We start from the raw sequence: 72,089 nt of genomic DNA on the forward strand, positions 1-72,089 counted from the left end.
AAAATATGCAATTAAACTCATTCCTATCTAATGCACAATATAAAAGGTTCATGGCATCAGCATTCAATTGTGCTAAATCCTTTTCATTAAAAGTTTGAGAGAGTGTGTGAAGATCATTTATTATGATTTTCCATAAATAATAGTTTTGTGATTGAATAAAGATGCGCATGCGTATTTTCCAATGTGTATAGTTTATGCCATTAAATAGTGGTGGTGTATCAATTGATTGTCCTTCTCCTAGAAAACTATCTATTTGAGTTGTCATGATCTTTGGCTCTAGTCGGTTAAGACTACAAATAATATTTGAGCACCTGCTCTAATACCACTTGTTGCCCAGTAGATACAACCCAAGAGGGGGGGTGAATTGGGTCTTTTAAAACTTTTATGCTACTTCTAAAACTTTTTGATTAACTATGCTAAGTTGTATAGATACACAGTGAAAGTTAAACTTAGCAAGGTTTTGATGTATAGACTTCGACTTGATTAAATATGCTTGCAACTAAAAGATGTGCGGATAAGAATTAAGCAAGCAATTTATCTAAGTAAGTAAGTGTGTTAGTTAGACAATAACTAGAGGCATTACAAACACAAAGGACATATAGTGGTTCGGTGCACCCCAGCACCTACATCCACTCCCCAAGACCTCTTGGGAATTTCACTATAATCCTACCGATTACAGCCGGTTGTTTTACAAGCTCACAACCCAACTTGTTGTTTTACGAGCGCACAACGAACTCGGTCGGTTTTCCCAGGCTCACCGACTAGAACCACTCCGATTGTTTTCCCGGACTCACAATCAAACCCTTACACGTTGGTTTTACCCTCGGCTCACCAACAAACCTAAAATCCCGTTGGTTTTCCCTTTGGCTCACCAACAAACCTTACACCGTTGGTTTTCCCTTTGGCTCACCAACAAACCTTTAACCCCTTGATTCAATCCCTTGATTGAATCAAGTTACAAGATATTAAAACAAAGAATAAAAACAAATCAAAGCTTCTTAAACAAGCAGATATGACAATATAAACAAATAGAGTAAAGAGAAGCCCTCAAACAAGTTTTGAAGATGGAGGAGCTCGGCTTCTTCTTTTCTTGATCCTCCTCTGATTTGGCATGAAGTAGAGGATCCCCGAGGCAGCACACGGATGGAGAGGAAGCTTTCGGATTCACTAGGATGCTCTTCTTCTCTCTATTTCGTTTTGGATGGCCCTTTTGTGCTTATGGGAGATTTCCTTTGTAATCTCTTTGAGATCTCTTTCCTAGATGATCTCTCCCACTTCCATGCGTTCTCCCCTAGCTCTCTTCTTGTTTTTATAGCTTTAGATGGAGTGGAAACAAGAATATAGTCGTTAGAGACAAAAATAGAGCCGTTGGAACCAGTCTGCAGCTCCTGACAATATGACCGTTGGGTTTGGAGTCGACTCGCGCGATCAGGAGTCGGCTCGGCTGTAGCAGGAGTCGACTCGAGCTTTTCCGGAGTCGACTCGGCAACTGTTCCAAGTTTGAATTAAAGTTGCCGTCTTGACTGGGAGTCGACTCGACTTAACCCGGAGTCGACTCGCCAACTTCTGGTGCTGACCTGGCAATTTTGGAGTCGGCTCATCCTCTGTAGTCCGTGGATCCAAATTTGAATTTTGTCCACTCGAGTCGACTCGACTGTCCTGGGAGTCGACTCGAATCTCAGAGCCCGAACTCCCGATTCTCTGTCTTTTGGCTCATCCAGTCTTGGAGTCGACTCGAACTTCCTTGGAGTCGACTCGGCTCTCAGTTTCCGAAAGTTGGTCTTCTGCCATCTTAGTGTAGCGCTGCCTTGGAGTCGACTCGAGCTGTCTGGGAGTCGACTCGAATCTCAGAGTCGGAAAACTGATCCTCTGTATTTTGGAGCCGCGCTGCCTTGGAGTCGACTCGACTTGTCTTGGAGTCGACTCGCCTCTCAGAGACGAAAATACCGTCTTCTGTCTTGGGGTTGCGCTGTCTTTGGAGTCGACTCGGATTTTGTGGGAGTCGACTCGAATCTCAGGGTCGAAAATCCCTCTCTGACTTTTCTGCCTTTTACACCCTGGAGTCGACTCGTTCTTCTCTCGAGTTGACTCGCCAAGCATTGGAGTCGACTCGAATTCCTCAGGAGTCGACTCGAAGACTATTCCTTTAAATTTTCCTTGAATTTGCTCCTCCAATTTGAATCTTTTGAACTTGAGACTTGGGCCAATAAATTGTAGCTTTCTTCCAACTTTTCTTGAGTGCTTTTAGAGGCCTTCTTGTGTTCTTCCAACTTGCTATGTTCCTTGCAACATAAATATCTTTCTCCTTGCAACATAAACATTAGTATCTATACTTCAAGGTTTTGTGATCATCAAAATCAATCTATGAATCAATCTTTGGGTCATCAAACATCTTCTCTCAAACTCCAAATTAAGACAAACAGGAAAGGGGATCTTCATTGACCAACGTTAGTCCACAAGAAAACTCTTATAGAAGATTGGCATGAAGAAGGTATATCTATGACCCCATCCTGTGGAATTTGAAAAGGATGAGCAAAGTAGATCTATTGTTTAAAGCTGTATTGAAGCATGATAGAATAATTATTTTATCATACAGCTAGTAGACCAGAATGTATGCTTATTATGTGCCCTTATGCAAGACTTCAATCCAACTTTAATGAATCATATTTCATTGATAACAAATAAATCATAATCTGAATTTTGATAGAAACAACCGTTTAAGATAAGTTGATTAAAACTTAACTAACATATCTTATTGATAATTATCTTAAGCAAATAGAATCTAAACTAAATTGATTTTGGAAATAAGAAATTGATTTGACCTTGATAAATCTTCTTATTGCCTCACATGATTGTCCTTGAACTATCTTGATTAATGAAACTATCTCTTTTAGTTCAAGTGATATGTGCTTGCTTATATTTAGGCAATCTCTTGAGTAAAGTGACTCAATATTCAACTATTGTCTTATCTTATATTGAGTCATCTAGTTAGAAATATGTTGGATGAATGGTTTATATCTTAAAGAAACTAAAAACTTTCTTTCAAGAAAGAAAAGGAGTTTGTTAATAATGCAGAATCCTTGAGCAAGAAAATGAGTGATTTCAGCTTGAAGGACATCTCCACATAAGATACAATAAACATTCACATGCAAACAAGAGAGAGGATCTTCTTCAGCCAAAAGTTCACACATAAGAAATCTAGTTTGGCTTGAAGAATATATAATGAATAAGTAATTCTAGATATCTCTCTCATAAATTAGCTGAGCAAAGTCAATAACTTTAAATCTTATTATGACATGATTAATTGTTAATCTTTTGATATCATGTCCATATATGTATTAATTGACTTATGCTTTTGGAAATTGTTTCATAGTTTGCTCAAACTAAAATATTTCTATGGCTATATCATAACCATGAAATACACAAGTATATGATTAAAACTTTGATTTAGAATGACTTGTGAGAAGCTACGAATTCTTGGGCATAATGAAAATGTTGTTTGCATGATATACCTCTATATGATACATTTGATTATTTCTTTATTCTGCTCTTTCATGTAAATTACTTGAGAATAACAAAATGAAAGAGAGATAAAGAAAAGAAAATGAACATTATTCAAGAGAAGTAAAGATCTAAGTAAAAGGCAAATACTTCAATCTTAAGGAAAAGCAAAACAAGCATAATATATTCGGCACATTTGTGAGACTTGTGTGAGCATTCTTTTGGAAGGATAAAATCCATAATGAATTACACTTAAATAGAGAGAATTTGAAGTGAATATTTTAACCTTTCTATATTGCTCATCATAGGGATGGTGCCAATGGGGAGGCTAGTGGTAGTACCCGGCACTATTTGACCCAACTATTCGGTGTAGGGTATATTAGGGACGGCACAAGAGGGAGGCTAGTGGTAGTACCTCGTGCCCCTTCCAACTCCACCGGATAGGGAGCAAATAGAGTATAGAGCATAAGAAAGTAAAAATGAAAGACAAAGTAAATGAAAGTATATAAGAAGAATCAAGTCAAATTTTTAATCACTTGAAAACACATTTTAAGGATGAAATCAGTGCAAAATTATATTTAAATAGGGGGAGTTTATTTGAAAAGAATTGATTTTGATCCTTGACATGCTTTTTCTTAATATTTTAATGCATGACTTAACACATGATACATTTTGCATATGGCATGATGTTCTGAATTATGGATTCTCAATATTTTGTAATGTTCCATGCTTGGATAATTTGATTGAATGTTTGAAATACTGTATGAAGTTATTTTATGGTATTATTGAAAAGAAATTTTAGATTTGTCGTTCACAATTATTTTTGAAATCTGAAAGTTGAATAAATTTGTAAAAAGAAGAAGAGAAGTATATCTCTATTTAGACAAAATGAATTGATTTTGTTTTATCTTTCAACTTGCCTAATTTTGGTATATAATGTTCTAATTCATACCAAAACTCAACATAAATACAAATATTCTGAATATGCGCTTATATGCTTGAAATATGTGTTTTCAATCGTAATGATTTAAGATGAGCTACAATGTGGAAGATCCATATCTCAAATTATGACTTTGAAAGCCTCTATTGAAAATCTTTATGAAATTCAGAATCTGATTTTGTATAAAAGCTTAAACTCAATATGATTTCTAAATAAAATCTTAATTTAAGAAAAACAGAATTAATTTTGATGCCTTGGTTGATTGCTCCGATACGCATCCGAAACATATCATTTCTTATCTTCAAAGTATACTAATATTAGTCTAAATGATGTGTCTTTCAATGATCTTAATTGCAAACAAATATTTTTAAATATATGAGTTTATTTTGATATTAAAAAGATTTATTGTGCTTCATGTATACATTGCAGAAAAACTATAATTAAGAAATTGAGTTCTATAAATAGATATACTTCAATGATCATCTATATGTTTTCTCTCCTACATTATTAAAGACTTCCATCAATATATATATATATATATATATTATCAAGAGAGTGAATGATCTTAAGTCTAGAAACATTTCAGCTCACTCAAATGATTCTTAAAAGAAAGAAAATGTAAATGCTTTTAAAAGAATTTGAGCTTCAAATGAATCATTTTCTGATTAATATTTCTATACATTTTCTCTAAGATTAGGAGAAAGCATAACTTGTTCTTAAAGGATTAGAAAGAGTGATTACTATAAATTTTTGAATAATTCTAGATCACTCTACATTCTCGATATCATGAGAAAGAATGATTAAAGAGGAATGCATCTTTTGAGGGGGAGCTTTAGATATTCAGTATCTTCCAAAAATTACTTTAATTTGAAGCATACCTTGATTTTTATAGATTGATTTTGATGAACCTCCTTATATTGCAATACTTGCTTTAATTATAAGTTTATACCTTGAGATGAGTTCTATAAAGGTTGTCTTATCTCAAACCTTGAGTCTTATGAAAATAAGCTGAAACTTATAGAAAATATATTTTTGAAATTGACAATTTTATTGAACATTATCTTCAAATTCTAAACTCTTAAATGGAATGATCAATTGAGGGGGAGAAAGAAAATTTCAGAAGGAGAGGTCTTATGGAACTTAATCGCATAAATCTATAACTAAAGGAGAGGAAAAGAATACTTAATGAAAAGTGATCCTAATACTCTCCAATATGTATCATCTGAAAATCTTTATGATACACCATTGAGGCGTGTTAGTTGGTTAGTATATCTTATGCATCACTCATGAACCAAATTGCAAATCTTAAGAGCCTCTAATTTAATGAAAAAGGGGGAGAATAATGTGTTAAATTTTCTTGAGTATCTCTTAGAAAATCTATTTTTGAACTTCACTAATGAGTTCTAATTGGCTTGCTCTTTAGAACTTCAATTTTGTGCCAATTCAGTATTTTATGTATCAAATTGTGCTTATTTTCTAAAGAAATAAAAGAAAGTCTTTAAAAGAGCTCTAAGATGTATCAAAAAATTGCATGAATTCATATCTTGGTATTTGTGCCCCAATGCTCTTATTATCATAAAAGAACTTTGAAGTCATTAAGAATTAATGATCCAACATGATGATATATATAAGTTGTGATCTTTTACTCTGAAAATCAATTAAATTGCTCTCATGTTAATAAAATACTTAATAGATTGGGCAAAAGGTCTTAAATGAACAAGCTTTCATATTTATCATTGAAGAGAGGTTAGATTTCCATTCGTGTTTTCCTTGAAATCATTTGTGGTACTTCTTGAATTAACTTAAGAAAGATTCCACCTACACTTGATTAGAAAACTATCTGTGGTATCAAATTAGAAAACTTCTTGGAATCACATTCGATGTGTTCTGCTCTGAACTTATCTTAATTGGCTCTGATCTATGCTCATTAATCTGATTCTAATATTATTGCCTTGCAATAATTTGACATGCAAATCAGAGTACAATAAGAAAAAGAAATATTTGAGGATTCTTATCTTTGTGCTTAATGTTTCACTATCTTTTTTGATGTTGTCAAAAAGGGGGAGAAATATCTAAGTATATGCTCATAATGCTTTATGTTTTGAACTGGATACAAATCAGCTGATTAAGCTGATTAAATCTAAAGCATTATCATGAAGTTTTTTTTTAAATATGTTTTCTACTTCATGCAACTTAGCTATGCATTACTTCTAGAACACAATATATTTTATATTGCATATACTCCAAGTTTTGTCATCATCAAAAAGGGGGAGACTGATGACCCAAAGATTGATTTAAAGATTGATTTTGATGATCACAAAACCTTGAAGTATAAATACTAATGTTTGTGTTGCAAGGAGAAAGATACTTATCTTGCAAGGAACATAGCAAGTTGGAAGAAAGCTACAATTTATTGGCCCAAGTTTCAAGTTCAAAGGACTCAAATTGGAGGAGCAAATTCAAAGAAAAATTCAAAAGAATAGTCTTCGAGTCGACTCCAGAGTAGAACGAGTCGACTCCAATAACTGGCAAGTCAATTCCTAAGGAAAACAAGGCAAAAGTCAGAGAGCGATTTTCGACCCTGAGATTCGAGTCGACTCCTGTGGAATGCGAGTCGACTCCGATGGTTGGCTGGTCGACTCCAAAGAAAGTGAGAGTCGACTCTCAGTGGTACACAAAGAAAAAAATCAGAGAGCAGTTTTTCGAACTCTGAGATCCGAGTCGACTCCCAGACAGCTCGGGTCGACTCCAAGGCATCGCTACACCAAAATGGCAGAAGGCTGTGTTTCGGAAACTGAGAGCCGAGTCGACTCCGGAACAGTTCGAGTCGACTCCAAGACCAGACGAGCCAAAATACAGAGGATCAGTTTGCGGGCTCTGAGAGCCGAGTCGACTCGAAGAAAATCCGAGTCGACTTGAGGAAGAAAATCAGAAAGTATGTCCTCTGGATTCCTGAGAATGAGCCGACCCCCAAGTGGCCGAGTCGTCTCCAGCTATTGGCGAGTCGACTCCAGTTTGGGGCGAGTCGACCCGAGGAAAAGGCATGCACTTTAATTCAAATTTGGAACAGTGGTCGAGTCGTCTCCAGTGAAGCACGAGTCGACTCCTGCAATAGGCGAGTCGACTCCTGATCGCGCGAGTCGACTCCGATCCCAACGGTAATATTGTCAGGAGGTGCAGACTGTGTCCAACGGCTCTATTTTTGTCTCTAACGGCTAGATTCTTGTTTCCACGTCATCTAAAGCTATAAAAACAAGAGGAGAGCTAGAGGAGAAGGTATGGAAGTGGGAGAGAACATTTAGGAAAGAGATTTCAAAGAGATTACTTGGGAAATCTCCCATATGCACAAAAGGGCCATTCAAAGTAAAATAGAGAGAAGAAGAGCATCCAAGTGAATCCCAAAGCTTCCTCTCCATCCGTGTGCTGCCTTGGAGATCCTCTACTTCGTGCAAAATCAGAAGAGGGTCAAGTAAAGAAGAAGCCGAGCTCCTTCATCTTCAAAACTCGTTTGAAGGCTTCTCTTTACTCTATTTGTTTATATTGTTATATTTGCTTATTTAAGAAGCTTTGATTTGTTTTAAACCTTTATTTTAATATCTTGTAACTTGATTCAATCAAGGGATTGAATCAAGGGGTTAAGGTTTGTTGGTGAGCCAAAGGGAAAACCAACGGTGTTAGGTTTGTTGGTGAGCCGAGGGTAAAACCAACGTGTAAGGGTTCGATTGTGATCCCGGAAAAACAATCGGGGTGGTTCTAGTCGGTGAGCCTGGAAAAACCGACCGAGTTCGTTGTGCGCTCGTAAAACAACAAGTTGGGTTGTGAGCTTGTAAAACAACCGGCTGTAATCTGTAGGATTATAGTGAAATTCTCAAGAGGTCTTGGGGAGTGGATGTAGGTGCTGGGGTGCACCGAACCACTATATATTTGTTGTGTTTGTAATGCTTCTTGTCATTGTCTAACTTACACACTTACTCACTTAGATAAATTGCTTGCTTAACTATTATCCGCGAATTCTTTAGTTGCAAGCATATTCAATCAAGTCACAATCTATACATCAAACTGTTGCTAAGTTTAACTTTCACTGTACATCTATACAACTTAGCATAATTAATCAAAAACTTTCAGAAGTAGGTTAAAAGATTTAAAAGACCCAATTCACCCCCCCTCTTGGGTTGTATCTACTGGGCAACACGTGGTATGTTGGTCACTTTCCTTGAAGTAGATTTCGCCGCCTTATAGTGCACTAGGCTTAGATGGCGTTCTACTCCTGAGATACAACAGCCTCTCGCACTGTTCCTTCTGCCTCAATGATTTGCACGGATCAAAGAAGCCTTTAAACCCAGAATCAGTATGCAGCAAGCCCGTTGATTGAAAGAAAAATAGCAAACAGGGAGAATAGAAGTTCTCTGTTTTCAATTATATATCCTGTCTAATCCGAAGAGGTCTATTTATAGACTTCTTCGGGACAGACGCGACCCAAAACCGATCCAACGGTCGAAACCGTTAAAAAAGTTTGAAAAAACACTGGGAGTAGGGCCAGCGGATGCGAGGTCGGTTGCAAAGAGGTGCTAACGAGGAAGCGACGTGGCTCCTCGTGCTATGGGTGCGAAGCACGACTCACGTACCTCTTGGCTCATCGCACCTGTTGTCCGACCTCGGCTCCTTGGGCTCATTACACCTATCCGACCTCGGCCTCGACTCCTCTTGGAGGAGCACGAATGAAATACAACCTCGGCTCTTCGCGCTTCGGATGAGAAGGTAGGTCGGACGAGCACATGCGCAAAGAACCTCGGACGAGCAAGGCCGAGCGAGCACAGGCACAGGCGCAAAGAGCCTTGGACAAGCAGGGGCAGGGCCCAGCGAGCACAAGCACATGCACAAAGAACCTCGGCTCGGACAAGCACAGGCACAGCTCGGCCGCAAAGAACCTCAGGTCGGACAAGCACAGGCACAGAGAACCTCGGCTCGGACAAGCACAGGCCCAGCGAGCACAAGAGAACCGAGCTTTACGTAATAGAAATAAAAAGGAGGGAATGGGGAATTGAACCTGTTATCTCATCCCCACCCAAACAACGCACCAACCACCAAGCCATACTTCCTTGTTAACATATATGTATAATATATATATTTTAAGTATGAAAACTTTTAATCATTAATTTAACCAAAAAAAAAAATCTAACAAACGCCGAGTAGCATCCAAATATTGGCTAAAGGAGAGAGCAATAAATTAAAGCTTGGTTTAATGAATAAAATGCTTTTGTCCAGATCTTATGGCTATGAATACTTCTCTCCTTTTAATTTTGAGAAGGAATGTTAATCAGAGATCTAGTTGATATTCTTATTTTTTTCCATGTATAAGTGAGTTTTAGGTATTTTTATGGATATTTTGTTTAGTGGGGGTAGAGATGTCCATGACAGTGAAATTTTAAGTAGAACACCTAGGTTGTGAGAGGAGACTATGGTTCAATTTTTAACTTAATCGAAGTTTGTTTTACCAAGTTTCAAAATCATCATATTTTGGGCTTAGAAGTAAACCAAATCAAGTCTAATCAACTTGCATGTGCAAAAATTCAGCAAATTGAGCTTGAAGAATTCTAATTGAACCCTCAAATCCTTAATTGGGGTAAAAGGAGGCCTAACTGGAAACTAGTATTGAGTATGATCAAATAGTCAATTGAGTTAGATTAGGTTAACTCTACTTAGCCCTATCAAGACAAATAATGGAATTAGTATAAATATTGCTTAGTTGAACCTAAAATTAGTCAATCAATGATGTACTTAGGTAGAAAGAAGAGTAAATTGGATTCTAGAATGGCATAGGGTTGGTAGAATCGAATTTTTGGGATGGGTAATTTAGGAATTAAAATTGGGGGAATGGGTTAATTGATGCAATTGGATGTAATTGGGTTGAATTAAGTATGCAATCGACTAATTGGAAGTAGGATGAGCAAGACTAACCAATCTAGGGTTCACTGAAGTACGAGAATTAGGTTAGTAGAGTGAAAGATCCACCAAAACTAAGGAGCTTTCGATTTAGAAGCATTATCCTTATTCTATTTAAATCACAAAGCTTGGGAGAGGATGCCTGAGGTGCCTATAATTCTCTATAAATTGATGGCGCCTACGTTCAACCACAACTAATTGTACTATATCTACAGGTTTAAGATTAATATCGGTCACGATCCATGATGACACAAACATGTCACACATTGTTCTAGTTAATAGGCATACATATAATTAGAGCTGATCATGGGTCGGGCTTGGGTCTAGAAAATATAAAATTTTAAATAAGCTAGGCCTGAAGCCCGACTGACTCGAGGCACAACCTATGATCAACTCTATACATAATGTATTATGGAGGCTCTTGGAATTGATCCAAAATATAAACATAGAAGTAATCTTTATGACTCACAAAAATCTCCTTTACCTTTTTTGTTTGCTTTCCTTTCGATCTAGAGAGAGAGATAGGCATGCATCTAGCTTCGATTGTCTAGAGGGAGGTAACAAATTTGGTGGCTAGGCTAAGGTAGATGCATGGGCATGCCACCGGTGTCAAATTAGCCAAAAATAGGATGATCAAAAAATAATGATGGAAGTAGCATGGGTCCAAGTATCTTGATCTTTAAGAACTTTTGCTATTGTCACACTGTCCATTTGAAAGAAGAAGAATGGGATAGGATAGGGTGTAATCGAGGGTACGATCAAAGTACTTTTACTACTACTTTTATTGGTAAATTACAGTTCTATTGATAAATTAAGAGTAAATAGTTTAAAGATAAACTGATTTTATTGACGCGTCGAAAAGTCTTTTTTATTCAAATTACAATTCATTATTTATACACATAACGAAAATTGTAGAATAACCGTTGAATTCTTGTGACCATCCACATCAGCTCATCATGTTCTTCAGTGGTTTTGAAAATCCGCCCCTACGATCCCATGTATGTCACATGCGGTATAATTGCAAGTCAAATCCCATTCAAGGTAAAATTAACATCCTTCGATTTGTGCCTGCATAGGCATAGCCGAGTTCCTTTCTTGTTGCCTATGTTTCTACACTTGTCTTGGTTAGATGTCCAGACCGAATCTTGTTAGGTTTAGTAGGAATCACATGATTTCGATCTATTTTAATCCCTTAACCTCATGCATATGGTGTTTACTTATAGCCACCATCTAAGTTGTTGAGATAGGAAGTAACCAGGTCGATAGATCTCACCCCCTTTAGTCTATACATTAGTTACTTGGCTTGGACCTTTGGTGCAATAGCCTGCACCCTTGGTATATTGGCATGTATCCTTAATGTTTGGTGTTTCAATTTGCACTATTGGTGTATTAACCTTTTGACAGATCATATTCTTTGGTCAAGATGTGATGTTAACACTTTCCTAATTATATACTTAAAGGAAATTAAAGTACCACATCATTCTAATATTAAAGTAACATTTAGCTATCTACTCATTATGAATAACTCATAGGGCATTGCCACATACTTTGCATCCACATTAGTAAGCAAAACTAAAAGAATCTCGAGGGATTACACTCCAACTTAGCCTCTTACCTTACTTGGAAGTAGCCAAATGAGAGTGATGATGGTAGTTTTTTTGATGAAAGTGTAAAAAGTAATATTTGAATAAGGAATCCCAGTGCAACTAACTTGAACTACACAATGGTATACCCTTTGCACTATTTTATGATCATATGAAGATAATGTTTTGGGAGAAGCAATATTGTGGCTCGGACAATGTTGTGCTTGCTATTCTTATATTTTGATAAGCATGACACTATATATAGATGCTTAATACTTATTACTTGGGCCTTTTGTTATGTAATATTAACTTTCTCATTTTTTTGTTGATTTTGCTGTTTTACAAAGCCTTTGAGTAAATACATCCACTTGCATCAGTCACCAGAATGCCTCAAAAATATCTTGGTAGACAGTAGTATTATCCCACAACTTCAAGCTAATATAGCCTGTCATATAGGAAGCCATCCAGTCTGCCACCCTGTTAGCCTTTCTGGAAACATGCTTGACAATTCATGAGGCGATACTCAATTTAATTCACCAAATATCTATCACAAGGAAAGAATAGGCCTCTAATCTTGTACTTCTGAGGTAATCTAGGAGATGATTATTCTAGAGTCCCCTTCAATAAATATGATCTGCATTTAAGATTGTAATGGCATATACCAAACCCTCTCATGCAATCCTCATTTTATCTAATGGGATTGTTGTATCAAAGAGAGAAGAGACGCCACTACAACAAATGTTAACTTAGAGTTCCGAATGACAAATCGAGCTCCACCCGTTGTAACCTATTCATCATATTTTCTCTGAAACTGTTAAAACCATTCTTAAATCTGTAAACTTTTTACAAATGTTTTATAATGTTTCTGCCACTATTTTCACAATGTCAAGCATACTCTTCCTATCCCTTGCTAGATAATATAATATACATATACGTTCAATTATTTTGGATTCCAACTCAACATTTGTCTAAAACATTTTTTTTTGCTCTGTTTGACCAATTTTGATGTTTGACTTTCTTTATATTTGAGACTAAATGTCTTATTTATAGAAAGTTACCCCTGCATGCATTCACTTCCTAATTTGTCTTAGCCAATTTTTAATCTGTCATAACTACTAATTATTACATCATAGAAACCTATATTTGGCACATCACATGGGGAAAAAGGCTAGTTAGTACTATAGATAGATTGGTTGTTTGAAAATACAAGAAATGTTGAAAACCAAATATAAGTTGGTTGGCAGCATGTTATATTTCACTAAATCCGACCATTTTTGTATTTGAACCTAAATCACATATGCAATATTTGAAACAGAATTGAAGATAAGGTTATAAACACATTTATAGAACTTTTACAATAATTAGGTATAAAGTTAGGCTTGAATTAAATTTATATATCTATTCATTTGATTCAGAGTTTTACTGGGTGTGGTAGTTTAGGCATAGGAACGAGGGTGATACAAAAGGAGCAAGACGAGAGTTTAACACATCTTTTACTTGATTTTTAATATTACATATATTGTATTTTAAAATAACTTAATCCTTCATTATGTGCTAAACCTATTTCACATTTTTTTTCAATTTCTTCTACAAAGAGAATGATGTAGCAGATATGAAAAATGCTTTTCAAGTAAACATGGATCATATTAGGATGCCTATTGCCTAGTTGTATATTGTTCCCGCAATAACCAGGTAAACAAAAGTCTTATAAATTTTGCACAATTTTTAAATATGTTATATATATTTCTTAAAAATGTTGTATTTGATTACATTTTGTAACCCAAATTAGTTGGCAGGAAAAGAACAAAAAAATCAATATTTTTTTTTCATTAAAATTTTTTAGTCTTACTTCATCCAATCCAATTACAAACCTAGTATAGAAAGAAGTATAATGTAGATGGGAGAGAGAGATGGTTTCTACCCGGCATTAATTTTACTAGAAATTTTATGCAACGGAAGAAAACCGATGTACTAGAATTAACTAACTTAAGCTTAGTTTATTTGCATGCCTGATGTTGTTTGTTTATTTCTGATCCTTTTATTTTTAATTGCTTATGTATTTGATTATCTCTTCAATTTTTTTGATACATAATCATCTCTTCATTCATGGATAGAAGTCATAGCTGTTTATATCTTTTCTCATATTCATTATTTTTTGCTGGTGTAAAGTTGTAGCCATTTATATTTTTCCTCACATTTATTATGCCAAGGAATTTAGCTCTTATTTAAAAATAGGTTTCCTTTCTCTTGTTCCAACAAAAGGAGGTGTACAAGGTTGGGCGGGGTTTGCAAATTGGATCCGATGCCCGGTCTTTTTCTCGTGCAGGTACTCGTAAAGTGCCAGGCCATGGTCCATCATTGATGAAGGCTTGGGGTATTGGAGAGATTGCACAAGTGGCTATTGTACAGGGGATACAAAACAGAACATTGCAATTCCTTCATCTTGGTTTCTAGGGTCGAGCAAATCCCTTGTGATTGAGCTTATACCGAAGGATATTCGAATGCCACCAAGGTGGTAGCCTGGTGGTAAAGGGGCTTGGACTCCACCCGAGTTGTCCAGATTCGAAACGCGCGGGCGTCGATTAAATCAGTGAACTGCATGCCCTACGCCCGGATGGCTCTGTGTGGATATGCTTTCCTTCCATTAGTACTGAGGTGGCGCTGAGATGACGTATTCATACGTGGATGGCCCAGTGGGGCTTTCCACAGATTGGGGAGGACATGCGGAAACTTGCGACTCACATCGAACATTTTTTGGTAGAAAGGGGGCCCAATGGGTGCTGCTAGTTTCTGCCCCTCCTCCTTTTTTTTTGGTGATAAAAGCGGCTACTCATTTTATATAATTCTAACGTGAGTACAACCAGCCATATTACGGAAAAGTAAAAGATACAAAGGATGAGGGACATCTGATGCCTCTGTCCAGAGAAAATCTACGGAGTGCCGGGCAACAAAGGAGGCGATCCAGTCTGCTGGACTGTTCGCCTCCCTAAACACGTGTCCAATCTGAAAATCACCCATCAACTGGATCATCCTACGGGTCTCCCGGATGAGAGGATGACCATCCCCAAACCGATCCACCCCTCGGAGCCAGTCAATAACCACTGATGAGTCTCCCTCGAGGCAGACCCGTTCCACACCCAGTATCTGCCACACATAAGATATGCCCTCCCAAGCAGCCCATAGCTCTGCTCCGACCACTATAAGTCCTGGCGTACGTCTCATTCCTACTGCTATCATCCTACCAAGATGGTTCCTGATCACAAATCCAACGCCTCCAGTCACACCATCCAAAGACCGACTACCGTCGAAGTTTACTTTGAGATAGCCAAGGGGTGGGGGTACCCAAAAAACATGGGCAAACCGAGGCGTTAAAGCAGCGTAAGGAGTACCCCAGATGTCCCTGGCAATCCCAGAAGAAAGTCCAACGGAAGCCGCAATAACCTCCATCGCGTATAGCAACGCTCTGTCCACCACCATCCTCGGAAGCGATCTCCTCCCCTCAAACAGACTGGCATTCTTGTCCAACCAGATGTAGTAGGACAAGTATGCCACAAAAATCCCTGCCTCGGCAAATCTGGGCCTCCGCATGGAAACTCTCAGCAACTGAATCATATCCTGCACAGAAACCACCGAGTCAGGTAATGGGACCAGTGACCTCCTCCATATCGCTCGGGCTCTAGGACACTGCAAAAGGACATGCTCGGTCGTCTCCTCGATATCAACACACTCCTCACAGCACTGAGACACCATCATACCACGTCGAACTAACAAGCTCCTGGTTGGAAGGCAGCCCCAGGCCACCTTTCAGATGAATAGCGCCACCCGGGGATGAATCCGCAACCTCCATATCCAACCAACCTCAATCTGGCGAACTGGCTCCGACCTGATTAAGGCATGAAGATCTCTAGCTTGAATCCGCGACCGTCCCGACAGCAACCACACTGTCTGTCAGCCCCTCCCCCAGAGGAAACTGGAAGAGACAAAACCGACTCCGCCAACTGCTCCCCAAAAACCTCCCGGATCAACTCCTCCCTCCACCGTCCCCCCTCTAAAGTCAACAACTCATTGACTCTGCAGCCCGCTAATCTCGCCGAATCCACCATGGTCGGCAAGCGACAAATAGGCAACTCCGTCGCCCAGCTGTCCTCCAGCACATCAATAGAACGACCGTCACCTATGATCCATCTGATCTCCGAAAGCACCACTATGGCTCTAGCACACATCTCCCTCCAGACCGGAGAGTGGTGCCGACCAACTCGCACCCTGGGGACCAAGGCGCCATACTTGGCCCTCATCAATGAGGACCACATACTCTCGGGCTCGAGTACAAATCTCACCGCATGTCTAGCCGCTAAGGCCTTCCGCCTCGCTACGAGGGACTGCACCCCCAAACCTCCAAGACTAGTCAGCAGGCACACAACATCCCAAGCCATCAAGTGGACCCCACCCCTACTACTGCACCTTCCCCAGATAAAATTCCTGAATAACTGCTCCAGGGACCTTAGAACTATAACTGGAATAATGGCATTGGTAAGCAGGTATATAGGAACTGAGGTAAGAACTGAACGAACCAGAGTGATCCTACCCATCATAGATAGTGAATGCATCTGCCAACCCTCCAATCTGCGCCTGATACTGAGCTTCAGGAAAGTACAATCCCTACGCCGTAACCGCTGGCCCGAAAGTGGGACCCCCAAGTATGTCATCATACCCTCCTGCGCTCCCACTCCCAGGATCTCCAATATAGAGGGCCTCACCGCCTCCTTAGTCTTCGGGCTAAAAGTAACAGCTGACTTGGTCAGATTGACCCGCTATCCCGAAACTACACAGTAATCCCGAAGAATCTGACAAATAACCCGGGCCACCTGACGCGACGACCTGGCAAGAAGCAAACAGTCATCAGCAAAAAGCAAGTGGGAGATCGAGGTAGCCCCCACCATCGGTCTGTAAACCTCCATCTCCTGAGCAGCCACTGCCTGCTGTAGGGATCTAGACAATGCATCTGCACAGAGAATGAATAATAGAGGGGATAGGGGGCAACCCTGACGTAGCCCCCCTAATGACACAAAGAAGTGGGACGGTGAGCCATTCACCAAGATAGCAAAAGAGGGAGCACGGACACAGCCCATCACCCACCTGATCCAAGTCTCATGAAATCCGAACACCTGCAAGGACTGCTGCAAAAAATCCCACCTCACCCTATCATAGGCCCTCTCCATATCAAGCTTGATCCCATCAAACTCTTTCTCATCGGAGCCCTACCGAGATCAAACATAAACTCCTGGGCCATCAACACATTGTCAGATATACTCCGCCCCTCCAAAAAAGCTCCCTGCTCCGGGCTGATAAGCCTAGAAAGAACCTCCCTCAACCTAACGGCAAGAATCCTCGCTATAGCCTTGTACAAGGTCGTACAAAGGCTAATCAGACGAAAGTGACTCGGCTCCGTAGCATCCTGCCGCTTCAGTTTCAAGGTGATGAAAGTTCTCTGCCAGTCTGCTGCCATCACTGCTGTGCTGAAGAACTGCTGTATGGCTGTCGTCACATCTCGCCCAACTATCATCCAGTATCTCTGAAAAAACAAGGGTGGGAAGCCATCCGGCCCTGGGGCCTTGTCCCTCTTAAGGGACCTCACCGCGTCTCTGATCTCCCTCTCCGACACCGATCTGATCAATGCTGCTGTCTCCTCCTCTAACACCCCGCCCACAGGCGAAGGTATAACTGCTAGACTCCCATCAGTAGACTGCTCTGTCCACCTGGCCCTAAAAAAGCTCTCCATAATCCTCTGAATCATCTCCGGGTCCTCCGACAGCTGCCCCTCCTCATCCCGGAGGACTCTGATCATGTTCTGGTGCCTCCTGATAACTGTCGCCTGGTGAAAAAACCTAGTGTTTCTATCCCCCTCCACAATCCACTGTATCCTCAATTTCTGTCTCCAGAATGTCTCCTGTTGTCTAAGGAGACCGTCATGCAAAGCCAATAAAGATCTAAGGTCCCCCAACTCCTCATCCGCTAGGCCCCCCCTCTGGTCCTCCTGGGTCTGTAACCTGGCTATAGCCTCCTCTGACTCCTCTATCCTCCTGAAAATATCTCTCACCTCCTCACGATTCCACCTCCTCAATCGTCTCCTCATTAACTCCAATCTACGGGACACCCGATACATAGCATCTCCTCTCACTGGTGCACTCCATGCCTCCCTCACCATCTCCCACGACCGCGGATAACAGAGCCAAATTTTCTCAAATCTGAAGGAGGAATGAACTGGAATATAAGAATCTGTACTCACCAGTAATGGGTTGTGCTCCGACGCAATCCTGGGCAGATGGCTCACATGATGATCCGGAAAGGACTGAATCCACCCAGCGGTCGCGCAGGCTCTATCAAGTCTCTCCCATACTCTAGCTTGGCCTTGCTGATTGTTGCACCATGTAAACTTAGAGCCTGAAAATCCCATGTCAATCAATCCACTCAATGTCAGAAAGTCTTGGAACTCCTTGACCTTCCTCTCATATAAGAAAGGCCTCCCCCCCTCTTCTCCTGAGGATCAACAATACAGTTAAAATCACCAGCCATCAGCATAGGGTATCCCTAACTAATCAACTGAGAGGCCTCCTCCCACAGTATCCGTCTTTTTCTGAAGTCAGTACTGGCATACACCGCAGTAAGAACCCATGAAGCTCTACTGCCCTTCGAGATCACCATAACCACCTCCTGGGAGCACACATGGAACACATCCAAACTATAGGAACCCTGCATCCACGTTACAATGATACCACCCGACAACCCGCGAGACTCCACTGCATAAAATCCCCACGAGCAAGGTACCGCTCTCCTAGCTTTCTGTAGGCTCCTCCCTGATAACCGGGTCTCAAACAGCACACAAATATCTGGTCTATGCAGTTGCACAATCCTCCGAAAAGTCGGGGCAAAGGAAGGCTTCCCCGCGCCACGACAGTTCCATAACATAACCTTCATTGGGCACCCAAGGATGCATCACAACCCCCTACCCCGGGGTTGCAATCATGGAACACTGCCTCTTCTATAGCTCCTACATTCTCCAAATTTGCAGAACTCGCACCTTTTGCTGCTGCCAACAACTGAATCAAAATACGCTGGTGATCCCTTCCATAGCCGGGTTGTGCCAAATGTCACGGTGAGTCCCCAACGTCTTCACCATTTGCCACAGGGCCCTCCATCATCCCCCCTCCTGGTTCAGTCTTGGTGCCGCCCGCAGCATTGATGAAACTTGATTCACTGGCGACTTGTTTCCCCGCTCCCAGTTTTGTCACCGAACTAGAAGAACCACCCTTCTCTCGTGCCAAATGGCCCAAAAGACCCTGTGAAGAAGCTTTGGGGTTGCCGGCTGGATTCACCTGCCCGCTACAGGCACCGGACTCCCCAACCCCCATTCATTCCGACCAGCCCTCCTTGCCAACCACCTTGACCGGAGCCGTCATCCCCAGTTCCAAGAGGTCGCCGCCGCCGAGCTAGCTCTATTTAGCTTCCTCAGTGGGTCCGCCACTCCACGCCGGACGTGCTCACCACCACCCCTAGACTCACGCTCTGCCTGCGGAGGTCGAAGACGAGCCGCCGAGAGGGGAGGAGGGGAGCTCTTGCTCCTATGATGGATGTCAAGCTCCGGCCGCCCCTTCGCCGTTGACAGGGGGCGGATCCCCCCGGCGGAGAAGACCGACCCTTTCTCACCCTTGCCTCCAGTCCCCAAAGCCCGACATGGGCTTCTGGATCGCTTCCTCGGGCTCGGGCCCGATCCATCGGGGCACTGCACCACTGAGGGGCCTGGTCTATCCACAGCCCGGCCCGAACCACCATCCAGCCCACACACACCCCAGCCCGCATCCTGGTTCAAACTCGGGTTGAGTCGACCCGGACCATCGTCATCGACCTGGATGGATTGACTCGGGCCCGCCTTAACCATGCCCGCCCTGGCCGCCGCGACGTCCTTCTCTGGTGTCCTCCGCCGGGCGACCTTCGATGGCTTCTGCCATGCTTCAAGGTCGATCGGGGAGACCGAAGAACCCGACCCATCCCCCATTCCACCCTTATCGGGACGGAGAGGAATGGGCGTCGAGTTCGGCCTAGACCCGGACTCAGTCGTCTCCTTCCTCCGCGGCGTCTTCTTGGCCGGTCATTATTGCCAAATACGATTGGTAACCAACCACGGGCCAAACGCCGATGGTTCCTCTAGGATAGAAGCTCCCCCATTGGTCTGCACATCAACCTCTGGGTTATCCGCCCCGGTATCTTCCTTCTCTTTTCCTCGGGCCACTGCCGGCTCCACTTTGCCACCCGCCGAAGACGGGTAACCGCACTCCGGCACCAAGTGCCCAATCCGCCCACACTTAGAACAGGGAGCAGGTAGGTTTTTGTAGATGAACCCCTGCCAAAAGGTCTCCTCGACACCCCCGTATTTCTCCCTAACAAGGGTACCCGGCTTGAGAGGGTTCGAAACATTCAGCTCTACCTTCACCCTGGCAAAACCATACCGTCCCCCCTGCTCCGTGAAACCATCCACGGCCAAAGGATTACCAGCACTGGCCGCTATCCTAAGGATGGCCTCTCTCTTCCAATAATCCAGGGGCAATCGTGGTAGACGCAACCAGACGACCACCCGATCAATACCCCCTACACCGGGCACAAAATTGGGCCGCCACCGCTCCATTGCCAGAAGTTGATCGGCCACCGTCCATGGACCGTTCTTCAGAGCAGCCTCACGGTTCTCCTCCTTGGCAAACCGAACGGCAATGAAACCATCCATTAGCAGGAAGCACTCCACGTTATAGTCCAGGCGACCTACCCGTTTGAACTCTCTGGCCACCCAATCAACCGAAACAGGCCTCCCCAAGCTCCTCACAATGACGGTAGTGCTTCGCCATTCCGCTCGAATCCCCTCCAACTCTTCCTCTGGAACATCCACCACCTCGGCAGTCCTACTCCGCAACATCTCCAAAATCCGAGAAGGCATCCGGTGACTCGTCCACGCCGGCTGCCGAGGGACTCCCTTCACAACCTTCGCCCATGAGCGATCCTTCGGTGCATCCCCGAGACCTCAGGCTGCCTGACCAAATTTGATGCACCCACTCACCCGCTCCAGCCATTCTAAGTCTCGTGCCCCTCCTTCCCTCCTATCTTTTTACCAAAAAAAAGAAAAGAGAAGGATGCTCGAATAATTTTTTTGTGTGGCTTTGGACCAGCTCGAAGCCAAAGCCAGGGGAAGATTCAATGCATCGTGGAAGGATGGGAAGGCAGGTACAGATTTTATAGTTCGTTATGATTGTGGTAATGCACTTTTGGCTGGTACAAGATTGTTTTATACATTTTCGGTTCCTATAGCTGAACTAAGAGCAGGTTGGAAAGGGTTGACCGCGGATGTTGAAAGCCTACAATGCTCTAGGATCTAGTTGGAAGGCGACTCATCAACAGTCATAGGTTGGATTAGTGTACGTCAGAGTAATGCTACTATGATCCTATGACAGCCCCTTCTCATGGACATATTGCAATTTAAGCAATTGTTACTCTTTCCCTATGCAAGTCATGTATTTAGAGAGGGCAATCAGTCAGTAGATAAGTTTGCGAAAGAGCTGGACCCTATTTGGCAAAGCTATTGACAGTAGAGCTTTCGGAAGTAAAGCTTTCAAAAGTAGAATTTTTTTAAGTAGAGCTTGTTGAATTTTTTAAAATAGAGCTTTTATAAAAAAACTATTTGCTGTTTAGTAGCTACATTTCTAATGTGTTGTAGAACTAATATGTATTTGGTAAACAAACTGAGAAAGTACTTTTGGTATGAAAAAATAACTATAACGGATATTGCATAGTATTATACAGTAGAGCATAATAAAATATAATATATATTAATAATATATATATATGATATAATATAATATTACTATAATGTAATATAATATTATTATGATGTAGTAATATAATATTATATACTATAGAATAAGAATATAACATAATTTGATATCATATAATATAACATATCAATGTATCATGATATAATGTAATATAATATTATATTTATAGCGTAATACAATAAGAAAGGTATAAAATATTATAATAATTATTATTATATATTAATATTTTATTAATATAATATTTTAGGAATTAATTTTTGGGTTTTTTTATTTTTTTTGTTGGAACTCCTGCAGAATTTTGTAATATAAAGGGATATTTCTTATAATTATAATATCATCAGTCATAAGTTGGATTAGTGCAAAGCAATTGTTATCATTTTGTAATGCCGGTATGATCCTAAGACAGCCATTTCTCATGGACATAGTGCAAAGCAATTGTTATCATTTTCCTATGCAAGTCATGTATTTAGAGAGGGCAATCAATCAGCAGATAAGCTTGCAAAAGGGCTAGTCAACGAAGACTAAGGTGAAGACCGAATCAATAAGCCTATTTCTTGATACACTCGATTGCGGATGGTACTTGTCCCTTTATTCTTGCTGATATGCTTGGTGTTTTGTTCTTAAAAATTCAAGCATTTAACAAATTTTGTTTTGTTTTCTATTATTAAAGTGCAGTCCCTCTTGTACTGCAAAAAAAAAAAAGAAGAAGAAGACAAAATATGGTCCAGCCCGTCATTCCCCTAACTTGTATACATGACATATTGTATTTCAACATCACCACCATTGAACCAAAAATTTTAGTGGGACCTACCTTCTTGCCATTAGCTCACGCTAGGGTTGAAATTAGGTATGAATTAGATATCAATATATGTATATTCATATTTATTTTGTTTGACAGATACAGAATATAATTATTAGTTGGATGAAAAAATTCATATCTATATGTATTTTAAAAGAATGAACATACAGATTAGATAGTGAAAATATGGATGTAGATTGGATAATTAAATTTTATGACCGCAGTATTGAAAATATTACTAAGTAAAAAATAAATCAAATTAATACTATATTAATATAATCATTTATTTTTTTCAAATTTATATTATATAAAATTAAATAAAATTATAAATAAAATATTTAGATACCAAATGAATTTGGAAGAATATTATCCTGTCCATATTTTTCCCTCGCCGCGCATGTTTTGAGGACCGGACAGACTCCACCAGTGGAAAAACTTTGAGATCTGTGCGGACGGTCGAGTTCGGAATACTTTCGGATTCGTGTTGAGGACCTACATCCTCCTACGTGTAAGGCTGCAAATGGGTCGGGTCGACCCAAGATCCGGCCCGGCCCAACCCGCATAGATCCGACCAGATCCGAATTTTAGGACCTGCGGATCCGGATCGAATCCTAAAATTGGACCTGAATCATTTTCTGGATTGGGTCTGGGTTTACCGAACGGATCCGATCCGATCCGAATGAACCCGAAAAGAGAGAGCGAGGGGAAAAAGCAAAAGAGAGTTTTTTTGTGTGTGTAGGTCGTGGCACTATTGGTCCGCCAGAATTCTCTCTCAATCTATTACATTGTTGATACCTCTGGTTTCTCGGTAGCTAGCTTTTTTTTTTTCCTTCTGTTTTTTGGTTTTTGTTTTTTTTAACTTCTGCAGGGAGGAAGCGAGGGAACACTGAACTGAATATGGGTCATGTGCCAGTTTTCTGCAATGGAATTGGATTTTGGAAGAAGGTCTGGGATTTTTTGTGTCCTCGTGAGAGAGGAGCTGGGAGACACCAAGTTCCGTCCAATCAGTCATATAGGCAAAAAATAGTGTGATATGAAATTTGGCTTGTAGACCGACTTAGTTAGTAAGCCATGGGTCATCTGTTCTGACTGGATGTCAATTGCTAGTCTTTCAAGTGATGGGTCACCCAGCACCTCATAATTATGATATAGCCAAATTAGATTTGTTCAGATTCTTTTCCAAAAGCATAAAAAAGAAGGACCGGATTCGGATCCTAACCTGATCCGATTTGGATCCAAATCTGATCCGAATCCAATTCGGACCCGATCCGATTCGATGTCCAATTGGATCTGGATCTCAAATTAGGTTCCGAACAAAAAGAAAAGGGATCGGATCGGGTCATCCAGGACCCGACCCAATCCGACCAATTTGCACCCCTACCTACGTGCGACGCGATCTGCGAAGCGATCGCTCTCCCTCTTCCACCCTTGCCCTTCTCCACCGCTTGTCGGTCATGGACGCTTTCCTCCTCTCATCCTCCTCCTCCTCCTCCGTCCTCAAGCGTCCCTGCCCCCGCGACCCCCTCGCAGCCAGCGGCACTAGGGTTCCGTCGGACCCCGCTGCCATGGACTGCCTCCTGGAGGCCTTCCTCTCCCTCTCGGACCCCTCCCTCGCTCTCGATCTCTCCCTCGAGCGCCTCCTCGGCTCCCGGGTCCAGGAGTCGGATAAGGACCGTGCCATCGAGGGCGCCATCCGGGTAGGATCGGCCCTCCTGGAGGCCGCCAAGAGATCCGATCGGAAGCGCTCCTCCAAGCACAACTCGGCCTCCTGGCCTCTTCCCCCCGATCTCACTATCAAAGTACTCTATCTTTCGTCATTCTCTTTTGTTTCTTAAGTCCATCCACTTTTTGTCATAATTATCTCTTTCAGATACACCTTTAATTCAATGTGTGCGGATTGTTGTTCTATTGATAAATGCAATTAGAGCGATAAATATATATGGTTTGGGGAAGATGCATGTAATGGGTTTTGTAAAGGTTGTGACTGTTTTATGATTATATTATCAGCTAGTTTATTGTGGTTGCTAAATTTATGTTGTTTATGTTTTGGGTTAAGTTGTTAAAGTATGGATCAAACAAGCAACAAATGGTTCATTGTGACTGATAAATTTTTCTTTCTTCCTCTTTTCCTCTCTGACATGGATTTCTTGTTTTTCAATTCAAGTTGATGCATGTCCTTGGATGCCTCTGTTTCAGAAGATGCAAAATGAACTAATTACAAACCTGTTTAACGATAGATAGCCTGCTCTAGGTTTTATGCTATCTCCGATCCATAGAATTTGAGTATTGATTTTAGGTATTACATTAATGTTTAATACATTTTCATGCATATTGTGAAAAATATCTTTACACGTTTTGTTTGTGCTTTAGTTCATCAATGGAACTTTTGTTATGTGGCACCATGTAATATGCCTTCAGTTATGAAGGTTGCAAAATTCGCGGTAGTCTCATTTAGTCATAATTTAAATTTCTCAGTCATCAGAAATCAGATCATGATGTTTACTTATTGTACTTTAAGCAACTTACGATCTTCATTGCAATTGCTGTCTCCTTTTCGACCAGTTTACAGAATACTAAAATAAATGTTTACATATAGAAATACTAATTGTTGCTTCCATATTTTCCATATCATAGTTTTTTCATGTTGCTTAAGATTTTTAGTACCATGTTTTGGCTCCTCTAGGGGTGGTGAATCCATGAGATTGGAGGGATTTAGTAGAGGCGGTACCCAAGTGCAAAAATAATGAAGATCCACATAGCTGAAGCAATAAAATCTATGCTATATTAGGGACATAGTCTTGAATTTTAGAAATATTCTAGAAAGATCTCTAAATTATCAACTTCCATTCCTAGAATGCTACATAAATGGCCTCTTGTCTTTGCATAGATTTTTGCTTTCCTGATCTTTTTCACATGGGATGGTATACAACTTCTTTACTACTTGAAAAATTCTTAAAAGTAATATTGTTTATCCCCCTTTGACGTATCTCTCTTGCATGCAATATCTCTCAATCACATGTACCTTCATCATCTCAATTCCCTAATTAATATCAACTATTATGATAAGGATTGGAAAAATATACAATATGTTACCTTCAACTTTACTTGAGAAACACTTTACCCCCCAAAATTGTAAAAGTTTTTAATTAACACCCCAAAATATTTTTCTATATTAATGTGGTCTAGCTGTTCATCTAGCTTTTGATGTCGTTAATGGACTAGCTTGAAAAATGAAAATACCCTTAATATTAATGATATAATGTAATATAAAAAATAGTGAAAAAATCCACTCTAGTTACCGAGAAATCCATTCCCATGCCTTTGCCTCGATCAACTGCTTCCAAACCTTCCTTGCGACCCAGATCATGTTTGGCCTCCTCCTCGCATCTGCCACCATTCAACGCAGTGCCACCTTGATCAACTTTTCTTCGCAACCTCCATTAGGAACGAGTCTTGTAACCTTTGGTCCGCCCACCCGGTCACTCTCCTATAGTGCTGCCAGGATTTTTAAGGTATCATGTTAGCGATCTCTCATGGGGCGGGAGATCTCTCTTCATCCTTGTCCGAATATTCGTCATCCATCACAAACTCTCCTATCCTCACCTCACCTTCAGTGGTGCCATAGTTGCGGACATGTGTTAGATCTTCGTATCCAGCATCAAGAGCATGAACTCTGGCTTCGGCTTTGGGATCGTTAGGTTCATCTGTGAGAAGGTGGAGGAACGAGAGATGAAGACTGATGAGAAGATAGAGATGCCGTAAGTGGTGACAGCCGTGATCTTTTTATTGGAGGAACTGTTTGGCGGCCTTCATCATGAGCCACTTCTTGTCATCCTTCGAGAGGGCAGCGAGGATGCCAAAGTTCTGCTCCGAGAGGCTCTTGCACCTGGCACGAGAGAGCATGATATTGGCTTGGGTGAGGGTTAGGGATGGTGGTAGTGGGGGAGAGATTCCAAGCGGTTGAGGATGGATGAGGGGGGTTGGCCCCGGTCCGGAAGGTGTTGTCCTTGTGGAGCTCATCCTCCCTATTGGTGGTGGGGATATTGATTGCAATGGGGGGGCAGGATGAAGTGGTTGAGGAAGTGGTCCATGCCGAGGGACTGCTGGTGATGGAAGCTCTCCATGGGGAGGGTGGTGGTGGTGCGCAACACCATTGCAGTGGGTTACTGGCTGTCACAGAGGCAATTGATTGGTGCTCTGCCATGAGAGAGAGAGAGTAGTGGGGGAGGAGGAGAAGGGGGAAAGGGGGATTAAGTAGGAGTGGAGGATATTTCGTCAAAGCACAATTTTTAAGTTATCATGTGATGATCATGCGATAACATGTGATGCATCCTCATGGAGATGGATGGATGACACAGAAAATTATTTTTGAGGGCTAAGGAAAGTTTTAAGATTTTGGGACCAAAGTGTTTTTGGGGAAAAGTTGGAGGGGTGTACTGTATTTTTCCCTTAAAGATTTAATTTTGCTGTAAATTAAATTAACAATGCTGCATATTATGATCAACTTACTATTCTAATTAAGTAGTAGAAATGTCTTGTACCATGGACATATATGATGACAAATGAGTTAATGATATGCCTCTCATGGGATGTCTTAAACTGCCCAGATTTCTTTCTAATGGCTTCACAAACCCATTACTCTGGCAATCGAGTATCAATCAATTTGATAGCTGTGTATTATTCTCTCTCTCCCACCCAATTGATAGGATTACTTTCTTCCCATCTCTATCACTTATTCCCAACCATTCCCCTACCTGCCTCTCACATGGTTTCACCCTTTCATCAAGCTCTTATTGTTCAGCATGCTTGGGAATACAAACCTATGCTTTGTGGTAAATCTTGTACCGATTAAAATACATTTCACAGTTTCTCTATATTGTATGTGCATTAATTTATTTGCTTTTTAGCATACTCATGCTTATATCCTTCTAGAATTCTTTAGTTCCTGGGTGTTATATTCAATTAAATTGCATAATGTGACACCTTAGCAATTGATTGCATTGAATGCCACACTCCATTATTACCATATTTCTTTTCTTTTAAATGCTCTCATTACATATTCATATACATATACATACATACATACATATGTATGTATGTGTGTGTGTGTGTATATAAAATGTATGTGTGAACGGACATACATTATATGTATTTACGTGTGAATCTATTATTGTTGCATATGTAGATACATGTTTGTATACTTACATGTATATAGTTGTAATATGTATATGTGCATGTGCATACCAATGGGTGCTCCACAGTGCTTCATGACTCCAGGGCATGTGCTAGCTGGGCATAGCTCCCTATCTTCCTTGGGGAGGTCCTGATTTCGACTTGGAATGGTGGGATTCCCACTGCATTTATCAAAATGGGAGAAAGGATACTGGCCTTGTGTCTTTCTTGAATGTCATGCTAACATGCAGTTGCAAAATTCAGATAGGAAATGCTCACCATCATTTATAAATTTTCCACTGAAAATGGTTGAGTTTAATTCATTTGTTTACTTATAAACTACAAATTATCTCAAGTCACATGTTCTTGAAATCAATTCGCTTTGTGTGTACTTGATGCATGGGAAAAATAACATTGAACACATTGTCAATGCTGGTCCAATTTCTGGATGAAAATAGTGAAGGGTTGGCATTACTTTGTTAGCTAGTTATTAACCGATGCTAAAATTATTAAACACTATATACATCAACCAGCGGTAGGCCTTATCTAGATAAGGGTGTAGAAAGCCAACCCCAAATAGTAAGGACAAGGCTTGATGTTGTGGCTATGATAGGTTTATTAGATGGTTTGAACTTTGATCTATGACTACTTTACATACTTTCTACTTTTCTCTCTAAAGAGCATGCCTAGAGAGAGAAGCTTTGTATAGTGCTCAAATTCAGCCTGGCCCTCAGGAAACCATTCTTTTCCTTTTCTTATCTGTTGCTGGATATTGGATCTCCACTCTTTAATCCTTCTTCCCTCGAGAAAAGAAGGCATTGAGACCGTTGATTGAGTACAATTTCAAGCCCTAGTGAGTGGAGATCAAGGGTTGAAGGCTAGAGGCAGCTTTTGGTTTCATGATGGCACTATGGCTTAAATAAAACACTTCTGTGATGATGATGAATGGAAATTTTGTGATTTAAGCACCTTTCTTCAGCATGGCATGTGGGTTTGGAGAGGTTGACATACCCCTGGGCCATGTCACATGATTATGTGAAAGATTTTGGTTGTAACTTGTAATTGATGGGCCAGACAAGCCTTGCTTTGGATGACTTAGGCCAGTGGGGCTATTGCTACCCTTGTGGATTTAAGCCTATCCCAGCAGCTGCATCGATCTATTAGCCTAAGAGAACAATGAAGCCATGAGTAGGTCTCTATGATTATTCTGTTTGGCTGCATTTTATCAATAAAAAGTCAAAGTAAAAAATGGTGAAATTTGTTGATTATTGAATTGTGTCATGTTATGTGTTTTAGCACCAAGCTTTGCCTTGGATTATTAATTCAAGTGTTGAGCTGTTCATTGTCAATTATAATTTTTTTCTCTACCTTCCTCTCCCTCCTTTTTATGTATTTTATATTAAATATATAACTTAATTTTGCTTCCATGCCACCGTTCTGCTTTCTGTTTGTTGCTAATTTGCATCATATATTTGTTGTGTGCATCTTGTGATTTCTTGTGCACTATTTGCTTTGATTTCTTGCATTTTTCAAGGTTGCTCGTTTATTCCTTTCTTTTTTTTTTCTTTTATATATGCTGTTCAAATTTTTTTTATTAAATTGTTCTGCCGTTAGATTAATCTATGAACTCCACTTAAGTGCTTTTTTTAAAATTTTTTAATAAGATGTGTAATTCTATAATTATGTTTTCTTGCAATGAAGAGTATCATGAGTAAAATTGTTAATTATACTATCTACTTGTCCTTTCTGTTGGTTCTCATAATCGTTGATGGCAATGTACTAACAAATTTGAATTCTGAAGGTTTTCTCTATGCTAGACACACAGAGTCTGTGCCATGCTGCAGCTGCTTGTTCTATGTTCCACAAGTGTGCAACAGATCCATTATGCTATGCTAACATTGACTTAACAGTGCCAGTACCGAAGGTTAATAACATGATTGTGTCTACAATGATACAACGGGCAGGAAAAAACCTTCAGTGAGTATATTTCTACTTTATATTTGATAAAGGATTTTTTTATTTAAAATTTTGGCCTTTTGGTGGACTGTTTGTCATAATGCATTTTATTCTAAAATACTGGAAGATAATTTTTATTCTTTGATTGATCATTGGTTAATGCATGATATACCAGCAAGCTATCTGCCTGAAAATTAAAGCTGTACTGGGTTAAGTAAAAGATAAAAGCTCATTACTTTACTGGTGTAAACTCCATTTTATGACATGGACACTTAGGGTGGCATGTTAGATCTCTTTATCCATCACATCATACTTCCTGGTGTCTGACAATGATGCCATATTTATGCAGCTTTATGGAAGTCCACTCCACAAAACTCAAAAGTATCTAGAGTGGTGATGAAAATGAGATTCGTCCATTATACTTCTGGTGTCAGGAGTGTTAATTAGCATATTTTGCTGGCTACATATACCAATGAGCATTTCCCCAAATTCCTGTTTATGGTTAACTTGACAACGATTTCTGTTGACATTTAACTCATATATGATCAGGGATGAATATAATTGCAAATGAGATTCATTTCACAAGTTAAGAGTCCTATCGGGAAGTTGAGATGTTGGTCCCTAGCCAAATATGCTTCCCCCATGCAAACCATTATTAAAGAATATGCTAAGCTGGTGTTGTTGCTTGCTAGTTTAATAAAATAAAGCTGGTTATGAATAAAAACATTGCAGTGCAATAACTATAAAGAATATGCCTTGTTACCATGCACATAATAATTGCACATTATCCTATAGCAGTAATGGGGAAGCAATAGGTTAGAGAAATTTTTGCATTCCGATAGTTATTGATGACGATAGATTGGAAACCTGGGTTGCTTAAATTAAAGGCTGTTCTTGAGCTTGTATAATTATTTGAGGGTCACCCGTTTCACTAGTGTCACCAAACATATTTTGTGGCTCAATGGAATGCTTTTTTCATGGCTGGTAACAAAGTTTAAAAGCATTGTTATGTTATCCATATCTCCAAGTTATGATTGGAGGTTGTTTAATAAAAGTATCATTTCCTTAGGTATTTTATCTTATTTACCCTTGTGGGTGACAACCATTTCCTAGTTTTTAGTATCATTCAGGTATTCAAATTTTATTTTGTTTTTGTCAAAGAATCAAATCAATTTGCTTGTCTGTCCATTTGTTTTGATTGTTACCAATAAGTGCTTGGCCATTGTCACCTATAGGGGGCTGTTTGTTTGCCTGCAATTCAACTACATGCAATTCAAATACAAGCTGCGGTTGGAAATGTAGCTGCAAAATTTGTTTCTGTTTGACTGTTTGTAATTGAAACTGCAAATGCAATTGTAGCTTCTTGGTTGTATGATGTTAAAAGAGATATGATAACCTTGCAAATTATTTGATAAGATTACCTCCTTGGGAACAGTGAACTATTTACTTTTGTTATTATAGTATAACAATCATCATTGTTTTACCTACAACAAAAAGTAGTAATGTTATTAAATTATATTGGATTATTATAACAATAATTACTATAATAATTGTATCAGTATATAATAATTTGATATTATAGTAATTAGTTATATTGTTATAATGCTGAATATATTTATAATATGTGTTGTTATTAATAACTAATAATTATTGTATGGGTTTTTTTAGATATCCCTAAAATCTTTCATATTTGCATGTTGGTTCTTGTCTTCTTTTGTATTTGTAATTTAATCCTAAAAATCTTGCAACTTATTGCTTATGCATTCCTAAGTTAACTAGATGATAATGAATATTCTGCTTATATTCTCCTCACAGTGTTAAATCCATATCATCTTGGCATTTTTATGTCTAGCCCCCATGCTTAATCAACCCCTTAACCTGTCCCCTTCTTTGGGTAACTCTTAACTAAGGCTGCAAATGGGTCGGGTTGACCCGTGACCCGACCCGACCCGACCCGACCCTACCCGATCTGTTTTGGAGGACCTGTGGGGTCGGGTTGGGTCTTAAAATTGGACCCGTTCCATTTTTCGGATCAGGTCTGGGTTTATTAGAATATAGACCTGACCCGACTCATTTGAAATATGGATAATTTTGGGTTTTCAATCCTATGACTCGCTCCGACCGGATCCGAATGTGTAAAATTATTTGGGCCTGCGGGCCGCAGTTTGCGGGGGTGCAAACAAGTTCTGTTAAGGCTCGACCCAAGCTCTGTGTCTAGGCCAATGTCATTGACCACTGTCTCAACAAATTAATGGATAAACTTAAGTAGGCGTCCTTGTGCAACAATGCTCTATTTTAATGACCATGTCAGAGAGGATGTTGCAGCCTTTGTCTTTTGTGACCAAGAGATTTCTCTTCTTTGTTGTCTTTCTGTCTATCGTCCTCTTGGTTTTCTCTTGCTTCACTCTTCTAATGGCCAGCAATGGTTACCTCATACCTGAATCAGTTCATATGCTAGTGCTTGCCAATAAGACATCAGAGCTCCATACTCGATTCAGGGATCATAGCACTCATCATCTTGACTTATTGCCTCCTCCTATGATATGTCGAATCGGTGTTCGACGAAATTCCAATTCTAAGAAGGATGCGAGGGTCTTAGGTGAAGGAAAAAGGAAACGATGTGACTCAAATCAGAATTTGCTCAAGGTTTATATGTACGACTTGCCTCGTGAGTTTCATTCTGGACTGTTGGGTTGGAAGGGTAGAAAAAATCAGATATGGCCAGATGTTTGTAATCGTACCCGACCTACCCGGGTGCCTTAAATTTGCAGCTCAATGTCAAATACTGGCTTACATTGGATCTTCTCTCTTCGAATTCTCCAAGTGTCGTTAGGCCTTGCTCGGCAATTAGAGTGATGGGTTCAAGCCATGCATATGCAATCTTTGTGCCGTTCTCATCATTGAGCTACAATAGACATTCTAAGCTCCATGGGAAGGGAAAGGTTGGTCAGAATAAGCTTTTGCAGAATGAATTGGTGGACTACTTGATGAGCTGAGAGGAGTGGAGGAGAGCGGGTGGAAAGGATCATGTGATTGTAGCCCATCATCCGAACAACATGTTGGAGGCTCGGAGGAAGCTTGGGTTGGCTATGTTGCTGCTCGCAGATTTCGGGAGATACCCGGTTGAGGTTGCGAATCTCAAGAAAGATGTCATTGCTCCTTACATGCATGTGGTGCCTTCAGTCGGCAATGATTCAGCCCCATTTGAAGACCGCCCTATATTGGCCTATTTCCAATAGCAATCCTTAGGAAAGATGTAAGTTTTTTTTGCAATAAAGGGAAGAGAAAAGCCATGGATGGGTTGACCCAAAGCAGATCTAACCCGAACCCGAATTTTTTGGGTTGGGTTTGGGTTATACATGGACCCAACCTGACCCGAGTGACTCGGGTCAAAAATTGTAGCGGTGGATCCGACCAGACCTGACTGGATCTTTTATTCGGTTGGTTCTGGGTTCAAAATTAGGATCCGAATAAGGAACCGAGTTGGATCGGGGTCACTCATGACTTGATCGGACCTGACCCATTTGGACCCCTACTCTTAACCTCTCCCCTTTATCGTTGTTCTCTAGCAACCAAAGCCTGAACTAGAAGAGGGTAAAGTGAGTGAGAAGAGGTTAATCTTGAGCCTCATTTGCTATTAAATTAGAAACATTTTTGTCCTTATATAATCCTAGTTGACCAGTGTTCCATCAACAAACACTAGTGGAAGGACCGATTGATGCAAGTGGAGAAGTTCACAAGGATTTTTATAGGAACATGAAAATATAGGGAATAATGTACAAATATGGATGATTGTAGGGGCTAATTTGTATAAAATGCCCTATTATGTAATAGTTTATACTTTATAGCATGGTCTGCTGTACCGGTCGGTACGGGCCGGTACATACCGATATCGGATTCTACCGGTACGGTACAACTATATATTTCGGTACTGAACCGTACCGGCCCGTACCGACTCATACCGACTCGGTACCGGACTGTACCGAACCGGTACCGGCCCAAACTGACCAGTCCGTACCGGCTCCAAATTTTTTTTTTTGGTTTTTAGCCCCATCAGTATAGTACCGGTTTGGCTCGGTTTGGTTCGGCACCGTACCGGTGCCGATGCCCACCGGTACGTCGGTATAGTCGGTACCGCGTACCTTGGAACTTTATAGTATAATTATGACTCTTACTGTAATATTATATATAGATTATATAAGAATCATTATGGTACAATAATAGTGACTAAATAAGTATATTATGGTCACAGTAATAATCTTTATATAAAGATATTTAAAATATTATAAAAATAGTTATTATTTAATATACTCTTTCTATTATAGTATAATAATTATGATATTTTTATAATTTAAGAGAAATAGTATTATTATTATTAAATTTTAGTTGGGTTATTATAGTGATAATTATGTTTATAATATATAATATTATGATAACTAGTAAATGTTATTTAATATAAATTAATATAATTACAATAATTTTTACATTATATAGATTTTAATAAGAATCATTATGATGCAATTAATTAAATAAGTATATTATGATCATAAATGTTAAATAAGATCATAACAATACTTATTATGGTAATATATTTATAATATTACATAATATATTATTTTTATAATTTTCATAAAAAAATGTTGATGTCATAAAATCATTATTGTATTATAGTACTTATATCATTATAAAGAATTTGATATTGGAATAATTTGATATCATTGTTCCCTTATATTTTTTTTACAATATGTATCATTTTAAATTTTTAATAACTAATAATTATTTTATAATAGAAATTATTAAATAATTATGATCTTATATTGTTGATAGATGGTAATAAGGATAACAATGATACAAGAATAATGATTATATAAGTATATTAGTATCATAATAATAATAGGTATATTATTCTTGTCATAAGAATAATTATTATAGAAAGATACTATTATAACATTAATTTGATATTATAATAAATATGTATACTAAAACAATGAAGTTACATAGAATAATATACTTATTAGAATATTTAAATATATTGACTTTTTGAATATATAGTTTGAAATTTTAATTGTTGGAAAGTGATGAGACTCTTTTGAGGGCTGCTTCCAATTGCAATAAATCTTGTAATTGGAAAACCATGGCCAATTATGTCTGCAGTTCAAACACAAGATTTGGGTCCTTTTTTGTGGTTCAAATGCAACCTGCAACACTTGCAGGCATCCAAATAGTTGTTCTAGATACCTGCAATTTAATTGCAGCATTTGCGACTGCAACTTGCTCGACTGTATGCAAACAAAAGCCTCTAAATACTTTTAAAGTTTTTCCTGTTGTCAGTGAGTAGCTCAGGGGAGAGACAATTCATGTTAAACCAAGATCTCTTATGATGAGATATGATTAGTAACCAATATATATATATATTTTTCTTTTTAACTTTTTAATAAGCTAAAAAATGTTATTCACTTATTTGAGCATCCTGTGCAAGGAATTTGTAATTTCAATTGCTACATGTTAAGTAAAAATAATTTGTATATATGTATGCCTGTACATCTATGCTAAAATGTATATGTGCATGCATGTGAAGCTGCATGATGATATTCATGGTTGTATGCAAGGTTCGTTGAACCGGTATCGGGATCCGTATCGGTCGGCGCCTGGTACGGTTTGGTACTAGTTCGGTACCGTACCGAACCGGTATCGGTAGGGCGTGCCGGTTCATAGACTGGCACCTAATTTTTTTTGGAGTTTTCAAAAGAAAAATTAATTGGTAATCACTTCTTTTGAATTTAATCTATGAATTTAAGTCTAATTTGTTATTTTTTTGATATTTTTTGTCATCATCAACAAAAGTACTATGGATCGGATCTGTATATTTGAGCTCCACTTCTGAATGCACTTCAGTCTCAACCTCAGATTGTAGTGAACATACATAAGGTTGTTAAGGCACTTCTGTGTCAAATGATTCTTCTGCTTGCTGTGGGTGGGGATGAAGGTGGACTAGTTGCGCTTACAACCACTCGAAGAGACCGTTTAGAAGAGGATCCGGATAGCTATCCACTTAAGATTTTTCGCGGACAACCCAAAATGAATCCAACATTTAGCTGCAAAAATATTAAAGAAAATTACGTATAAGATAGTACCATATTAATAACCATTTAATGCTAGATAAATATTTTTTTGATGTGTAAGATATCTAGATTCATACTTTTCTTACTTACGACAATTGCTGATACTCCAAAGCTGTCGCTGCCCTTTTTAAATATTTTGGTATGTGAAAAAATCATGTTGTACTATGTTAATAATAGAAGATACCAGTTAACTTACACATGTCACTTAAGTTAACTTATCTATCCTAGGCGTATTAGGGCCGCGATTTCTGGATCTGGCTTCATCTTGTAAATCACATTATGGAGAGCGGCCAAAGTTCGTCGTCCACATCAATTTCAGGTACATTGTACTAGAACCGAGGGTTCAGGTAGTATACTGTATATAAAGTTCGTTATTGTCTTAGTAAAATTATACAAGTACAGGAGCAGTCTAATTTTTAATGTTCTTGTTTACTTGCTAGATGCAAGTTCCTACCCATCTGGTAGTCCCACCGCTGCTCAATGATGTCGATGTACTCCTGGACATGCATCGGATCTGCCTCGATGATCTTATTCTTTTCTCTCTCCATGTGATACAGGAAGTCCATCTGGGGGTACCTCTCGCTATTTACGGCCTGAAGCTCTTTATACAATAGTTTGATAGCTTTCACTATAGTAGTGGCCCGTTGCTAGAATGTCTGCCTTGTCACCAAGTCCTCGATATTGCTTCCTTCAGTGTCAGCCCTCGTATATCTACTTGCCTGCCACTCGGGACTAACAAACATTTAACATAGGGCTGCTTTCTTCTCAAGAAGGAAATCAAGTGCAACGCAGTTCGTAGCAAATCGTATGACTTCTGGTCTTAAGATCTTTTTTCCTGCATGCTTCCTCATCGGTGAAAGGACCCACGTATGATTGGTGATGGTTTGGGTTGTCTCCACTGTTTGCTGCATTTTATGAATCTTCATAAGGTCCATCAATATGAGGTTGATATAATGTGCAGCACATGGGGTCTAAAAAATATGTGGTCGTTCCATCAAAATTTTTCCGGCGGCCTTATGTTGTAGCCTATTATCAGCGATGACTTGCACGACATTTGTCTCTCCTACCTTATCAATTATCTCCTCCATCAGTTTGAGGATGTACGCGGCGTTGTGCACTTGATCAAAAGCATCAATCGACTTGTAGAAGAAAGCATTCGTATCACAGTTTGTCTGGCAAATTAATGATGCTCCGCCTAGTAGGACCGGTCTAACTATCACACATCACAACCAATTATACGTGGGCCACTTGCTCTTGTAGGAAGTAATCCATTTCTCTAGCTTCTTATTACTGTCAGGAAGCTCATCGTAGATATCTTTTGGGCCAGAAGGATCTACACCGGGACCAACAGCCTGTATGACGGAAATGGCAGATCTATAGTACGTATTGTCTGCAATATTGCTAGGATGTGGCTGAAGTGGAATCAGGATCCAATAGCTCGCCGCATATCCTTCTTATCCTTTTTCAACATTGAGTCAACCCTCTGCTGCTTCGAATCTCCAAAAAATATGGCTGTTGTTCCATCAAAATCTTTCCGGCGGCCTTATATTGTGGCCCATTGTCAGTGATGACTTGCATGATATTCTCCTTTTCTACCTGATCAATTATCTCTTTTATCAGTTTGAGGATGTACGCGACGTTGTGCACTCGTTCAAAAGTATCAATTAACTTGTAGAAGAAAGTCTTCATATCACAGTTTGTCAGAAAATTAATGATGCTCCACCTAGTAGGACTGGTTCAACTATCACACATCACAGCCAGTCATATATGGGCCGCTTGATCTTGTAGGAGGCAATCCATTTTTCTAGCTTCTTATTACTGTCAAGAAGCTCACCGTAGATGTCTTTTGGGCCAGAAGGATCTATATTGGGAACGGCAATCTGTATGGCGGAAATGGCAAACCTGTAGTACGTATTGTCTGCAACATTGCTAGGATGTGGCTGAAGTGGAATCAGGATTCAATAACTCGCTGCATATCCTTCTTATTCTTCTTCAACATTGAGTCAACTCTTTGCTGCTTCGATTCTCTGTTGGGAAAGGCATGTAGATCTAAATCATTGATTGTTGCTGCTGATGGAATCTCTCTAGATGACTTCTTTCTACTATCAAAAATCGCCAGCAAAGATGCAATCCAGCCACCGCCTTTGCTGATGGCCTCTCTGACTGAGGTGGTCCTCCTAAACTTTGGATCTGGCTTGTTGCTCGCAAAATCGAAGCCTGATTCGTAGTACGAGGTCCTAAATCGAGCCTTATGCTTGGCCACCTCATTCTGCTGCCACTGATAATGCAGGCTCGTCTGCATGGCAACTTAGATTTGTGCCTCGTCATCTAGAGCGGATGCATCCTTTGACTCTCCGGAGTGATACGAAGGTGGCTCTGCTGCTCGACGGTCCACCTCCGCTTTCTTCTCGGCAACCTTTTTTCACTGTTCTAAAATAAGCGAAGTACTTCATCAACTGCCGAACCTCCTATGAGCATTTTTGGCACATAAATACGTCGAGGTAACCACTTCTTTAATCTGGTTATCCGTCCTTCCTTGAACTCTGTGTTGCATCAATTGCACTTTCAATGGTGCCAGTTCAAGAGTATTTGCCTATGATTCCGGCCAATGTCACACTCTGGGTCATTTTTGCTTGATAGCTCAATTTCTGTAAGTTTATCAAGTACGTTAGTTTATCAATTATTTAAAAATATCAAAATTAATTTTTGACAAGAATAATATTTTTATCTTTAAACATCAGATTTTTCTAATAAATAATCCTATTTTTTCTTATTTATTTATATATTTTTAATAGTTTTTAAATTTAAAAATATATTTAAATATTATAAATTCAAAAAAATATGATTTCTACCTCAGAAATTACTTCTGAATTATGTAATACGTACTATTATTTTTTCATAATTTTTGATATTATTTATATATTTTAAATTATTTTTTAAATTTAAAAAATAAATTTTAAATATTAATATTTAAAAATTAATTTTAGCTCAGACCATGTAGAATCCAACAATAGATGCTACATATATTTTTAATTTTTAAAAAATTTATATCATTCAAAAATTAAAAATTTTTATGTCAGCGTGTAGATTGTCCATAGATCTACAACATATAAAAAAATCAAGTCCAAATTTAAAATTTTGGCCTGATTTTTCTTTATTTTGCAATTTTTGAGTTATTTTTTGAAGCCCTCCCCCCAAAAAGGAGGAAATGAGGTAGGAGAGAGGAAGCACACCTTATTTATCCTTGGATATTTCTTTAGATAGCCTGAATCAGTATTATTTTTGAAATATTTAAGAAGGGGAAGCGACCAAGAGTTTTCAAAATGCTGTTGAAATCGATGCTTTAAAAAGCATCAGGTAGACTGCTACAGTGTCAACCCGATTTGAAACCGAGTTCACACTGAGTCTGCACCGAACCGACCGGTTTTGGCCGGTTCCGACTGGTTCAAGCACTTATTGGCTAGTTTCGGTCAGTAAGTGACCAGTTCCGGCTGGTTTTGTATGGGTTCCGGCCGATATGGAACCGGAACTGAAAGTAATAGCCGAACTTACCCGGTTTCACACAGATATCTGCGCGGGACAACCAACCCGATGGTTCGGGCAAGATACGGCTCAGCCAACAACACTGACTTCTTTAGCCTCCACTTGCTCAGGAAATTCTTGTCCATGTTGACGCTCGGCAACAACATTGTAAACAGCTCAAAATTTGGTTTGACATCTCCCTAGTTTGCTCGGCTGAACGAACAGGTCTAAATGGGCGGTAAGCCCGAGAGGGACAGCTAGTCAAGCTCTGACTCACCGACGGTTCTGACAGTATGAAAATCACCCGCTGCGAGCCATGGTCCTTGTATGCTAAGGCGGAGATTAATTAATTGCTGCCACAGCAGGCGCCTAATCTGTAGAGCATTAAACTCGTGTGTTTGGCGTGGATCATAGAGGCGGATTTACGAAAGTCCCAAAGCTGCACCTCCTGGAGATCCTCAAAGCAGCATGGCCCAGGATGAACCAACTGACCTTTACATCAGTTTATGAAAGAGCCCAATGCAATCCCAAAGGAGCTTTCTAGCTACTGACCTCGTGGAGGACCCTTCCGGCCAAGCACATCCATCAACGGAGGTCCCGGCAATCTCTTAATTTCATCAAAAAATGCATTTCTCTTCTTTTTGGCACTGCCCGAACCAGGTAGTTTGGCAGTACTTGGTTGTATGGTTTTGAGGAAAACATGGTTTGTTTTGGGAACTCACTACATGAATAAATAGCGTTCCTTCTGGGTAGCCATAGAGGGCAGTCTGGTTATTTTGAAGAGCTAGTGCAAAAAATTACATCAAGTGAACTCCTGAGCCAGTAATGTTATGCATTTCTCTAGGTTTACAAAGTATATATGTTCTATTGTCCTTCTTTATGATCGGTAACTTGACCATATTTAATTTAGCTTTTGTATGCTGCATCTTGTACTGGTAGCTGGATTGCTGCAACTCTGATCTGCAAACATATAGTTTTGTAAGTTGTTGTGTTCAAATCAACAATTATTTTGGAAGAAGATGATGGGAGGGTTTAGACAAGGAAGTTAAGCTGGCTTTATATTTTAGATATTCATTTAGTGCATTTTAAAATTTCAAACTTATAAGTAGATTAGAATTCAGACAGCAAGTATAATCATTGTTTTGTGATATTTAATCAAATATAAAAGCATTAAGTATGCTGCAAGAAATATGGTGACGAAAAATGAAAGGAGAGAAGAAGATAAGAAGCAAAGAATAAGAGAAGAAAGAATGAGAAAGAAAGAAAAGGATAGCTGTCAGAAGAAATGCCAATTGAAACTCAAATATGTGAGAATTGAATAGCCTATTCTGCTTTTTATCCAATGTACAAAAAGGATTTAGAGTTGAAATATATACAATCCACATTGTGGTGAAACACAACCTTGATTGATTTCCCAATCTAATGACCTCAAAATTTGAGATATTCCTAAATAGATGTACCTGCTGATAAGACTAGATTGTAATGGGAGCTCAGTATTTTAGGGCTATAATAAAACTATCATGATTTGGTTCTATGAGAATCTTTAAGGTGTTTTAACTTTTCCTCTTCTGCTGCATGTTTCTTAACCATCCTTATTCTTACATGACTATTGCTCTACATTGTAGAATTTTCCATTATCATCCAGACTTTATTATCTTCCTTGAATATCTTTTCTCAAAATCAGTTATAATTTGTAAAAAGTTATCAGAAGAATCATTCAACACGTCTGAAACCAAATACTTTCAGTCGTACCGTATCCTGCTTCTGCTTGATGGAGAACATTGATTCTTATTTCAGTTGTCCCTTGTGTATAACTGTAAATGAAATTCATTAGTATATTTATGAAGATGCTTTCTTATTTGTTGCATATATGTTTTTTTTCAATTCACTCTTTCTATTCATTTCTCTAAAATTAGGTCACTCAAGCTTGGTATGCGACCTAGCCCAACTTCAACAGCAGAGCTTTCTCAACCAATGTCCAATCCTATTAAAAATCCCATAGATACATTTGGTCTTCCATGGAATGACAAGAGACCTAGGCCAAGGAGGGAGTCATCTGTTCTTACCCGGTCCTGTCTGCTGGCTTTAAGTGTGGATGGTGGTGCTTCTGGGTATGGCAGGATTGGCATGTGGCTGCTATTTTTTTCAGAACTTCATTTTTTTTTTTTTGGTTGATGTTTACACTTACATGTTTGAAGGGCTCTCCTGAGGAGGCTGCACCTGTACAATATTGATAAGATGGATAATTCTGCACTTTGCACAGCATTGGCAGCCTGTCAGTCTCTCCTTGATCTGGAACTCATTGGTTTGTAAGTACAGCTATTCTTATGTCTACATCTTAATAAAGGTGATTTCTAGTCAGTTTTACATTTTAGATTCTTAAACAAAGAATTGAAGATCTGCTCTTTTTGAATGGAGAGAGCCACAATTAAGTGTAGGTTTCATATTACTTCTCAAGAAAAGTTTAGGTTTATGTTTATGTGCATTTCGTCCACACCTACCATGTTACTTAATTTAAAGGTACTGAATTGTGAAGTTCTTTTCAGAAAATTAGTGACCATGAATAGTTGGTCATCTGCAAAATGCATGTAGGTATATATCATGCTAATTTATTTGAGGCTACATAGTTTCTGTTTAGAGCAAGGAATACAGAGTCATCACGAACCACCCAGTTCGGATTGTTTCGAGCCATATCGGTGGCGGATTGGGATGGTTCTGGCATTCAAAACGAGAAATCGACAAAGGAGGAGGAGAGAGAGAAGGAAAGAGAGGAAAAGAGAGAGAAAGAGGGGGATGAAGGGAGAGAGATGGAGGGTGGCGAATGGCCGACAGAGGCCGTTTGAGGGTCGCAAAGGGCCGGGGAGGGGTCCGAAGGGCTAAAGAAGGGGCTCCATCTGGGACTCCTGTTTTGAACGAAATAGGGTTTAGATTGTAGAGCTGCTCCTCCAGCCTCTCACGCCCCTCCTTGGCTCTCCGACGGCCTCTACCAGCCGTCCGCCCCCTCTCCCTCTCTTCCATTCTTCCTTTCCCCCACCTCTGCCGTGTCGGGCCGTGCTCTACCGGCCTTCTTACTCTCACTCTCCCCCGCTTCTTCCCCCTCCCTCACCCTCTCCCTCCCCCCTCTCTCTTTTCCTCTCGCCCATTCTCCCTCTCCCTCATACTCTCTGCTGCGTTGGTACGAGCGCGGCATAGAACAACATGAGGGCATATTGAACTATGCTACCGGCCAACTGGTAGGAGCCCTGCTATCAGCACAACGATCCTTGGTTTAGTGTATTTTGGTGTATTAGCGACTATAAGAGTTGATCATCTGCCACATACTGTGTCCTTGCTTGATTTAGAATTTCTGTTCTAAGCACTTTCTTCTAACCAATCAACATCTTTAGATTACATAATGGATATGGTTGCTTAGCCAGTATATTTACATAAGAAAATCATGAGCTTGATGCATTTTTCAAGTTATGATTTAAGTATTGGTCTCTATCATACGCTACTATTTGATATCTATTTCACTATATTGATACCATATGATAATTCAAGGGTATGTATTGTGAACCATTTTCTGTCGTGCACTATATTAGTTGTTCTATTGTAGGGCATACTTGTTAGTTGTTACTTTTCTTTTTGTAAGGGTATGAACTTCAAACTCGTATTCTTCATGATGCTTGAATAAATTAAATTCTTATCATACCAATTCATTTTCCACTCTTTTTTAGTCCAAAACTGATTTCAGATGTTTTATTTAAAGATTCAGATTCCTTGATTTTGTTGTTTTATTATTGATAGGTAGGTTATAATGGTTAAAATAGAGATTAATATTTCAAAATGGTGTGCTAATTCATTGAACTACATCTCTGGCACATGTGCCATCTAATTGATTTTTTATATGCTAAATAATGTTAATTGATTTGAAAATAAGCATTCTTTGCTTAAATAGATGAAGTATATTTTATTCAGAGTTCTCTAACCCTCCTCTCCAAATTTCTCTTCTTCAAGTGTAGATGCCAACTCGGACTGATCTAACATACTAAATATAAAGAATTTTCCGGTATTCTAGCTGCTTGGCCTTGTATTCCTATTAGTTAATTTAAATTTGGATTCCAATTCAGGTTTGGGATGACTGAATCTGCTAAGGAAGGATTAAAATAACATGCATATTGTGATTTCACCAGTCAAGAGCCTACATAGTACAAGTGTCATGCCATAACACGCTAAAACATGGCTTGTATTATCCAGGAAAGACAAGCTAGTTTGTGAAAATATGCACAGTTGGCATGCTAAGTTACAATATACAATTAATAGAAACAAATTTAATTGTTTTATGCTAGCTCACAGATGTATACCAAATAATTATACAGAGCATTTCAAATAGATACTAAATATTTTACTATTTAATAAAGTTATAAATCATAAATAATCCCGTGAGTTCTATGGTTGGGTAGTTTAAAAAAATTTTCTATGCATGCTAACAAGAGATATTTATATTCAATTCGAGCTCACAATTCATCAACAAAGAATTTGGGAATAGGTAACTATGTTATACTTTACCAACATATTTTAGGTTTTGCATACAAACTGCCACTTTTGTGTAAATCTTACTAGTAATAGTACTATAAGAAACTTAAATGCTATTGGTTACCTCAGTTTGTAATATTTGGCATATCTAGGAAAAGGATTTTTCATCATTATAATGTCTAATATCTGGATTGGGCTTTCAGATTCTTTTTTCTTTAATAATAAATTAATGAGAGTTTCTAATTTTCTGCAATAGAGATAACTGCTTAAAATGTGAAAGAAACTTGCAAACAAATATTGCTACCATGCTATGCATCTGCCTGTACAGCTAAACGTTACTTTGACATATATTAATGCAGTCTAGTCTAGAAAGGGGAAGCATAAAAGAATGCACCTGTTTACCCTATGTATTACTTTTTGGCCTGTTATGCATTATAGACTTGCATGTTAAAAATGCATAACCATAACCATGACCATCTAGCCATTTCCGAACTATTTGTGGTTGGATCTATATTCTCCAAGTATTCCTATTTAGGGCTACCTCTAATATTATTCCAAAGCTTCACCATATCCTTAAAACCTTCATCTCCGTTATCTTAGATCTTCCTCTAACTCTTTATACCAGAGCCTTCTCGGATCTTTGTTGTACTCATCCGTACTATTTAGATCAATTCCTCATCACTTTGTCCTTAATTTGGTACAACTCTTACAACCCCTCATACACACACATACATCTATTTTAAGATTTTAATATTTTCATTTTTGCTACACTCAACTTGTTTTAGCAAACTCTCTTTATTCTCTTGTACTACAAGCTCTACAACATTGTAGGCCTCGTTGTTGTTCTATAAAGCACCTCTCCGCTTATCTAACCAGCTCTAATTCTATTACATATATCTCCATCTATCTCCCCATTATTTTGTATAATAGACCCGAAATAATGAAAGATCATTTTGTGGCATCTCTTGTCCATCAATCTTCATCGAGATTGAGGAAGGTGGAACCGTTCTGAATCGTCTGGTTTGAAGCATATCGAGCCATATCGACGGCAGATCCGGATGGTTCCAACAATGAAATTGAGAAACCAACGAAGGAGGGGGAGAGGAAGAAGGAAAGAGAGGAAAAGAGAAGAGGGAGGAGGAAGAGAGAAGGAGGGTGGTTGATAGCCGATGGAGGGCCGAGGAGCCGCATATAGGGGCGGAGGAGGGCTCCGCCTCCGGTTTCCTGTTTCATTCGAAACAAGAGTCCCAAAGGGGGGGCTTTTTAATTTTGAAAATTTTAAGTGGAGCCGGCAACCCTCTTGCCGACTTCACTTAATTTTTGCAAAATAAAAAAAAGCTTATTTTGAAAAGCTTAAGTGAAGTCGACAAGGGATGGACGTCCGCCAACCTCCTCTCTCCCTTCGTCTCCATCTCCCTCCCTCCCCCTCTCTCTTTTTCTCTCTCCCGTTGTCCCTCTCCCTCGCCCTCTCTATCGTGTTGGGACGCGCTCCGCCGGCCTCCGTTGGTCTTCTCCCTCTCTCTCCTCTTTTTCCTCTCCCTCTCCCTCCACCTCTCTCTCTCTCTCTCTCTCTCTCTCTTCCTCTCTCGTTCTCCTTCTTTCCCGCCCTCTCTGCTATTTTGGTACTAGCCCGACATGGAACGACATGGTGGCATACCAAACCGTGCCGCTTGGCAACTGGTCCAAACCCCGGTATCGGCACGGTGACCCTTGATCGGGATGGTATCCTCATTTCTATTCTCACTAACTTACATTGTTGTACTAATTTTTAAACCCTTATCTTTTGAAGTTTTCTTTGATAAGTTTAATTTAGTATTTCATGTAGTCCTCTCTTCATCAATCAACACTTATATCTCATTTGCAAAGACACCATGTACATCTTTTTTGAATAGTAACAGTGTATTTATCCTTAAATCTGCAGAAAAAATATGAGCTCAGTGTTGATTCTTGATGCAAGTCATCAAATACATATTTGACACGGTATAGATAAGCACTTTACTTCTTGTTCCTAATACAATATGGCTAGCATGGATACGTTTACTATGTGATATAGATATAAGGTGCCTGTACAAGTAATATTCCGAAACATAAATATGAAGTCACCGGGGTTATACATCTAACTTTATCAATACATACATTTGTATTATATATTTATATCATAAGTTTCCTTGAGTCAATCGGCAGAAGAGAGATGCACTAAGATTCCATGTTAGACACTGACACAAATACCCATGTCTGCAAGAGTAATCTAAGCTTCCTGACTACCATCATGAACCTTCCTTTCCTCAGAAAAAATTCAAAGCTGCCCATTCAAAATTCCTAAACAAATGCAAACGAACTCAATAGTGAGAGAGTCCCAATTATTTCAGTTGCTGAAGTCTTGTGTGGGTTGGGGGGGGGGGGGATGGGGCGCAGGGGTGGGCGAGCCAGATTTTGGATGTGCTTCCTCTCATCTTAGTTCTTAACCTGAGCTAGGTTCACTGTATGTATGAATAGATAGAGAGTACTCTTTTTTTCTTTTTTTTTTTAATTTTGTAAATTTGTAATGTCAATTTCTGGCTTTGTTATAATAGGTTTACGTTGTTGCTGTAGATTGCTTTTACCTTGCTTTGCAGTCTGTTTTTGAAAGAGCATATTTGCATGGAAGTTCTTTGACATGAATGTCTGAACAGACATGTTGAGCTGAGGCGAACATTGGATGCAGTCAGCACACATTGTCACTCCATAGAGCGTTTGTTCTTTGAGTCTTCTGATACTGGTATGCTACATTCCTGGTTATCTTGCCTCTCTCTCTCTCTACACCCCACTTGTACATCCATAAAATTTCTGTATAATCAGGCAGAGATGATAGTCTGAAATCCCCAACTTGCATCAATCTGGTAAATGGCTGTCCTAATTTGACAACATTAGCCCTCAGGGGATTCAAGCTTCATGATCATAAAGTCCGTATGCTGGTTAAGGTATCATTTTTTTATCATAAAGTCTGTTTATTTTTTCCTTTTGTCCTTTTATTTATTGCTTTTGATTTAAGGGCACCCGGTTTTATATTTTGACTTTCTTTTTTCCTTTTGGCCAAGAAGAACCTATTCTACTAGCTAGGCATTCTATATATGGCTGTCAAGTTATGGTTGGAATTGCACATAGCTGTTGGTACTGACCAAACAATTTATTTATTTTCTAGTATATTCTACTTATGTCAGTATTCAATCATATTTAGCTTGATTATTCTGAGATTTTGCTTGCAAGAATCACTAATCTGAGTTGGACTCTTCAATAGAATACAACATTCTGAACTGGATTGTTGATTTTTGAATTTAAGAATATCTTTGCACAGTGACATTTTCTTTTGTAGGGATTTCGCTATCTCAAATTTGTTGATTTTTCAACATCTTATTCAATCACAGGCATGTTTTTAAGGTATGAATTCTTTTACTGCAATTTGAGCCTTTTCACTTGGGATATCCTAAGTTATGCTTCTCTTGTTCCTAAGTTTCTTTTTCTTGAGCTGTATTTCACAATTTCAGTTGTTTAGGAACCTTGCCAATGGCACAAATCCCGTTGCATTGGAGGTCTTGATTTTACGTGACTGTTTGCATCTCAAAGAGGTGATGATCTCGGAACACCAGATGATTCATACCCTCTACCATTTTGTTGATATTTTTTCTTATGGACGTGTACCAGAATATATATTTGGACGTTTTATGTACTATTTTTTTATGCAGGTTGAAGTTTCCCGGTTCTTATCTGCTGTGCTTGATGGAGACCTCAAAACCCTCAGATATTTGGTAGGCAGCTAGATAATCACTTGGGCTTCCAATAAATGGAAAAAACTTCCTGCAAATTTGATAGATATTTGTTTAGTCTAGCATGTAATTGCTGTTGTTCTTGGACTTCTTTGAACAGGACATTTCGAATAAGGATGGCCTTTCTGCTAATAATGACTGGAACTATCGGTGCTATAACCCAAGGTAGCAGTGTGCCACTTGTGAATTTCTTTGAAAATCTTACTTTCTAGCTAATTCTTTTATTTTTCACTGGTGCAGTGCTATTCCAATTTCACGAGTTTTAAAGGACAGACCTGATATTTGTTTAATTGCCAATTTTCCCCCAGAAGGGAGGTCTCTCTCTCTCTCTCTCTCTCTCTCTCTCTCTCTCTCGTGCTGTCTGGTGATTACTTTTTATCATGCAAGGAATTGTTTTTGGCGATCTTAGTTACAAGTTTTTTTCATGCATTTTGCAGCTTCATTGATATTGAAAACTTTAGTGACAGTGAAATAAGCAGCAGCACAAGCTTTCAGATGATGGCTGCTGCTGTATTTGGTTCTTATTCTACAAGCTCATCTGACAGCAGCTATAGCAGTGATCCAGGGAGCGGTAATGAGGATGTCCATGATGTGAATGATGTGAGCTTCGCATTCTATGGTGCAGATAGCTATGATGAAATGGAGTTTCAATTGGCTTAGCAAAAGGTCAGATGGGTCAATGCAAGATGATACAGACTCATCCATCTGAATGCTACACCCCACCCTCTCCTCGTTAGTTGAATTAGTTTTAAACTAATGGAAGGTGATGCTACATTGCATTGAATGAATTTGTATATGCCATGGAAGTTTGATACTGATTTCATTGGACTATTTGTGCACCTTAAATTAAGCAAAACCATAATAGTCTTAGTCTAAAAAAGTTTTACAATTGGCTGTCAACCTAAATTCAACCCTCTGCCTTTGTTATTCGTGCTTAGGACTTTTTCATGATAGTGTTTCAAAGCATGCAAGACAAAGTTTTTAACAATGGTGCTGGTCACTTATCGGTATCATAGGTACCATGGTATGAATTGCAACAACATAGGGCATGAGATGGCAGCTATCGGATCAAATGAGCCAAAAAGAAGGTACACCAAGCAGTATGAGCAGGTTGTTTTAGATAGACCACCTAGGCCATCTCACACGCCTCGGTAACCCCACTATCCAGGCCACTTGACTACTTAGATTGGTGCCAAGGTTGGTCCTTCGCCGCTTTTTGATTGTTTATCACGAGTTGGGTTCCTATTTTTGTTATTATTTATGACTATAAATTACAACCACGTTTCTTGATGGATACAGTAAATTTTTTTCGCTATTTATTAATGCATATGTTTAGTGCATATTTATTCACTATTTGTTATTCACTGTTATGTAAATCAACTTTATGTATCTACGGTAACTTGATTATACAAGGCTATCATCTAAGTTTTTAGGATTTTTTTTAGGTCACTCCAGGCATCCACCTGGCTGTCTAGGCATTTATAGCCCAAACGGTTCAATGAGGTTCGACTTAGGACTGCCTAGCTGTTTTGACGCTAGATTTGGCCTCTATTTCCTCGTCATTTTGGCCCTCCTGGCTCACCTAAAAGTTTGACCAAGCATGTACGAGGACAATGATGATGGCAGGATAAATTTTTAGAATACTTGATGCATCAGAGGGTTTTCTTTGATATTCCTTTCTCCCAGGGACATACTTGTGATTGATGGAGCGTGCACGGCTGTAACAGAAATCGATTTGCGACTCGTGATTTCACATAATCATTTTATTCCCTTTATTCGGATGGTATTGGGGTTGGCAAATGATTCCCATATTGACTTACGATTCCTACCTTCCATTGTGTAACATTGGCCCACCACTTAAACAACAAGGTTCATTTTGTCCTTAGCGAACAGCAGTTGAAAAGTTTTTCACCAAGAGAGGAAACCATGATTGGAAACTAAGAATGAGCCCAGTATCTTTGAAACTTTCCATTGTATTAAAAACTTATTAAAATTAAAGTGATAATGAGAAAGTTAAAGCACCAAGGATCACCATCGACAATGGTATGATCACCAAATTGTTGCGTTAGATAGAACTAATATTAGAGGTCAGTTCGACTATGTAAGACTAAGTTCTTGTAGCTTCTTTGTTGCAGGAGACTTAGAAATCTCGTGGTTCTCTTTGGATAACCATACATGTTTGCTAATAAATTTTTAAATCGTGCAGTTTTAGTTTTACGTCAATTAACAATAAATAGGTTGCTTCCCAATTGTCTAGATCTTTTAAGACATTCTGCTTCCATCTCTTTGTAAGCTCAACAAGTAACTTCATTGATTGGCTAGAGATTGAAATTTAAGTACCACTACTGAATCATTCATTGCATTTGGTACATTCTTTCTCAGCAAGTTCCACTATTTACTACGCCTACATCATTGGAGGATGTCCAGATGTGGTCTTGACAAAAAAAATTAACTTTTGTAGGCGGGCAGTTCTATGGAATTTTTTGTTTTGGGTAATTCCACAAGTGGAGAATGCAAAAACAAAAACAAAAGATCAAAGTACAAATCATGAATGCCGAAGATAATCGAACCCTATAGAATCCATTTGCAGCAGAAGTGCTAGGTCAAGAGGCACAGCATCCCCATCCATGAAGTCCAAATTCATTGATGTTCCAACTAGCCAATCTATAGAAAAAATGACTTCCCTGACACATTGAAATAATTCAAGTTTGAGAAAAGGTGCAGAATGTTCAGCACTAAGGATTAGGATTAGTGCAAGATTTCCCCTGTATCCAGCATATCGCAAACCTAGAGTCACATTCAAGTAAGATTCTTTTACATTTCAAGATGGTGGCGGCCACCATAAAACCTTCCCAAGCTGTTCTCAAGTCGGTCTTAGAAACTGAAGTGGTATGAAATTTTCTAGCTCCATCATACAATAGTCGCCTATAATGATCCCTGATAACAAAACCAGCTGCACCTATATTGTCTCTAAGTAAGCCATAAAAGTTGACTTTTGGTAATCCATGAGGAGAGGACATCCAATAAATCTGTTGTAGTGATAAATAAAGGGAGCTACCAGAGCTGCAGGTAACCTAGAGCCATGAAGAACTGAAGTTTAGATCCACTGAGACTTCCACAAATTTAGATGCCAATTTGATAGTTTGAGCTGCAACATACCTGGGATTAAAAGTAACATGCTGAAAAATTGTCATTAGCACCAAACAGTACTGGCAAAGTGGGGGTCGCTACTCTCTTCGGGCAGAGAAGGGGAGAGGAGTGTAATGGCTAGTTCGCTCTGTGGCGAAAGCTTTGAAAACCATGCACAATCGGCGATGGTGGAGAAGACCAAGGCGAGCAAGGCAGTGGGCGGCGTAGCTGTAGGTGGGAGCCGGGGTCCACCGACGAGTGGGAGGAGATGGGTAGTTGGGTGAAGCCCGAGGGCTGGGCAATGCACCTGATTTTGTAGGTGGAGGTGAAGAAGCTCCGACGGCCCTTTTTGGCAGTCCTCGAGCTTCGGAGGAGCTGATTGAGGCTTCTCGGAAGGAGTGGGAGGATCCGACGGTGGTGGTTTGTAGCCTAGGCCGCCGGGTGTTGGCGGAGTGGGAGGCCTGGAATGTTGCTCTGCGGAGAAAAACGAAAGTCGAGGTTGAAGCGGTGCCTCTCGTCGACGACCACCTCACTCTCCGGTTCAAATCAACGGCATACCAGGACCTCGTCCTGTCCAGCGGGCCGTAGGTGGTGGCGGGGTAGTTTTTGGCCATGGAGCCGTGGGCTCTTGACTTCATGTCAGGTTTGGACGCTGTGCAAACTACGGTGGTTTGGATTCGGTTATCTCGGCATCTAGTGGAATATTGGTCGAGCGAGACAATCCTTCGAATCACAGCAGTGGCTGGCCGACTGCTCATCGTCAATGGGATTATTGAGTAACAGAAGGTCATGGGCTTTGCTAAAGTCAAGGTGGCCATCGACGATACTGCGCCGCTACTGCCCGATGTTCAAATTAGAGGAAAGGCAAGGGTGTTGTGGCTATCCTTCGTCTATGAGAACATGCCCGGTTTTTGCCACAACTGTGGGTGGATCGGGCATGCTGAAGCGTCCTGTAGATTTCCAGCGCCGGTGGTGGAGGAGGACCTGGAGCGGACGCCCATAGTGGTGGAGACCGGCGGTAACCTGGGGGAGCCAGATTTCAGCTCGAGTGAGGCAGCCAATCTTTGGCCTTTAGCTGGTGGCCACGAGGATCCGGCCGCTATGTGTTGCGAAGGGATTGCCATGGTCGATGAAGAGGATCGAGTCTACGTCCGAGTCGTCCTCCTTTAGGCTGCAGTCCCCACCCAACCGTTCGAGCTCCCCTGGCTTGTCGATGCTCCCCCCGAAGGATCGGTCGGCCGATGTGGGTGGCGACTTGGGCTTGGGGTTGAAAATGGCTCAGGGTTGTGGCTAGTCGGGTCAAGTTTGGACCCATTGAATGACCTGGTCGACTTGATAGTCGACGCAGGTGGCATTGGGCAGGCTGGGTGCAGACCGGCCCAGAAGTCCTGATGACAGACGCAGGCCGAGGCTTGTTTAACAAGCAACCCAGGAGCCCAGCGTCCAGTCCGACCTAGGATTCCAGGCTAGGCCACCCATGCTGATGAGCTAGGTGCGCCATGGTGCTCGAGCGATAGGCCAGGCCCGACCGGGGTCCGGGAGTGCGGGATCAGGGCATTGCCCGCCTTCTGCCTCTTCTTCAGCTTCTTCCTTGGTGAGGGCAACCTTGACCTCGACGACCCCTGGCCCTCTCTGTCTCCACTAGGGGCGTTGGTGGCGAAGCTTCTCGGGGATGCTTCGAGCGTCATTTCGCTAGGAGGTGGCGTCCCGGGTGGCTTGGACGCGGGACACTTGGTGTCTAGGCCGAGTGGGGAGATGGCCGGCAAGGAGGCTGACGGACGGAAGGCTAACCAGTCCCTTGTGTTGCTGCAAGCCCCGTAGATCACCTTTCGACGATGAGGAAGGTGAGATCGGCATTGATGGGGGAGGATTCCGGATTGGAGGGTAAAGGGGTTGGTGGTGGGCCGGCTACTTAGGGGGGAAAGTAGTTGAGCCCTGTGCGGCAAGGAGTAGGAGCTGGACTCACACCGTAGTGCAGAATGAAGATTCTTGTTTGGGATAGCAGGGGAGCAGCCAAGTTTTCCTTGAACACTTCGTTTAGAAGGCTGGTCCAGTGAATGGTTCGGACATCTATTTTTTGTGTGAGATGCAACTTTCTAGAGATGGCCTCCATTGAGCTCTACCGGGTGGATTCCTTTGCAGTGGAGTTCTCAGTTTTAATCATTTTCTATGTCATTTTTTTTTCAAATATTTAGTACTTGTTATTATTTATTAATCTTAAGAATAACTTTAGGGTTTTTGCTTAGATATCCTCCTAAATATTGAAATTGCATGAATACCCTCGTAAAATTGATATTTGCATGTATACCCTTATAAATACTTGTTTTGCGTGTATACCCTTTATTTTTTTCCTTACATATGTACCCACACCATCTAATGCCGTCAAAAAATTAGCAGTTTAAAATTAAAAATGACTAAAATATTCTCAATGGATAGATATGTAAAAGAAACATTTATAAGGGTATATATACAAATAATACTTTGCAAGGGTATTCATGCAGTTTCACATATTTAGGAGGATTTACGTGCAAAAAAATTTAATTTAATTTTTTCTATTTCAACTTGTTTTAACACTCGCCTTTGTCTAGTGCCTCCTCCCCAATGTTTTTCATAAAAAGATTGCTTAAAAAAATTAATTCGACAATTAGATAACAAAAAGAGTTATGGAAGTTCTTTCACTAATTATAGGATTAATCTATTTTATTCTTCTTTATTTATAACAACCTCTATATCTTATTCCATCGAAATATAGCTTATAATATTTATTGTTATAAATGCATATATGAGGGCATACATTAGAATATAGAAAAGGATTAAAATCTCTTAAAGGCACCCGATAAATTACAATGATCAAGCTTTTTTGATATTGCTATACTCATGGGTGGAAGAACAACATCAACCATCCCTAAGCAAAATCATTGAAGGTGATGACCCAAAGATTGATTCATAGATTGATTTTGATGATCACAAAATCTTGAAGTATAGATACTAATGTTTATGTTGCAAGGAGAAAGATATTTATTTTGCAAGGAACATAGCAAGTTGGAAGAACACAAGAAGGCCTCCAAAGCTCTCAAGTTGGAAGAAAGCTACAATTTATTGGCCCAAGTTTTAAAGTTCAAAGGATTCAAATTGGAGGAGTAAAATCAAAAGAAAAATTCAAAAGAACAGTCTTCGAGTCGACTCCAGTGGAATTCGAGTCGACTCCGGAGAAGTATGAGTCGACTCCGGAGAAGTATGAGTCGACTCCTAGGAGTCACAGGCAGAAAAATCAGAGAGCAGTCTTCGGGTCTGAGATTCGAGTCGACTCCAGTGGAACGCGAGTCGACTCCGATGGTTGGTAGGTCGACTCCAAAGAAAGCAAGAGTCGACTCTCAGCGGAACACAAGGAAAAAGTCAGAGAGCATTTTTGGGACTCTGAGATTCGAGTCGACTCCCGCATTGCACGAGTCGACTCCGAGACTCCGCGACCATCAACAGACAGAAAACCAAGTTACTGCCTCTGAGATTCGAGTCGACTCCCAGACAGCTCGAGTCGACTCCAAGGCAGCGCTACACCAATATGGCAGAAGGCTGTGTTTCGCAAACTGAGAGCCGAGTCGACTCCGAGGAAGTTCGAGTCGACTCCAAGACTGGACGAGCCAAAAGACAGAGGATCGGAAGTTCGGGCTCTGAGATTCGAGTCGACTCCCAGGACAGTCGAGTCGACTCGAGTGGACAAAATTCAAAATTGGATCCACGGACTTCAGTGGAAGAGCCGACTCCAGAATTGCCAAGTCAGCTCCAGAAGTTGGCGAGTCGACTCCGGGTTAAGTCGAGTCGACTCCCAGTCGAGGCAAGCACATTAATTCAAATTTGGAACAGTGGCCGAGTCGTCTCCGGTAAAACACGAGCCGACTCCTGCAACAGGCGAGCCGACTCCTGATCGCGCGAGTCGACTCCGATCCCAACGGTCATATTGTCAGGAGGTGCAGACTGGTTCCAACGGCTCTATTTTTGTCTCTAACGGCTATATTCTTGTTTCCACGCCATCTAAAGCTATAAAAAAACAAGAGGAGAGCTAGGGGAGAAGGCATGGAAGCGGGAGAGATCATCTAGGAAAGAGATCTCAAAGAGATTACAAAGGAAATCTCCCATAAGCACAAAAGGGCCATCCAAAGCGAAATAGAGAGAAGAAGAGCATCCAAGAGAATCCCAAAGCTTCCTCTCCATCCGTGTGCTGCCTCAGTGATCCTCTACCTCGTGCCAAATTAGAAGAGGGTCAAGTAAAGAAGAAGCCGAGCTCCTTCATCTTCAAAACTTGTTTGAGGGCTTCTCTTTACTCTATTTGTTTATATTGTTATATTTGCTTGTTTAAGAAGCTTTGATTTGTTTTAAACTTTATTTTTAATATCTTGTAACTTGATTCAATCAAGGGATTGAATCAAGGGGTTAAGGTTTGTTGGTGAGCCAAAGGGAAAACCAACGGGGTTTAAGGTTTGTTGGTGAGCCAAAGGGAAAACCAACGGGGTTTAGGTTTGTTGGCGAGCCGAGGGTAAAACCAACGTGTAAGGGTTTGATTGTGAGCCCGGGAAAACAATCGGGGTTGGTTCTAGTCGGTGAGCCTGGGAAAACCGACCGAGTTCGTTGTGCGCTCGTAAAACAACAAGTTGGGTTGTGAGCTTGTAAAACAACCGGCTGTAATCTGTAGGATTATAGTAAAATTCCCAAGAGGTCTTGGGGAGTGGATGTAGGTGCTGGGGTGCACCGAACCACTATATGTCCTTTGTGTTTGTAATGCCTCTTGTTATAGTCTTACTAACACACTTACTTACTTAGATAAATTGCTTGCTTAATTCTTATATGCATATCCTTTAGTTGCAAGCATATTTAATCAAGTCGAAGTTTATACATCATACCCTTACTAAGTTTAACTTTCACTGTGCATCTATACAACTTAGCATAGTTAATCAAAAAGTTTTAGAAGTAGCATAAAAGTTTTAAAAGACCCAATTCACCCCCCCTCTTGGGTTGTATCTACTGGGCAACAAGTGGTATCAGAGCAGGTGCTCAAATATTATTTGTAGTCTTAACCGACTAGAGCCAAAGATCATGACAACTCAAATAGATAGTTTTCTAGGAGAAGGACAATCAATTGATACACCTCCACTATTTAATGGCATAAACTATACACATTGGAAAATACGCATGCGCATTTTTATACAATCAGTTGATTATAGTTTATGGAGCATTATAGTCAATGGAACACACACAAACACTAGTCATAATGAGAAAATGGCTCAACAAAATTCAAAAGCCATGAACCTACTATATTGTGCACTAGATAGGAATGAGTTTAATTGCATATCTTCTTGCATGACTGCTAAAGAAATATGGAATATGCTTGAAGACAAATATGAATGCACTAACAAATCTGAAACATCATGTGTAGAAGGAGAGCAGTATCATATTGAAAATCCGTGCTTGGTGGCACAAGAGGTACATGCTGAAACTGAAAGCAATTTTACATTTGATGAACTCCATGATGCCTTTTCTGATTTGTATCAAGAACATAAGAAACTCATTTGTAAAAACAAGAACCTGAAGAATAAAAAGAAAATCCTAGTAAATAAAACTGAAATCTTAATTAAGGAAAATAAAGAACTAAATCAGAAAAACCAACTTCTCACTGAAAGCCATGATAAACTTAAGAAAAATAATGAATTGCTTTCAGAAGATAACAAAAGATTAACTAAAGAAGTTGACAAATTAAAACCTGTTGTTGAAAGATTTACTTTGAGCTCTGAAAAGTTGAATCTAATGATAAATAATCAAAGAGCTGAATTTGATAATATTGGATTGGGATGTCAACCTTGGTACACCCAAAAATCTTTCAATAATATGTTTGTTAAAACAGTTTCTAATCATTTTAAAATAGATTCTTATAATGCTGATAAACAGGAACAAAGATTATGCAAAATCACTTCTGTTCCTAAATCTGTACATTGCAAATTTGATAAACCTAAAAGGCAAAAACAGAAAACTGAAGGGTTATCTACCACTCATGTTAAATCCATGTTCGTTAAATTTAATAAGAAGATGCAGAAATACACTTCTTGTAGTCCTAAAATCTGCAAGCCTATGGACAAAATAGCTATTAAGAAAATATGGGTTCCAAAAGGAACAATAATAGCTAACCTGCAAGGACCCAAAAGAGCTTGGGTTCCTAAGTTGAAAATCTAAATATTTTCTGCAGGTGTGTCTAGCACTCAAGGCTCCAACAAAAGATGTTAAATTGGACATTGGGTGCTCTAGACATATATTAAAGAGTGAAACTTAAAATATACTTAAGAAAAGTGACTAAAATGGAAGAAATAATGAAATTAGTAATTCTTGCATCCTCTCATACTGAAATTGTTTTATTAGTTGATTAAAGTATGAATTGCATGTGTTGATCAATTTTGTGATATAGAAAATACTTTTGGAAATATAATCAAATCACTTCATTTTCTAGGATACTTTACTCACTATTGGATAAAGTTGCTAAATGATTAATCATTATTAAGATTAATTCTATGAATTCTCTATATGCTTGATTGAGAGTTTTTATCCATGGCATTATTGTTTATTGATCATAGATATGATAATGTGTACTTGGTATGCTTTTGAATATATGCACTATGAATACCAAGATTAAAGAAACCATCCTTGGCACATAAAATCAACTCATGCTAGTATGTACTTAATCTCAAAAGACCTTGCCATAGGCTTACTTAGATTATCTACTTAAAGGTCAAAGTTTTGCTATGCATGCTAACTAAGGAAACAAACAAAAATCACTTCTAAATCTAAAGATGTTGTTTCCATCTCTAAGTTTTCAAAAGCTTACATTGGATTTGTTCTTGGAAAATAAAACTGAAGTATTTTTCTGTATTTACTAAATCTTGTAAAAGCGCTTCAAATGAAAAAGGTTTCCAAACTGTGAAGATCATGGCACAGTGTTGAAAACCAAAATCCTGATTAAGGTTATACAGAAAATAATATTAAATTCAATTATTTCAGCTCCAAGGACATCATAAGTAAAATAGGGTTAATAGAATTCTTGAAGAAATGAAAAAGACAATTATGTATGTTAGTCATCTACTTAAATAATTTTTAAAAGACTATCATCACTGCTTGTCATACATATGATTTCTATTAGATCTATTTTTTATGAAAATTTTGATCTTCTGAAAAATGGAAAATGAACCATTGCATATCTTTCATATTTTTCAGTCGTACATGTTATGCTTGATATGCTCTTATGAAAATAATGCCAAATCTGATAGAGATATGTCTATTCTTGGATATCATTCATCAAGCAATGCATATAGAATATTCAATGAAAAGATTTTAGTTGCAAAAATATCAAGTCATTTTATTCTTTATGAGGCTAATGATTTGTTATCAAAATACTAAAATCAAATTATATATGTATATGGTTAATCTTTTACATATAACAATCTGAAAACTTGTTAATAAGTATAACAAAATTGAGTCTTTTCAGAAATGCACTTAATGAAGAAAAATTGATGACTACTAAAAGATTAAATCAAGAAAAGATGAAATAGATCTTGATAAAGATTCTTGCATGATTAGAAGTAAAGATCATCATTATCATGTGCTTGCTTCATGAGCTTTATATTCTGTCAAATGAATGTGTAGAATTCACTCCTATGTGGTTACTTCATTAAAAAGGAGATCTATGAAAAATAACCACCATATTTAAAAATACACATTACATATATGATAAAGCAATATGTGATTTGGAACAAGCATCAAAAGCATGATATATAAAAGCTTAAGCAACCTTTTTGATAGAAAGTAATAGTGATAAATCTATGCATCAAAAAGATGAATTTGTGATATCTTATTTGCTCAAAGTATGCATTGATGACATCATTTTTGGTTCTACTAATGAAGAGTTATATGGCAAAGTGAGTTTGAAATATGATGAATGAATTAACATCTTCTCTCAAACTCCAAATTAAGACAAACAGGAAAGGAGATCTTCATTGACCAACGTTAGTCCACAAGAAAACTCTTATAGAAGATTGGCATGAAGAAGGTATATCTATGACCCCATCTTGTAGAATTCAAAAAAGATGAAAAAAGTAGATCTATTGTGTTAAAGCTGTATTGAAGCATGATAGAATAATTATTTTATCATACAGCTAGTAGACCAGATTGTACGCTCATTATGTGACCGTGTGCAAGACTTCAATCTAATTTTAATGAATCATATTTTATTAATAACCAATAAATCATAATCTGAATTTTGATAGAAACAAACGGTTAAGATAAATTGATTAAAACTTAGTTAACATATCTTACTGATAATTATCTTAAGCAAATAGAATCTAAACTAAATTGATTTGATCTTGATAAATCTATCTATTGCCTCACATGCTTGAACTATCTTTCTATCTCTTTAGTTCAAGTGATATGTGCTTGCTAATATTTAGGCAATTTCTTGAGTAAAGTGACTCAACATGCAACTATTGTCATATCTTATATTGAGTCATCTAATTAAAAAATATATATATGTTGAATGAATGCTTTGTATCTTAAAGAAACTAATGACCTTCCTTCAAGAAAGAAAAATGAGAAATTTCAACTTGAAGGATATCTTCATGTAAGATACACTAAACATTCACATGCAAACAAGAGAGAGGATCTTCTTCAGCCAAAAGTTCACACATAAGAAATCTAGTTTGGCTTGAAGAACATATAATGAATAGGTAATTTTAGATACCTTTCTCACAAATTAATTGAGCAAAGTCAATAACTTAAATCCTATTATGGCATGATTAAATTCTTTAATTATTAATTTTTGATATCATGTCTATATGTGTATTGACTGACTTATACTTTTAGAAATTGTTTCATGGTTTGCTCAATCTAAAATATTTCTATGGCTGTATCATAACCATGAAATACACAAGTATATGATTAAAACTCTGATTTAGAATGACTTGTGAGAAGCTACGAATTCTTGGGCATAATGAAAATAGTGTTTGCATGATATACCTCTATACGATACATTTCATTATTTCTTTATTCTGCTCTTTCATGTAGATTACTTGAGAATAACAAAAAGAGAGAGAGATAAAGAAAAGAAAATGGACATTGTTCAAGAGATGAAAAATCTGAGCAAAGGCAAGTACTTCAATCTTAAGGAAAAGCAAAACAAGCATAATATATTCGGCACATTTGGAAGGGATAAAATCTATAATTAATTACACTCAAACAGGGAGAGTTTGAAGTAAACATTTTAACCTTTCTATATTGCTCATCATAGGGATGGTGCCAATGGGGAGGCTAGTGGTAGTACCCGGCACTATTTGACTCAACTATTCGGTGTAGGGCATATTAGGGACGGCACAAGAGGGAGGCTAGTGGTAGTACCTCGTGCCCCTTCCCAACTCCACCGGATAGGGAGCAAATAGAGTATAGAGCATAAGAAAGTAAAAATGAAAGACAAAGTAAATGAAAGTATATAAGAAGAATCAAGTCTTTTTTTATTACTTGAAAACATAATTTAAGGATGAAATCAATGCAAGATAATATTTAAATAGGAGGAGTTTATTTGAAAAGAATTGATTTTGATCCTTGACATGCTTGTTCTTATTATTTTAATGTATGACTTAACACTTAATATAGTGTGCATATGGTATGATGTCTTGATTTATGGGTTCTCAATGTTTTACAATGCTTCATGCTTGGATAATTTGATTGAATATTTGGAATACTATATAAATTTTTTTTTGTATTGTTAAAAAGAAATTTCAGATTTGTCATTCACAATCATCGTTAAAATCTGAAAGGTGAATAAATTTGTAAAAAGGAGAAGAGAAGGATATTTCTATTTAGGCAAAATGAATTGAGTTTGTTCTATCCTTCAAACCTTGGTATATAATGTGCTAAACATAAATACAAATATTCTGAATATCCTCTTATATGTGTGAAATATGTGTCTTCAATCATAATGATTTAAGATGAGCTACAATGTGGAAGATCCATATCTCAAATTATGACTTTAAAAGCCTCTATTGAAAATCTTTATGAAATTCAGAATCTGATTTTGTATAAAAGCTTAAACTCAATATGATTTCTAAATAAAATCTTAATTTAAGAAAAACAGAATTAATTTTGATGCCTTGGTTGATTGCTCCGATACGCATCCGAAACATATCATTCTTATCTTCAAAGTATACTAATATTGGTCTAAATGATGTGTCTTTCAATGATCTTAATTGCAAACAAATATTTTTAAATATATGAGTTTATTTTGATATTAAAAAGATTTATTATGCTTCATGTATCCATTGCAGAAAAACTATAATTAAGAAATTGAGTTCTATAAATAGATATACTTCAATGATCATCTATATGTTTTTCTCTCCTACATTATTAAAGACTTCCATCAATAGAGTGAATGATCTTAAAACTAGAAATATTTCAGTTCACTCAAATGACTCTAAAAGAAAGAAAATGTAAATGCTTTTGAAAGAAATTGAGCTTCAAATGAATCATTTTCTGATTAATATTTCTATACATTTTCTCTAAGATTAAGAGAAAGCATAACTTGTTCGTAAAGGATTAGAATGAGTAATTACTACAAATTTTGGAATAATACTAGATTACTCTACATTCTCGATATTACAGAATTTCAGTGTTATTCACGTTTATCACTAAAATCTGAAATTCAACAATTTAAAATGATTAAAGAAGAATGCATCTTTTGAGGGGGAGCTTTAGATATTCAGTATCCTATCCCAAAGACACTTTATTTTGATGCATACTTTGAATTTTATGGATTGATTTTGATGAACCTCCTTATATTGCAAGACATGCTTTAATTTCCTTGAGATGAGTTCTATAAAGGTTGTCTTATCTCAAACTTTGAGTCTTATGAAAATAAGCTGAAATATATTTTTGAGATTGACAATCTTATTGAACATTATCTTAGGATTCTAAACTCTTAAATGGAATGATCAATTGAGGGGGAGAAAGAAAATTTCAGAAGGAGAGGTCTTATGGAACTTAATCGCATAAATCTATAACTAAAGGAGAGAGAAAGAACACTAAATGAAAAGTGATTCTAATACTCTCCAATATGTATCATCTAAAATTTAAATCTGAAAATCTGTATGATACACCTTGAGGCGTGTTATTTGGTTAGTATATCTCATGCATCACTCTTGAACCAAATTGCAAATCTTAAGAGCCTCTAATTTAATGAAAAAGGGGGAGAATAATGTGTTAAATTTTCTTGAGTATCTCTTAGAAAATCTATTTTTGGAACTTCACTAATGAGCTCTAATTGGCTTGCTTTTTGGAACTTCAATTTTGTGCAAATTCATTATTTTATGTATCAAATTGTGCTTATTTTCTAAAGAAATAAAAGAAAGTCTTTAAAAGAGCTCTAAGATGTATCAAAAATTGCATGAATGTATATTTTGATATTTGTGCCCCAATGCTCCTATTATCATAAAAGAACTTTGAAGTCATTAAGAAAATTAATTAAATTGCTCTCATGGTTGATAAAATACTTAATAGATTGGGCAAAAGGTCTTAAATGAACAAGCTTCCATACTCAGTGAAGAGAGGTTAGATTTCCACTCATGTTTTTCCTTGAATATCATTTGTAGTACTTCTTGAATTAACCTAAGGAAGATTCCACCTACACTTGATTAGAAAACTATCTGTGGTATCAAATTAGAAAACCTCTTGAATTCACACTCGATGTGTTCTGCTCTGATCTTTGTGCTTAATGTTTCACTATCTTTTTGATGTTGTCAAAAAGGGGGAGAAATATCTAAGTATATGCTATATACCTCAGAATGCTTTATTACTTTGAATTGAATACAAATCAGCTTAAAATTTAAATATGTTGATTGTGTTAAGCTGATTAAATCTAAAAGCATTATCATGAAGTATGTTTTAAATATACATGTCTTCTACTTCATGCAACTTAGCTATGTATTACTTCTAGAAAACAATATCTTTTATATTGCATATACTCCAAGTTTTGTCATCATCAAAAAGGGGGAGATTGATGACCCAAAGATTGATTCATAGATTGATTTTGATGATCACAAAACCTTGAAGTATAGATACTAATGTTTATGTTGCAAGGAGAAAGATATTTATTTTGCAAGGAACATAGCAAGTTGGAAGAACACAAGAAGGCCTCCAAAGCTCTCAAGTTGGAAGAAAGCTACAATTTATTGGCCCAAGTTTTAAAGTTCAAAGGATTCAAATTGGAGGAGTAAAATCAAAAGAAAAATTCAAAAGAACAGTCTTCGAGTCGACTCCAGTGGAATTCGAGTCGACTCCGGAGAAGTATGAGTCGACTCCGGAGAAGTATGAGTCGACTCCTAGGAGTCACAGGCAGAAAAATCAGAGAGCAGTCTTCGGGTCTGAGATTCGAGTCGACTCCAGTGGAACGCGAGTCGACTCCAATGGTTGGTAGGTCGACTCCAAAGAAAGCAAGAGTCGACTCTCAGCGGAACACAAGGAAAACGTCAGAGAGCATTTTTGGGACTCTGAGATTCGAGTCGACTCCCGCATTGCACGAGTCGACTCCGAGACTCCGCGACCATCAACAGATAGAAAACCAAGTTACTGCCTCTGAGATTCGAGTCGACTCCCAGACAGCTCGAGTCGACTCCAAGGCAGCGCTACACCAAGATGGCAGAAGGCTGTGTTTCGCAAACTGAGAGCCGAGTCGACTCCGAGGAAGTTCGAGTCGACTCCAAGACTGGACGAGCCAAAAGACAGAGGATCGGGAGTTCGGGCTCTGAGATTCGAGTCGACTCCCAGGACAGTCGAGTGGACTCGAGTAGACAAAATTCAAAATTGGATCCACGGACTTCAGTGGAAGAGCCGACTCCAGAATTGCCAAGTCAGCTCCAGAAGTTGGCGAGTCGACTCCGGATTAAGTCGAGTCGACTCCAGTCGAGGCAAGCACATTAATTCAAATTTGGAACAGTGGCCGAGTCGTCTCCGGTAAAACACGAGCCGACTCCTGCAACAGGCGAGCCGACTCCTGATCGCGCGAGTCGACTCCGATCCCAACGGTCATATTGTCAGGAGGTGCAGACTGGTTCCAACGACTCTATTTTTGTCTCTAACGGCTATATTCTTGTTTCCACGCCATCTAAAGCTATAAAAAACAAGAGGAGAGCTAGGGGAGAAGGCATGGAAGCGGGAGAGATCATCTAGGAAAGAGATCTCAAAGAGATTACAAAGAAAATCTCCCATAAGCACAAAAGGGCCATCCAAAGCGAAATAGAGAGAAGAAGAGCATCCAAGAGAATCCCAAAGCTTCCTCTCCATCCGTGTGCTGCCTCAGTGATCCTCTACCTCGTGCCAAATCAGAAGAGGGTCAAGTAAAGAAGAAGCCGAGCTCCTTCATCTTCAAAACTTGTTTGAGGGCTTCTCTTTACTCTATTTGTTTATATTGTTATATTTGCTTGTTTAAGAAGCTTTGATTTGTTTTAAACTTTATTTTTAATATCTTGTAACTTGATTCAATCAAGGGATTGAATCAAGGGGTTAAGGTTTGTTGGTGAGCCAAAGGGAAAACCAACGGGGTTTAAGGTTTGTTGGTGAGCCAAAGGGAAAACCAACGGGGTTTAGGTTTGTTGGCGAGCCGAGGGTAAAACCAACGTGTAAGGGTTTGATTGTGAGCCCGGGAAAACAATCGGGGTTGGTTCTAGTCGGTGAGCCTGGGAAAACCGACCGAGTTCGTTGTGCGCTCGTAAAACAACAAGTTGGGTTGTGAGCTTGTAAAACAACCGGCTGTAATCTGTAGGATTATAGTGAAATTCCCAAGAGGTCTTGGGGAGTAGATGTAGGTGCTGGGGTGCACCGAACCACTATATGTCCTTTGTGTTTGTAATGCCTCTTGTTATAGTCTTACTAACACACTTACTTACTTAGATAAATTGCTTGCTTAATTCTTATCTGCACATCCTTTAGTTGCAGGCATATTTAATCAAGTCGAAGTTTATACATCATACCCTTACTAAGTTTAACTTTCACTGTGCATCTATACAACTTAGCATAGTTAATCAAAAAGTTTTAGAAGTAGCATAAAAGTTTTAAAAGACCCAATTCACCCCCCCTCTTGGGTTGTATCTACTGGGCAACAGAAGGACTTCGAACTCTTTAGACTTATTAACAACCTCCACAACCATGTGGTAGAAGGCCACCCTAGATAAATCCGACAGTTAAAACAGGCTAAAATAGAAAAACAAATAAAATTAATTTTTTTATATAAATCCTTCTAAATATGTGAAATTGCATAAATATCCTTGCAAAGTATTATTTGCATATATACCCTTATAAATATTTTCTTTTGCATATCTACCCATTAAGGATATTTTAGTCATTTTTAATTTTAAACCGTAATTTTTTGACGGCATTAGATGGTGTGGGCACATATGCAAGAAAAAAGAAAAATAAAGGGTATACAAGCAAAACAAGTATTTTAGGATTTTTTGCGTAGATATCCTCTTAAATATTAAAATTTGCATGAATACCCTTTTAAAATTGATATTTGCATGTATACCTGTCAGGATCAAGCACTACCATTACACCAAAACCGACCGATGTTAGTGAATGCGCAACTCTATTTCCTTAAACCCCACCAAAGGCAGCGCCACGAGTCGACTCCGACCAGGCCTCGCCCACCCCGGACTCCGACCTGGCCTCGCCGTGGGTTCAGGAACCCTCGGGTATAACCCACCTACTAACCAAGCCATCGCCGTTGGCAGGCGGCAGGACATGCTGACAGTGACCCTCCCTGTGCTGCTCAAGGACCCCGCAAGGTATGGCCCGCACAGCGGCAGAATATGTCCAACATCCCCCCCCCAACGCGATGCCTGGGTTTCGAACTCGAGACCTCTGGCTCTGATACTAATTGTCAGGATCAAGCGCTACCATTACACCAAAACCGACCGATGTTAGTGAAGGCGCAACTCTATTTCCTTAAACCCTACCAAAGGCAGCGCCACGAGTCGACTCCGACCAGGCCTCGCCCACCCCGGACTCCGACCTGGCCTCGCCATGGGTTCAGGGACCCTCGGGTATAACCCACCTACTAACCAAGCCATCGCCGTTGGCAGGCGGCAGGACATGCTGACAGTGACCCTCCCTGTGCTGCTCAGGGACCCCGCAAGGTATGGCCCGCACAGCGGCAGAATATGTCCAACAATACCCTTATAAAATACTTGTTTTGCATGTATATCTTTTATTTTTTTTCTTACATATGTGCCCACACCATCTAATGTCGTCAAAAAATTAATGGTTTAAAATTGAAAATGACTAAAATACCCTTAATGGGTAGATATGCAAAAGAAAATATTTTTAAGGGTATATGTACAAATAATACTTTGCGAAGGTATTCATGCAGTTTCACATATTTAGGAGGGTTTACGTGCAAAATTTTTTATTTCAACTTATTTTAACACTCGGATTTGTCTTGTACCTGCTCTGTAATGCTTTCTATAAAAAAGATTGCTTAAAAAAAATTGATTCAACAATTAGATAACAAAAAGAGTTATGGAAGTTCTTTCACTAATTATAGGATTAATCTACTTTATTCTTCTTTATTTATAACAACTTCTATATCTTATTCCATCGAAATATCGTTTATAATTAACATTTATTGTTGTAGATGCATATATAAGGGCATACAGTAGAATATAGTAAAGGATTAGAATCTCTTAAAAGCACCCGATAAATTACAATGATCAAGCTTCCTTGCTATTGCAATACTCATGGGTGGAAGAACAACATCAACCATCCCTAAGCAAAATCATTGAAGAATTTTGAACTCTTCAAATTTATTAACAACCTCCACAACCATATGGTAGAAGGCCACTCTAAACAAATCCGAGTGTTAAAAGAGGCTGAAATAGAAAAAAAATAAAATTAGAATTTTTTGTATGTAAACCCTCTTAAATATGTGAAATTGCATGAATACCCTCGCAAAGTATTATTTGCATATATACCCTTATAAATATTTTTTTTGCATATCTATCCATTAAGGATATTTCAGTCATTTTTAATTTTAAACCGCTAATTTTTTGACGGCATTAGATGGTGTGGGCACATATGCAAGAAAAAGGAAAAATAAAGGTTATATAAGCGAAACAAGTATTTTATAAGGATATACATGCAAATATCAATTTTAGGATGGTATTCATGCAAATTTCAAAATTTAGGAGGATATGTATACAAAACATCCATAACTTTATTCATGCCACCATTACCTAGAACTGACTTAAAGTTTTAAAGGGTAACGCAACAACATTTTCATACAAATCTAGATATCTAATATTTTTGAACATACGATCCATAATGTTCTGTAGTGATTTTTTGCTTTTTCTAGCAAATTGAGGTCTCACAACCTAACCAGGAAGGAAGGTCAAGAGGGTGAAGTTTAGGTTCCCAGTCACATGGGAATAGTAGGTCAGGCGAAGAAAAAGGGAGATAAGAACACAAAGGGCCAAAAGGAAATAAAAAAAGAAGGAAGAAAGAAGAAAGAGAGAGGGAGGAAGGTGGTCATAAAAAAAGTTACTTAACCACCCCCTTCATTTAGGACCATTTTCACTTAGTAATCTCGAGTTTAAAAGTTTTAAAATAGTTTCTGAACTTAGGTAAGTGGCTCAATATGGTCCCGAGCCCTCTTCAATATCCAATGCTATTAAGACGTCATCATAAAGAACAATTTTGACCTCATTGGAATAGTTTATTTATCTACAATACTCTCTCTTCTCTTCTTCTCACCTCTCCTTACTTCCACTATCTCCTCCTCTCTAAATCCTATTGCCATCCTCATCTCTCCTCTCCATCTAATCTGGTCCCACCCAAGCCTCTTCCAACACATCCTTCTCCTCCTCTTCCAACACATCCTTCTCGTCCTCTTCCAACACATCCTTCTCCTCCTTTCTAAACCCCACCGTGATCCTCATTCCTTCTTTCCATCCCTCCTCTCCATTTAATCTGGCCCCAAGCCCTACCCGAGCCACACCCATTCCCATCACCTTCTACTACTCCTCTTTAAACTCCACCATCGTCCTCATTCCTTCTCTCCATCTAACCTAGTCCTGAGCCTAACCACTCATACCATCTCCTCCTCTTTCAATACCTCCTCTTCTTCCTCTCCAAACCTCTTCATCCCTCCTTTGTATCCCTCCTTATAAAAGTATTTTAGTTCTAAAAGTCTCATGTGACTATCTCATGAAGGAATTTTATGAGCTCAAGTCAAAGAAGATGGATGGCAGGACCATATTGAACCACTTAATTAACTTAAAGGATTATTTTGAAACTTTTTAAACTCGAGAGATATCAAGTGAAACTGACCCTAAGTTGAAGGTGAAGCAGAGCCTTAGGGGACCATGAGGAGAGAAAGAAAGAGACAAAATAAGGACAAAAAGAGAGGGGGTGGGGAATCATGGGAGACCATAGAGAGAGTGGAGTGAGCATAAAATAAGAGAAAGCAAAGAGGACAAGAGAGAGAGAGAGAGAGAGAGAGAGAGAGAGAGAGAGAGATAAAGAGTATAGATCACAATGAATGATAAAGAGGGAGAGAGAAAGAGGTGAAGTGGGGAGGAGAGAGAAGGACGGAGAGTGAGAGATAGAAGGAGAAGGCGAAGTGGAGGGAAGGAGACAGGTGGTGGCTGGAACATAGAGGGAGGAATTCCTTCATCAAGAGTCCGAAGTGTTGGAAGTTAATGCACTTAGAACCTGTTTTAATTACTGTTGTCTTTTCTATGCAGTCCAAGTTGTATGGTCAATGTGTCTCTTCATTTCTCTATGATCATGTTTGCTCTCTTTAATGTTCCAGAACTGTCCAATATGTTTTAAAAAAAATTTGTAAGCCCTGCTGTCTTGAAAGGAAGTCAAAAAGACATAAAAAAAATCCCTTCAGAATATTGCCTCTGTTACTCTCTGCACATCTGATTTGTGAGCTCTGCAGTAGCAACTCAAGTTTGATTAAATCAAAAATTTTATTCAGGTTCTTTAGACAACCAACAACTGGTATCAGAGTAGTGTTTCGATAGATATATCTGGGTGTATTTCTCCTACAAAAGAAGACAGCAACTACAAGACCAGATGGCTTCCTCTGCTGCAGAAAATCCTGCTCCTTCTTTCTCTGTTATTCCAGTTTTTGGAGGTGAAAATTATGAATTTTGGAAGGTGAAAATGAGGACTTTGCTCTTGTCTGAAGGTCTTTGGAACATTGTTGAAAAAGGTTTCGAAGATCCTGATGATGAGAGTGGACTTTCTGATGCCCAAAGGAAGAGACTTGATGCAAACAGAATGACAGATGCTAGAGCCCTCTCCAAGATTCAAAATGGAGTTTCTCCAACCATTTTTCCAAGAATCATCAGAGCCAATACAGCCAAACAAGCCTGGGAGACCTTGCAACGGGAGTTTCAAGGTGACAGTAAGGCCATAACAGTAAAACTCCAATTCTTACGAAGGGAGTTTGAAAATTTAAAATGAAGCAATCTGAATCTGTAAAAGATTATTTCTCCAGAGTCATTAATGTGGTCAATCAGATGAAGACGTATGGTGAAGATATTTCTGATCAGAAGATAGTTGAGAAAATCTTAATCAGCTTGCCCGAAAAATATGATTACATTGTTGTAGCAATTGAAGAGTCAAAGGATCTCAGCACCTTATCCGTTGAGCAATTGATGGGTTCCTTGGAGTCTCATGAGCAAAGGAGACAATGTCGTTCAGACCAATCGATTGAAAGTGCTTTTCAATCAAAGCTCAACTTGAAGCCTCAAAGATCCTTCAAGAAAGGTGATTCAAGCAATCAACAAAGAAGATGGAAGAAGAATGACTCAAAGAAGGAAGAAAGAAAATATGAGAAAGGTATGTTCTCCAATGACTCTAAAATGTCATGTAAGATTTGCAAAAAGACAAATCATGATACCTCAAGTTGCTGGCATTGTGGAAAGCCTCAATGCAATCACTGTAAAAGTTTGGGCATATTGAAAAAAATTGCAGATTTAAGACAAATAATCAAGCTAACTTCACTGAGCAAAAGGATGATGATGAAGGAAATTTATTTTATGCTTGCCAAGTAGCTTGTGAAGAAAAGAATAGTGTATGGTACCTAGATAGTGGGTGTAGTAATCATATGTCACCAAATGAAAAAAAATATTTGTTGGTATTGATACTACAGTCACACCTAAGGTACGGTTGGGAAATGGAGCTATTGTTCAAGCCAAAGGAAAAGGAAGCATTGCTGTTGAAACTAGAAAAGGAACGAAGCATGTTCATGATGTTTTGCTTGTTCCTAATCTTGAACAGAACTTGCTAAGTGTTGGGCAACTAAGTGGAGAATGGCTATCGTCTCTGCTTTAAAGATGATGGCTGCATAATTTATGATCGAAAAAATAAGACTATGGCAATTGCATCTGTCAAGATGACCAAGAACAGAAATTTTTTTATTGAATTCATGTATGAATCAGTTTCAGCTTTTAAAGGAGAAGTTGTTGAAGATTCTTGGCTATGGCATAAAAGATTTTGTCATCTAAACTTCCATGGGCTAAAGCTATTAAAGCAAAAAAAATATGGTGAATGGACTACCTGACATTGAAATCAGTTTGGATCCATGTGAAGGGTGTATAATGGGCAAGCAACACCGTGGATCATTTCCAAAACAAAACTCATGGAGAGCAAAGGCACCATTGGAGCTTATACACACGGATATATGTGGAGAAATGAGAACTCCCTCTTTGAATCATAATAGGTACTTTCTTATTTTTGTTGATGATTTCTCTCGAATGACCTGGGTTTATTTTTTGAAAGAAAAATCAGAGGCCTTTCTTGTGTTCAAAAAATTCAAGGCATTTGTTGAGAAACAAAGTGGCAAGACTATTAAAACTATTCAAAGTGACAGAGGAGGCGAGTACACTTCAGAAAATTTTGAAGAATATTGCAAAGATGAAGGCATTTGGAAGCAATTGACAGCAGGATACAACCCACAGCAAAATGGAGTGGCTGAGCGCAAAAATCGGACTCTTGTGGAGATGTCTACCTCAATGTTAAATGAGAAAGGCTTACCAAAAACCTTCTGGGCTGAAGCTGTTCATACAGCAGCTTATATTCTCAACAGAAGTCCAACAAAGGTAGTGAAGAACAAGACTCCAATTGAAGCTTGGTGCGGAATCAAGCCATCGGTAAGGCATTTCAAAGTTTTCGGTTGCATTTGCTACTCACACATTCCTAGTGTGAAGAGAGCAAAGTTTGATATGAAAAGTGAAAAATGGTATTTTTGTTGGATATAGCTCAGAGACAAAAGGGTATCAGCTTTATAATATTGAAACTAAAAAATTATTCATCAGTAGAGATGTTATTTTGATGAAAAAGCTTCATGGGAGTGGACTAACCATAGAGTGCAGGAGATTCCATCTGAAACATGTGAAGTGGAGCACAATACTCCAGAAATTTCAGATGATGGAGCTTCCTCTCAGTCATTTACAGCCCCATCAAATCCAAGCTCAAGCTCGGGATTGTCTTCTCCCATCAACTCTTCACCTGAAAGTCCTCCAAGAAGGATGCAAAGTCTGAGTGAAGTGTATGAGGCATGCAATTTTTCTGTCCTAGAACCTGGAAGCTTTGAAGAAGCAAAACAGCAAGAAGTTTAGGTCAAAGCAATGGAAGCAGAGATGGGTATGATAGAAAACAACCATATATGGGAGCTTGTTGATCGGCCTAAAGGAAGAGATGTAATTGAAGTGAAGTGGATATACAAGACTAAGTTAATTAAGATGGCAGCATTCAAAAGCACAAAGCAAGGCTTGTCGCCAAAGGATTCGCGCAAAAGCTAGGTATTGATTTCTATGAAACTTTTTGTACCAGTTGCAAGACTTGAAACTATAAGAACTATCATTGCTCTTGCTGCTCAAAGATGCTGGGAAATATACCAGCTTGATGTTAAATCTGCTTTTTTAAATGGGACACTTGAAGAAGAGATATATATTGAGCAACCACCGAGATTCTTGGTGAATGGGGGAGAACATAAAGTGTACAAACTGAAAAAGACCCTTTATGGGCTGAAGCAAGCTCCACGAGCTTGGTATAGTGAGATAGACAAGTACTTCACTAAGAAGGGCTTTGAGAAAAGCCAAAATGAACCCACTCTCTGTGTCATAAAGAAAAAAGCTTCCATGTT

General features: G+C 39.0%; 3 protein-coding genes and 1 pseudogene across 3 annotated transcripts; 2 read left to right on the forward strand and 2 right to left on the reverse strand.

Moving 5' to 3' along the window:
* Positions 1 to 15,854: 15,854 nt before the first annotated feature.
* Positions 15,855 to 19,376, reverse strand: LOC120108761. Its single transcript, XM_039122466.1, has 5 exons — positions 19,142 to 19,376; positions 17,330 to 18,504; positions 17,104 to 17,225; positions 16,824 to 16,956; positions 15,855 to 16,778 (listed from the first exon to the last, which is right to left on the reverse strand). Exons 1-5 carry the CDS (start codon positions 19,374 to 19,376, stop codon positions 15,855 to 15,857), a joined length of 2,589 nt encoding a protein of 862 aa, XP_038978394.1.
* Positions 19,377 to 20,116: 740 nt separating this feature from the next.
* Positions 20,117 to 20,950, reverse strand: LOC120108762. The gene has a single exon (XM_039122467.1). It carries the CDS (start codon positions 20,948 to 20,950, stop codon positions 20,117 to 20,119), a length of 834 nt encoding a protein of 277 aa, XP_038978395.1.
* A 3,085-nt stretch (positions 20,951 to 24,035) lies between these two features.
* Positions 24,036 to 48,631, forward strand: LOC103721639 (F-box protein At4g02760). The gene is made up of 12 exons (XM_039122468.1): positions 24,036 to 24,440; positions 29,615 to 29,790; positions 41,330 to 41,524; positions 41,612 to 41,722; positions 46,601 to 46,686; positions 46,767 to 46,888; positions 47,281 to 47,345; positions 47,461 to 47,533; positions 47,651 to 47,713; positions 47,832 to 47,896; positions 47,972 to 48,046; positions 48,169 to 48,631. Exons 1-12 carry the CDS (start codon positions 24,096 to 24,098, stop codon positions 48,389 to 48,391), a joined length of 1,599 nt encoding a protein of 532 aa, XP_038978396.1. The 5' UTR covers positions 24,036 to 24,095; the 3' UTR covers positions 48,392 to 48,631.
* Positions 29,803 to 33,597, forward strand: LOC113463702 (annotated as a pseudogene).
* Positions 48,632 to 72,089: the final 23,458 nt, after the last annotated feature.

Source organism: Phoenix dactylifera, unplaced genomic scaffold (genome assembly GCF_009389715.1).
Source record: "Phoenix dactylifera cultivar Barhee BC4 unplaced genomic scaffold, palm_55x_up_171113_PBpolish2nd_filt_p 001533F, whole genome shotgun sequence".
NCBI lineage: Eukaryota > Viridiplantae > Streptophyta > Magnoliopsida > Arecales > Arecaceae > Phoenix > Phoenix dactylifera.

Bases quoted from the DNA above. Each gene is read 5' to 3' on its own strand.
- LOC120108761 (XM_039122466.1), bottom strand. From the start codon at position 19,376: ATGGGGGTTGGGGAGTCCGGTGCCTGTAGCGGGCAGGTGAATCCAGCC. The intron at 18,505-19,141 runs GTGAAGACGTTG...GTTGATCCTCAG, and splicing joins GGAGGGCCCTGTGGCAAATG to GAGAAGAGGGGGGGAGGCCT. The intron at 16,779-16,823 runs GTTATTTGTCAG...GTTTCGGGATAG, and splicing joins CGTCGCGTCAGGTGGCCCGG to CGGGTCAATCTGACCAAGTC.
- LOC120108762 (XM_039122467.1), bottom strand. From the start codon at position 20,950: ATGCCTTCTCGGATTTTGGAGATGTTGCGGAGTAGGACTGCCGAGGTG.
- LOC103721639 (XM_039122468.1), top strand. From the start codon at position 24,096: ATGGACGCTTTCCTCCTCTCATCCTCCTCCTCCTCCTCCGTCCTCAAG. The intron at 41,525-41,611 runs GTATGGCAGGAT...ACATGTTTGAAG, and splicing joins GTGGATGGTGGTGCTTCTGG to GGCTCTCCTGAGGAGGCTGC. The intron at 41,723-46,600 runs GTAAGTACAGCT...ATGTCTGAACAG, and splicing joins GATCTGGAACTCATTGGTTT to ACATGTTGAGCTGAGGCGAA.